We start from the raw sequence: 57,565 nt of genomic DNA, 5'->3' as shown, positions 1-57,565 counted from the left end.
CAGCAGAGGAAGCCCTAAACCTAACCAGACCCAAAGGGGGAGCCCGTCCTCCAGGGGGCAGCAGAGGGAACCCTAACCCTAACCAGACCCAAAGGGGGAGCCCGTCCTCCAGGGGGCAGCAGAGGGAACCCTAACCCTAACCAGACTCAAAGGGGGAGCCCGTCCCCCAGGGGGCAGCAGAGGAAGCCCTAACCAGACCCAAAAGGGGAGCCCGTCCTCCAGGGGGCAGCAGAGGAAGCCATAACCCTAACCAGACTGAAAGGGGGAGCCCATCCTCCAGGGGGCAGCAGAAGGAACCCTAACCCTAACCAGACTCAAAGGGGGAGCCCGTCCCCCAGGGGGCAGCAGAGGAAGCCCTAATCCTAACCAGACTGAAAGGGGGAGCCCATCCTCCAGGGGGCAGCAGAGGGAGCCCTAACCCTAACCAGACCCAAAGGGGGAGCCCATCCTCCAGGGCCCGGCAGATCAAGTCAAATGAGCAAGAGGGCGAAGTCCCAATTCACACTGTTCCAATTCCATATGCATGGATCCAGGTCAGAGACCCAAGCCTTGGTCCCAGAGGTGAGAGGCAACAGTGCTAAGCACTGCAGTGCTGTTATGTATCCATTATGTATACCAGTAATATATATATAGTTAACACGTGAACAAAGTAATGATTTTTGTTATAAAACCAACAAAACTGCAATATTTTACCGAATGAAAGTCCCAATACCTTCTGTGAGCACTGAGTCTCCAGACTGAGTCATTTTACCATCAGACTTTGAAGATGCTAATATTCATTTAGATTCGTCTGATTGTTGCAAATAAGCACGTTTTCCTCTTTGTCATTAAGTCTTATAAGCATGCTGGACGTAAAACATCAAGTTCGGAACTCAATTCCACCACGGAGTTGGATACCCAGCAAGCCAATGACGAATGCAATTACCCCAATGGGATCTTCATGACGTATCAGCTATGATCGAATCTGATTGCGTTTCTGCATGATGAAAAGTATTCCGTTATATAAAAGGGGGAACTGCTGAGAGACAGCAAAGGAGACCTGACTGGTTGGCAGCCGTCGGTGAAGGATTCGGCGTTTCGGAGGTACTTCAGAGGAGGGTATCAGACCAAGCTTTCAGAACCTCGGCCAGCACCTGTGGAAGAAGCATCAGCGGTAAAGCACAGTGAGTGCCGGGGTACTGGCATCTTGTCATTTAACGGATTTTACTGGCTGGAAGTTTTTGTGGCGAGTATTTTTGAGAGTGGGAACAAATGAATTATTTTCACGTCCCAGTGATGTAATCTGCAAACTCTTATCGGTCATCGTGTTGCTTTTTTATCTCTTTTGTCCTTCTATAAAGTTTATATCCTTATAGCTTTGGGCAATCGAATTCAATCCAATAAATGGACACTCTTTTAGTGTTTCCGAGCATTGTAAATAATTATAAGGACGCTTACTACCATATTACACATCTAGTAAAGTTACACATTGTGTTATTACATATAGAAATATATTCATGATTGGAATGAATTCAGGTCTGGTGGAATTCTGCAATGAATGTAACTGAAAATTTAAAACGATATAATGGTGGATTGTTTTGTCTGAAGTGTCAGTGTATGGTTTAGAATTTTTACTTTCTGTCAGGTTTGTTCCAATTGGTGTATCTCGCTCTTGTGTAGATTCAAAGAGATGTTACACAGGAGCGGCTCTCAGTTCCTGCTCTTGATAGCTCTGTGTTGCGTTCTGTACTCTGGGACACTCAGTCTACCGTATACATCAATGAGGTAAGCGCTGTGAAACCCCGAAATCAAGAACGACATATATGTGTATATATTACAGGCATGCTAAACAGACAGTTAAACAATTGTTTGTGTGATTGGGAAGTACGTATGCTACTTTATACTTTATACATAAGTACGTATGCTACTTTACTTTATAACACAATTCTCTATTTGTTTTTCTCAGTGACTTGCTCAGAAGTCTGCGTATAGATAAAGCTTTAAAACCATTATCACCGATATATAGTTTAAGTCACTGCCGTAATGATCACCCTAAGTTAACATGTAACGCCTTTAATGCACCGATAAGATCATAATCTATAAGATTAATAATTTGAAAACCTCTGTTTGCGTTTCCAATTTACAAGCAGATGCTATTCACGTGGATATATTTTGTAGTTCATATTATATTATAGACTGTATGGATAAACATCTAGCAGGCAGCTTTTTCGCTAAGAAAAATTAAAATAAGACAGTTACTGCCAATCCGCAGGTTGGCTAATCTTGACGGGGATAACGAGAACTGGACCAAGACCCCGTCCATACACGACTCCCTCCCAGAAAACTACAAACTCGAGTACGATTTATCAAATCAAATGCAAAGGTACGAATTCTGTTCTTTGACATGTCAAAAACATATTCAATAAAGATCTTATATTGGAATTTTCGCTAAAGATTGTATGCATGGAAAAATGAGATTCTCAACTGTGTTTTGTACATCCATTTTTATGAAAGGGCATTTGTGAGCGCATATTAGGTAATGCAGTAAGGCACATGTTGAATTTATTCTGCGTCGTTTTCCTTCCGTCTCGCTCCGTGTCGCACGGCAGACCCACGAGGCACGCAGACGGTCTCTTCACCAGCGGGTACAGTAAGCTGCTGGGGCAACTGTCCGCCAGGCGCTACCTGGAGTCCTTGATCGGAAAACGAGTCAGGTACTGGTTCGCTTTGCTTCATTTGCCATTCATCTTCAAATAATTCACGGTCATTCCTTTTATAAATGTTTTTTAACCGTAGGTTACAATTCCTAAATACTTAATAAGGTGTCATATGCATGGTGCCTATGTGTAATTTGATAAAATAATGCAGTAAATGTTAGGATGATCGCCTCCTTAAAAGATTTCTAAAAAAATATTGCTTCATCTATACACACAAATACCGAGCAGGACAATTGTTATTCGTGTCACCGTCTTTTTGCATCATACAATATCGCTGGAAAAAGCTTCCCAAAGTGCAGGAAATTTAAACTGGCAGACAAGAGAGGGAAAGGAGGAAAGAGACTCACATGTACAATGCAATAAAGCGAAATATGCTGTCTGGTGTGTGAGCTCTCAGATGGTGTTTGTGTTAAAGCCCGGTCGCTTTGGCATGAAAGAGAATCATTGCGCAGCAGGGCCGACAATGTAATACGTAGCATATAATATGTAATACATTTTAGCTTTTTGTCTGTTTGTAGGAAAGGGAGGCAAATTAATTTAATTGCTCAGGGGCCCAGGAACGGTGCGGGGGGGGGGGGGGTTGGTGGTGGTGGTGGTGGTAGTGGTGGGGGGATACCGCCAGTATTTAATTTGGATTCATTCATCCACCTCCTCCCAAGTTGTGTTCTCTCTATATCAAACTCTCTCGCACGCCGTTGTATTTGTTGATTTTCTTTGTCAATTCAATGGAAGCGATGAGCTCGCGGAGGACCAGCTGCCTGTGAAGCGACACTCCGATGCCATTTTCACTGACAACTACAGTCGGTTCCGCAAGCAGATGGCCGTGAAGAAATACCTGAACTCCGTCCTGACGGGGAAAAGGAGGTACGTGCGGGTCCCGTAAAGCCGAATGTTCAGCTAATTTTTCTAAGAGAACAAAAACAGGTCACACTTTAAGTAATATTATTTTTATAAAACTGAACGGTCAATTTAATTTAATAAAATAACATTAAGCAAAGTGAGACCTGTTTTTGGTTCTCTTGTCTTGATCCCTCGTTGCGTTCAGCTCTGAAACTTTATTATGTTTAAAGGAGTGAAGTCCGTTTTTTTTTCTGAGCCAATTTTGCTGAAAACGGGAAACTGCTTGGAAAGAAAAAGTAGTTGGTGACCGAATGCCTGGATGACCTGAGCAACATTTTTGTTTCAAAGATATTTATAATCATTGAGACGTGGGTGTTCAGGGTTTGGAGAAAGCCTGGTTTTACTTGTTCTCACCACAACTGTGTCATAAGAGGCCTCAAAATGAGATAGCACCACGTTATTGAAAAGCAGGTGTATTTAACCTCAGGGTTATTGTATGCGTAATTGTGTTTTTCATGCAGAATGACATTTTTATATTGTTTTTTTGTTGCTCTGTGCTTCTGACAGCCAAGAGGACCCTCCAGCTACACAGGATGAGTCCACCAGAAGTGAGCTCTCCACTCCAGAGAGCTTGGATGACATCAGCGTAGATGAGCTGCTCAGTCATCTCCCATTGGTAGGGACCCAGGAAACTGCCGTCGGCAGTGACCAGTCAGGGTTCAGGGGGTTCGCAGATGGGCCGCCCTAATTGGTTCAGAACGCAGGGGGCCGGGAAACCCTGAGCCTGTGATAGACAGGTGGAAAGCTGATGAAGGGCTATGGGTGTTTGTGTGGTGCGGATGGTCGCGGAGCTTGTTGCGTGTACGTGAGCCCGCTGCGGAGTCACCCCCTGTGGACTCGCAGGAGAACATTGTTAGGTTTCCTGAGCTGGGGATTTAGGTCTTTAGTCTAATCCACCACATCTGTTACACAGGACAGGGGTGAAAGTTATTCCTAAGGCTGATCAAACAGGCACCTGTGTTGGTGAGGAGGTTGGAAAAGCTTGTTTGATACACGTAGACAGACATTTTTGTAGTATAAATGTTTGACTACCAAATGACTATCCAGACAAATGAGAACAAAATACATCAATCTTACCACCTTAATATATAACCTAAACATTCCTATCTCGCGTTTTTTTGTTCACAGACACTCTGAGGAATATTGGCCCTTGGGAGAGACAGCCGTGGTCATTCATCATCAGTGATTTTAATAGCATTACGAGGACATCAGTAATCAAAATCCAAATGGAAATATATCACAGTAAAAAAAAAAAGAAATTATATATAGAGTAAATGTTTACATTGTACAGACAATACTTTAGCTAGAGTTGTTGACTTGATGCTGTACATAATGTGCATTGGCCTTGGAAAAAAAATGAATTGCTTGGAATAGTCTTCTGTAAATGGTAGATCAATAAATGCATTTAAACAAGCGCTGTACTGGGCATAATCCAATTGTACTGTATCACAGTCACAGTAGGTACTACAGCATTCCAGTATGTATTCATATTAAACTATAATAATCCATAAATGTAATAATCCAGCACTTTGTGATGCAAGATTGGCCTAAGATATAAAAGATGTCCATTTATTTTTAAAGTCGCCTACATTTTGTGTGAGAAACACTATTTTATTTCTGCTGATAGATTATAGTAAATATGGGGGATTAAAACAGAAAACCCACAAACACAGACCAGTCCAATACTGGATCAATCAGCGCCTGCAATTTGTATTTGCAGTCAGGACTGGGGCAGAGCTTGGAAAGTGAGAGCTGGAATGGAATAATCCTGTCCCATTAAGGTTTGTCTCAAGGGGGAAGGAAGACCAGGCGGGCCATTGACCCGAAACAGCAGATTAAGAGAAACAAATAGCCCTGCACTGGAAATTCTGTCCTTCAGAACAACTAGTAAAGGCAAGACGTAGCATGTTATGTGTGAATCTTTCCTAAATATCACCGAAATCACTGTTTGATTCACAGGCTTAATGTCAAAAACGACAAATCCAGCATGTTGCCTTTCTGCCTAAGAACTCAAGTGAAACGTTGCACAATTGTCCATAACCTAAACATTTAATTCTATTATTAATAAAAGGTCATATTAAAGATGAGAAAATTCCTTTTTCATTTCTACTCTGAGAAATGTTTTTCAGAGCACTGCGACTAAATCTTTTACTCCACAATTGAATGTAACTTCCAATATGTGCAGCAAATAAATGATTATTTATTAGTGCAAAGAGACCCTTTGTGTGTTACATTTATTTGCAAAGACAGCGATTACCTGGCCTTCCCTTATCCTCCATTTTTGGTCGTCACAATGCCCACATCTGTGAAGTGATAAGCAAAGAAATTTCAGTGTTACTTTCATTTAACTCATTTATCAGACACTTTTTTCCAAAGTGACTTACACTAGAGGAAAGGTTTACTTTTTTAAATGCCTGCTTTCTGAGATTTGGAATTACAACCGTTGCATTTTGAGCACCGTGCGCGACTTTCTGCTAAGCTGCAGAAGCAGGGACGTAATTGTGTGACCTGGTAGAAGATTACCAGGCATCCTAGAAGCTGCAGCCCACCAGTAAATGGGAGCTGAAGAGTGAAATGACATCATAGCAAAATAGACAATTCTGCATTGACGGCTTTTGCCATAGTTATAGCTCCGGCATCCCCGATACTGCCAACGCGATAAGGCCTCAGGGTGATGATGACTGACACAGTAGGTGCTCCTTCGCCATGTGGGTGGCCTCCTCAGGGGATTCCCGCTCAGAGGAAGTCCTGTCCCCCAACCAGCCATTATGGGAGGACAGGAAGACCAGCAAGACAATCTGTGATGCTTTTCACAATCCGCTTTTATGCTTCCAAAATACAGAAAACTCAGAAAGTGATTCTTATTTATGGTTATGCTGATGTCACCAACAGCACAGCTTTACCAGGTCAACCAAAGGTTCCAGAAGGTTCCAAAAACAAGATAAATCCAGATGTCACAATCTCAGGATAAGGTTTTTCATTTTCCAGGGGCTCATGTTTATACACATTTATTCATAGCACAATAGAAAGGTACAGTCTATTTTCTGACATTATACAACAAACACTACATTCTCCAATCACAGCACAGCAAAAACAGGCAAGTTATGAGTCAACGTGTTGACAAGACCTTCAGTCCAAGTGGCATATTAGTCACAAATGTCAACAGCAACATCGTTTAGAGCCAGTTCAAATGACCCATGTGACACCCACTAGGGGTCTCTCCAAAATTAGTCACTGTCTTCTCCCATCAACGCTAATTTCTTTGTTCACCGTCTATTTGTTTTCGGGAGATATTTTGGCACCATCTTCTGAGGGTCAGCTTCGTATAAATGATTGGCTTTTCCCACGTTTTATATTCTCCATCTATGATACAGAGTCTACAGTCCTGTAAACCAAACCAGTCTGTGTTTACACATCAACTTCTCAGGAGCTGCCTTCCTTCTCGATATGAAGAATCCTCATTGTCTGTCGCGAGCCAAGAGACAGGAAGGGCTTGTGACCACAGGGGACAGGGGCGCAGAGAAAAGATCCTTTAGTGACACTTACATCTTTATTCGTCACATCTGATTCTCTTCTCTCAGACGCCAGGGGAAAAGCAAAATGGAGGCGGAGGAAACCTAAAAAAAACCCAAACAAATACAAGGAGAGACGGTCGGTTTGGGCTGGATGCAGGAAGCCACCTCTCTGACACCCGAAAGGGTCAAGAAAGGAGGACTTACATTATCTGAACAGCAAGATAAAAGAGCTGCATTCACACACTGCTAGAAGCATCTCACTGTCAATTCTAACAGCATTTTAAACTCTGTTTCTGTAAGATATCAACACACAAAATGGCACTTTTATGCAAACTAGAGTTACACTTCCTAGCAAAGCAGGAAGGGACAGACTTAGGGGTGAGAAATGCACCAGGAAAGATGACTGCAGCCTCAGTGCCACATTATTTTTCCTGCAATTCTGATGCAAGCAATTCTGGTCTACACCGACAATGACCCCCCCTCCACCCCCCCAGCCATTATCTGTGGCCATTATCAGCCCAGACAGTTTTGGATGCTGTCAATTACCCAGGGTGCAAAAATGCTGGGCACATTTGGGGGCTGTTCCCTTACTGTTTGCGTGGACCTGCTGGATATTTTATACGTCCTAACCCGTTTGCTTCAAGCTCTGAGTCAGTGATATTTATTAACTTGTAATTTTTAATACATTTGACCGATTAATAGCTAAGTAAATATATGCTAAAGAAACAGACTGCCCCCCCCCTCAAAAAAAGGGCAGAGAAAGGTTACTCAGAAAAGTCTGACTTATTAAGTCCTATTATTGGTTATCTTAATTGCCTGCCATTCCCCCCCATATAAAAACAGAGGGCACCATGTCTCCGTGGCTTTTTAGAGAGACTTCCCCCCCCCCCACACACACACCCTGGGCTCTGTCTGTGTCATAATTGCGTGCCACCACTCAAAGCGCGCACAGGGAAATGGAGGGGGGGGGGAGTGGGGTTCAGGACACGTGCCTGGATGGCATGGATTTCCTGTTTGGGCGTTAAACGCTCAGTCCCATTCTCATTCCAAAGTGGCTCATGGCTTTGGATAAAAGGGTAGCCTTGTACTCACAGCTCAGAAACAGAAACAATATCCTCGGTATATTAGAAGTATTCTGTGTGTGGGTCACACATTCATTCAGTCCGAAGAATCAGCACATCAACCCAAGATCCACGACTCCGGGCAAACAGAAAACTGGTGTATAGCCAAAAAGCACCTGCGCTTAAGAGGTTCTGCATCAACTAACTGCCCTTCTTTAAGGTTCCCCCCGTGCCTTTGGTATGCAGGAGGGATGTAGGATTCACGGATTCGCATCGGTGCACCAGCATGAAAGTTCACGATGCAATCATGTTAAAAACATGCAATTCAGGCTGAACTCGGGATGCATGTTTATAACATTTTTGCATCAATAAAATCCGATGTATGATTATATAATGCAGTAGCAGAGACACAAATATGTAAAGTAAAAATGTACTTTCTAGTTAATTTATGATTTGCTGTCTGCTTAAAAGAATTGCTGGAAATATGCTAGAATCCCCGGACTCTCCAAATGACTCTCCTTACTCCCCACATAAGTTGCCCCTCCGTCTCAGTGCCGTTAATTAATACTTTTTCTTTTGCAAATGAATCAGTCACTCAATTGAAGTCATCCCCCAGCCAGAAGTAACATCTTCAACTCGGCTTCTGTACAGTTTAGCCTATCTATCAGTGTGTTCTAAGGAATTAGGAAATATGTGCCTTGATGTACCTCAGTTATAAATACAGGAGAACCCCGGATCCGCTGATTCGGTAGGCCGAAGTTTCAGTTATCGATGCTCTACTGCAGCCCTAAAATAAGTAGCCTACATTAGACACTTCTGTGTCTGTAACAATTTGTGTTCGTTTATTACTGAGCTGTAAAAGTTAGTGCTAAAAGACAAATTATTAATGTGTCATATTACTCGTGAAATAAGCCCAATATATGCATTACAAATGTCACTAAAGAACTAAATAATGATAATTTGAAGTGTATTTAACATGTTATACAATACGTGTGGTTTAAGTATCCGACTTTATAAAAAAAAATAAAGCCGCGTGTGTGGTCTTGAGCAGGCCTAGGCTATATTACATTGTGGGGACGTAATTGAAAACAAAAGGTGTTAATGGCCAGGGGGAGGGGCGCACCTCGTTTGGAGAGTCCGAGTATTGAGAAGAACCAAATTAATAAAATTAAACTACCTGTACCATACTGAATCGCATAGCACCATATTCTTTTGCATGGCATCCTATCGAATCGCACTGCATGGTAAAAGGGGTGAATAATATCGTATCGCATTAACATTTGTTTTATATTATCTTTTATGTATCGGATTGTTGGCTATGAGTATCGTATCGGCCTCAGTGATGGAGATGCACATCCCTTGTAGGCACTCTCCACAACAGCACATAGATAATACCAGCCTGAAATGAGGAACCATGCTTAGTGTTTTTCAGGGACTGGGTGGGTGGTACTAGTCTATCGGCACACATCTTGCCCCGAGGACGCGCACGCCGGCTCTGTCATTTTCGTTGCGCGCTGACAGCCTGCTGAGGACGCGACCTTTGGCTTTCCGACATACGGCTGGAAGGGGAATGCGAGGGGGGAGAAGCAACCAGTCATTTGTCATCAGCTTTGCTCCAGTGGTGCCCTGTGCCATTTTCCGGCAGCTTTGCGTGCGCGTACACGATAATGTGCGTCTGCATCCAACTTTTAGTATGCGCACATTACGACGCACATTAAATGACCACTTTTTGTTCTTATTTTGCACATTCGCTTAAATATACGTATGTAAAATTAAAAACTTAAATTGATTACATATAAAATGCACTACGACGTGTTTAAAAATTCTACCCAAGAAGACATTCTTCGAAAATGTCAGTTACAATCCTTCTTCCAAATCATTATTCCAAATGAAGCTACTCCTAGAGTTGTAGGATTTATAATCGAATCCTGGTCATACGACGAAATGCAGATTCCCAGAATAATTTAGGGGGGAAAACGTAAGATATAATGTCTGAGACCTTGATTGTCGCAAAGGTAGCTGCGGATTACGTGCTGCAGAAAACGACCGCAGTTAAACAGTGTTATGCGCAAACTGCATGGAGCTCATCGGTTTTCCACTAAAGGTTAATTAGAGAAAATTGCCTGTAACAGAGAAATTAATTTCCCTTTGTCAAAACAGCATGACTCACAGTAGCATATAGGACTTTTTTGTATTAGGTCCTTCAGATCCCGCTGTTGGTTTATTCCAGATGAGTCTAACACCTGCATGTTTGACAACAATTCTTAATGACTTTTTCCATTATGAGGCTTAATTTGGACTCGTGTCCCATTGATGATGTAATCTAATAAATCACGTAAAACGCAATAACCCCGTGTTTCGCAGGAGCATATAATTTTATTTTGGAGCTCATCTGGCTTGGAAAGGCCAATACTAAGATTAATTATTCGGCAAGCAGTAAGCACTTAACATTTTCTGCCACTTAGACATTTTTTGACTGATATGGGGTCATGCGCGTGCCTAGTAAGGAGGATCCGCGTTAAGGAAATGGCTGTTTTCAGTGACTATACCGGTCACAGGTGTTAATACACATTATTATGATGATTATTATTATTATTGAATTATTTCAGAACGTTCTGTCATTTGTGTGGCGATGCATTTTGCTGACAGATAAACTCTTATATGCAGCCTCATTTGTTTTGTGAAATGTGTCACGCTAAAGATATCATGAGACATTGGAAGACGATGGGAAGTGTGCTTTTATGTAAAAGTGCGGTAAGAAATGAGCTCTGCCAGTACAGCACCCGCAGGTGTTTGGTGCCTCTGTCCAGAAGGTGGCAGCATAGCCCTCCGAGCAACTTTGGCCTAGCATTGACGTTCATGGAAGTGCTGACCTGGTGTAGGGTGAGGGTTCTTAGTCTAAAAACTAAGAAAAAGTAATGCCTAAGTAATGCTTAAGATCAATGGATACCTGCTATTTGCAGGCGAAATTAAAAAGTGGGATAGCATCTATCTATACCTGACATTACAGTGGTCTTGTTGAATTCATGGATAAACGCAGTCAATGTGTCGTATCACTGCCAAATAAGCATCTAACCGTAGACTATGGTTAAATACTGTTAGCTTGGTTCTGATTTATAAACGGAATGGTAAGTAACCATATCACGGTGATCTAGGCTTGTAAGGCAGCGACACTAATGCGTTTGAGCGCAGCTAACAATCTGTGAATACAAATCCCCCGCAAGCCGTTAATGCTCTGATTTACGTCACATTCTCAGGTGCTGCCGCGTGGGGGCACTGACTGAAATGACGTTTATATGAGATTTCACTGTCATTATTCCTACCGTGTCCATCAAAATATCAGAGGCAAAAAAACAGGACAACAAACTGGCTGTGAGAGAGGCATACACTTTTTGCATTAATTTGGCGTATGACCAGCATCTGCTTCCAGAGCCACGAGGAGAGACAGAGTCGCTTCAGCAGAAGCTCAAAACGCTTCATAGTCATGTAATGCAGGCTTCAGAAACTTCCAGCAAGTGCTTAGCGGGCAATTTGAGTGAATTAAATACAGAGACAGAACAGCGGTTATTAGTAATAAATAGTTACTTGCCTTGTTGACATATTTTAGACTTACCCTGGTTAAAGACCATGTTACGGAAGAGGATTAGGGCCACCATGAAATATTATTTGAATTCTGACTTTAATGTCAGATTTTTGACTTTTTTTTCTCAGAATTCTGACTTTAATCGCAGAATTCTGACTTTTTTTCTAAATTTACAATTCTGAGATTAAAGTCGGAATTCTGAGAAAGTCAGAATTCAAATAATATTTTCACGGTGGCCCTAATCCTCTTCCGTACCATGTTGCTGCTGTTTATTGCTTTGATTTTTTTTTTTTTAAATTATGTCCTGTAACTTGCATGGTAGCCAAGAGCCTAAGTAATCTTAATGACTGAATCACTAATAAATCAATAGACTCCGAAACACGAATAGCATACCAAGCAGTGCGCTTGCGCCCTTTGCTCCATGCTGACCTTGCGCATCGTCTCCACCGCGGTTTGCTGTGACGCTCCAATCGCTCAGAAAGCGGCACAAATCTATGGTTTCCCCAGTGACACTGAGAGGATAAAAAAAATGGTTGGCTCAGGTCAGCAGGAGAAATCTCATTATAACTAAAGATCATAACAACAAAAAACGTGAGCTAATCATATTAAAACACCGCCTTTACACTTCTTCCACAAAGACCACGCTAAATTCAAATTCAAATTTTTATTTGTCACATATACAGTCATACACAGTCATACACAGATTTGCAGTGAAATGCTTAGATGACTGCCCGTGACCTTAAAATAAAAGACTATTAATAGGAAATATGAAAAAGAAAATAGAAATAGAATTTACCTAAGAGAGAATAAAATATCTGTACAATACAAAATATACAATATAAGAAAAATAAGAAAAACCTAGCTGTTCAATATAGAAAATATAGAATTTATGGACTTTTTGTGTGGGAATGAAGTGAATATAAATAGAAATGTCCAGGGGGTGTGCAAATGTGCCTGGAAGTGTCATATTTAAAGTGACTTATGTGCATCAGGGAAACAGAATAAAATAGAATAAATAACTAATGTCCACGAATGTGCAGGTGTGCAGTGACCACTGGTGTCAATGAATGTCCCGAATGTCCAGAGTCAGTGCAAGAAACATATGTGTGGATGTGCAAAACGGATCAGCACTGTGTGGTGTACTGATTTAGAGACCATATCGCCTGCGGGAAGAAGCTTCTCCTCGGTCTTTCTGTATTGGTCTTCAGGGAGCAGAATCGCTTTCCTGACCTCAACAGAGAGAACAGTCCATTGCTGGGGTGGCTGAGGTCCTTCACGATATTCCTGGCCCTGGTCCAGCACCGCTTACTGTAGATTGAGTGCAGGTCAGGGAGCTCGGTGCGGATGATGCGCTCAGATGATCGCACCACCCTCTGTAGAGCTCGTCTGTCCTGCTGTTTCCGAACCAGGTCGTGATGTTTGCCATCAGGATGCTCTCTATGGTGCAGGAGTAGAAATTCCTGAGCACCCTGGATGGCAGACTGAAGTCTCTCAAGCGTCTGAGGTGGAAGAGATGCTGCCAGGCCTTTTTCACCACGGTGTTGATGTGACAGGTCCTGCGTGATGTGGACACTGAGGTATCTGAAGCTGTCCACTCTCTCCACTGGGCTCTTGTTGATGACGCAGGTCTGGTAGTTCCTCTGCTGCTTTGTACTAAAGTCCACTATCAATTCCTTTGTCTTGCTGACGTTTAGAAGGAGATTGTTCCTCTGGCACCAGTTTTCCAGATTTCCAGTCTCCTCCAGTTAGGCCGTCTAATCGTTGTCAGTGATCAGGCCCACCACGACGGTGTCGTCAGCAAACTTGATGATGGTGGTGGAGTTGGTAGAGGCTACGCAGTCGTGCGTGTACAATGAGTGCAGCAGGGGGCTCAGAACACAACCCTGGGGGGCTCCAGTGCTGAGAGTGAGGGGGGCTGAGACATGTCCGCCCATCTTTACTGCCTGTGGTCTGCCAGTTAGGAAGTTGGAGATCCACTGACACAGAGATGAGCTGATCGAGTCCCAGGTGCTCCAGCTTGGTGGTGAGTGTGGAGGGAATTATGGTATTAAATGCTGAACTGTAGTCGATGGAAAGCACTACTGGGAAGCTTAATGTTTGGTTTATTAACAAATAAGGAAAGACTTTCAAAACCCAGAGAGCTGAGTTGCAGGATGAGAGTGAACCTCGGATAAAATAATATTAAGAGAGTGGAATTTACAGTTATTATGCTGTTCGTGGTTACTGTGACGTGTCGCTGACTTTAATCGGTATTCCAGCCTAATCTGTTATCCGTCAACGCTTCCTGAATGTACTACTTTGGTGGAGGATAATCCACTAACATGCTTTAATGCACATGTTCATTTGATGTTTAACTGCTGATAATAAGCAATCTCATTTTAGCCTTTAAAGTTGCATCACAAATGTCTATTATTCTGCAACTCTACTCCGTTGCTAGTATTTGATGCACTGATCTGTCTCCACCACCCGCCATTACACTAAAAAGTGGTCCACACGACTTTGGTTACCTCCACTTACTTAACTGAAACGAAACACTTGAATGAATAATGTGAAATTACTGCGAAAAAAATGGAAATTCGTCTGTTATGTTAATGCGCTGCTAATGTCGATCCTTTCCAGGTGCGTGGCTGGGAGTCATTTAAGGCTGCAACAGGTACGTTGCTCGGATGAGTGATGGACCTTATCTGTGTGTGTCTGAGGCTTATTACAACACAATTATGACAAAGTACACCAGCAAACAGGAAAACCCGACTTGTTAGTCTATTATGTCTGAGGCACATTTTATTGTCTGAATTATTCTGCTTAACTTTTAAAAGAATATTCATACAATGCACAAATAGGCAACGAAACATTTCAGCTCTGAATGTGTTCAAAATAAATGTTAATATTCATTTAATGCTTCTTAATATTGCTCGCTGTTACTACAGCAGAACGAGTCTATACACCGTGAAACTAAGACAAAAGCAGCCTGAAACCGTAAAAAGGAACGCAAGCTAAGGGTAATGCCAGCTGTAAAGTCTCTCCTCCATCTACTCCAGAATTGTTGAGACAGATGTTGCACTTGTCTCCAGCTGTTTTTGGCAAACAAATCCACCATAACATATTTACGTGCGCTGGCAGAATGACAGACTATTTCATTGTGAGCACGTGCTTAGGTGTTAATAGCCCTAGACTTGTGGAATCACTGATACAGTCAACAATTGAAATGGTTTCATAGAACATATGTTGTCATATACTTATTTCAAGTCATATTCAGGTTTCTCGAAGGCATCCATCAAGTTATATGACCAGGGGCATCAGAAGCATTTTAAATGTGGGGGGGACACGCGGGCATAAAACTAATATTTTATGTTAAATGTGGGGGTGGGGGTGTCCAAATGAATAATTATGAAATGTGAGGGGGACACATCCCCCTCAGATTTAATGGCGGTGACGCCCATGATATGACTCTCAGAACTCTCACGCTTCAGCCTTTCGTGAGTATACCTGCCTGGAGTTTCCGGGTCTCCTACAGTCATTTGAACTTCTTTCCCTCTTGAACTCCTTCTTGCTGCTTTAGCTCCAGAATCTTTGGTGTTCAGGATATTTCTGGGGAAGATTTTCTTATTATGTGTCCCTCAGAATTGTTTCTGATTTGTCAGTTTTAGAATGGGGATCCTTCATAACCATTTATATTACCTTGGTTTCTGCAGCATCATTTTTTTCTCTGTATTTTTTATTCTGTTACCTGTTGTTGCAAAGAATCGACTTACAAAGTATGAACCGTTGTTAAATGATACAGGTGTTTCCCAAAATCATAGTATGACCGAACCTTCGCAAACACTGTCGCTAAATAGCGTAGTTTGAACTGTAGCTTTTGTGATGTGTTTAGAAGCTTAGTTCCCGGTGACTTTCTGGGATGGATGGCCTTGCAATCAGTATCAGGGTGCCTTTGGCCATGCCGGTGACCCACGGAGTGCTGGCAATGGTGTGGAAGCCTTGGTTGGCACTGGCAGTCTCCTCTGGTGTGGCTGGAGAGGTCATCTGGTCACCTGGGTGACAGCTGTCACAGCTGTGCTGATGGACGCCTTGCCGAGACCAAGGCCACCTTCCAACTCCTCATAAAAGCTGCGCGAGACGTAAAAATGCAGTGATGCAGTGCAGCCAAAAGCTCCAGTCGGTGTTTAGGCAACGTTACGCCTAGTGGCCCCCACCAGATGTGGGTGAACAAAATCAATTAACTTTTTTATTTTGGCCAAAGTGAGGTGGTACCTTTGGATAATTGCTTCATCCTAAAGGACCTCAAGGGGGTTGAAAGTCGTGCGTGTAAATGCATTCATGTATACCACCGTACTGTGGCGCGTGCGCCATCGATTCAGTTTGATTATACATATTCAATTTCTCCCTGATAACGAGCTAAGAATTACGGTGTCATGCATGTCTGGGTGCTTGCCGTGGACATCACATGTACCCCGAATAAAGAGAAATGGAAAAATAAATGTTCTTCAGTTTCGGCATCTGCCTTCTGAACCCCAGTCACTTGCTTAATGCGTTCTCCTGCGTGGATGCGGTGTACTATCTTGCTTTTCTGTTTCTCGACTGAACAAGCAGAGTTTCTCCAAAATAAATACAAATATTTACCCAATTTGCTGTACTCCGAAAATCACAGAGTGGTATTCTGTTTCTGAAGCCAAGAATTGTGGGGAAAAAAGAAAATTGTGTCCCGCAGCTTACTGCATTTTTAATGTCGTTTGTTCAGTGGTTTCAGTTTCGGAGACTGGTTTGTCATTTACGAAGGTGAAATCTGCTTCCCGAATACAAGAATGTCCAATTGTGTTTTTTACAATAGCACCTGTGTAAAGATTTGTTCGTCGTGTTTAGCATGAATTGTTTGCAGATTTGCTTACACTTCTAGAATCGTGAAGATTTACAAGTGCACACCAATTCCATAGTTTTCGACATCATATACACATAAAATACATCTAATCGGAACTTTGAAATTGTTCATTTTAAATTAAGCCTTCCGAGGGTTAATACACGATTCACAAATGCATGACACCGCCGCCATAACAAACTTAATTATTCACGAAATTGTGATAGTGCGACTTCATTTTCAGTGTTCTGAATTAATAGTTCCTCCCAGAAATTTTTAAACCTGAAAGCAAACGGACATCCTCGTCTCAGACAACGCGCACCTTACATGAAGAAACCATAACGGTCCATTTGGTAGCATTAGCTCTTAGCGCTGCCAAAAGCTCACCTCCTCAGGAGCAAAACAGCAAAAGCCGCCTCGTATGCAGTTAGCGGCAAAGACAGACAGTTTACGCTGTAATGTTAATTATCAATGTCCATGAAGCTGAAATCTTTCCCTGCGATTAGAATGATCGGTGTTACAGCGCCACTTAGTGGACTGGTTGTGTAATACTGCGTGTACATATTAAATACTTAACCCAGCAGAAAGAATTCCCTGTTAATCTAGCCCCACCCCCATTCAGCTGTTACCCATTCCCTGACACTTTCCCAGCAATTTGTGTATTCCCCACCCGGGCCCTTTGCAAGTTCAACAAAGTCAGAAGACCAATGGCCGTATCGGGGTAACTTGTTAGATTTAAGGTAGTCTGGGAGAAATGCAAGTGAACAAATATTAAGTCCATTTAAACTGTAGTACCTGAAATCCAATGTCAGTAACCCTGCTTCATAGTACAGGCCCCAGGGACATCAAACTCCAGTCCTGTGGGCCGGAGCCCTGTGTAGCTTAGTTCTTTCCCTGTTCTACCACAAATGATTCAGCTCAAGAGCTATGTGGTAATTAGCACAAGGAGTTGAATCAGGTGTGTTAAATGAGGGGAAACCCAAAAATGTGTAGGGCTCCAGCCCCCCAGGACTGGTATAGTCCAGGGGCAACCCTGATATAGACCATTTCATACATTAGGAAATCTCAATCTACATGACCCCACAAGGTGAAGCACAAAGGATGCAGGAACACTACTTGCTTGTCAGTACAAGGACCACTGCACTACACCGCAAACAGACAGAACCAAAATCATAGACTGGGGCTCCAAAAATCCTTAAAATATAAGGTTTATTTTAGAATACAATTAAATATTTACATTAATACACTGAAAAAGACAAACGAGCAATATGCCACCGCATTTGTTTCCATTAGGAAACATAAAATTGGTTTTGCAAAAATAGTATACCGTCATCCATTTCTTTTTCATCTAGAAAGAATTGAGAGGTAAAAGACATTAATATTTATAAAACACTTTCACATTGTTTGCAGGTAAAAAAACCCCAAAAAAATACAAAAACAAACATCACTTATCAATAAATATTTTTTTTAAAAAATCTACTTTTAAAACTTGCATCCCCGACCGCTCAAAGACGTCTGATGTTCCGCTTGCTGCGGGAGCCCCCAACGACAGGAGAGGATGGAGAGAGTCCAACCGGGCCTGGCGTCCGGAGCGGGCACAGGGAGGAGCCATGGTAGTCACACAGGCACTGGGTGCAGAAGTCAAAGCCGCAGCTGGCTCTCGTACACGTGGCCCTTAAGGTGGCGGGGTTGCACTTGGCTGGAGAGCCGCATCGCCTGCACTTCTTGAGACACTCGTGCTGCTTTAGGGTACTGACCACCTGTGAGACGTGAAAAACAGCCATCAACAAGGAAAAGGGCGCTTTACTCACAACAAAACCCCAGCGGTATCGATTACACAGCAGTACTGGGGATAAGGTTACTTACCTCTTGATACTCTATGGAACGCGTCTGTCTGGAGCAGTTCTTGTTCTGCTTGGGCGTGGACGCTAAGCCTTGAATGCAAGACAGCGCCACCCTAGAGGCGGCAAGGTCCCGGGTTGAGAATGGCGAGGACTTTCTGGACTCCTGAAACACCACCACAATGTTAGAATACAGCCACACTTTGCGCTCGAAAACAAGGAGCCGTGTTCAGCAGCTTACCCAAAATGGCCGTTCAGCTGCATGGCACCTCTTGCGAGCTTTGATATCCTGCAAAACTATCTTTTGCCAACTTCTATTTACTCGTTTACAGCTGTGAAGGAGGAAGAAGCATAATATTGAAAACGTAGCAGCTGAACATGTCAGAGAACAGAAAAGCAGGAATTTAACCTCAAGGCACACGAAACTGACTGGACTTAGTTCAATAACTAAAGAAAAGCATAAAAACGTACTTTATCAAATCAGTGTCTCCCAGCAAACGAAGAATCTTCGTCAGGATGTGTTTCATATCCTTCTCCCAAAGAATCTGGAGAATGTCCAAATAGTCCAGGCCCATTTTCCCACCAATGACCATCTGAAGGCCAGAGCCCTTGGCCAGAAATCTGATGGCTGTCAGGTCATACCTCTTTGTCTTTTTGTAACTCTCAGCCAAATGTCTGCAGACTGTATGCTGGAACTGGAGCTGTGGGAGATTCGGATGAGACTGGCTGGTCTCACAGGGGTCCTCCCCAGCCTGGACTGAAATGCTCCCTTTCCCATCCTGCAACTGTCCACAGGGGTCTGCAGCTACTGAGTCTTGTTCTTCATGTTCTATGTGACTGTTGTGAAGAGACAAATAACCACTGTCCTCTTGGACATTGATAGACTCGTTGTCAAATAGTCCACCATCATGATGTCCAGAGGATAGACTGTCCTGGTTCTCTTTGTTACTGGAGGGTTTGACATCATCATTGAGGTTGAAATTGATGGCCTTCACACATGGCGAACACTGAGGCTTTAGGGAACCACTCTCCACATTTTTCCAAGGAGAGGTCTTCTCCTTTGACAGACCGCCATTATCAGCACCACATTTCATGTTGCTGGTACAGAAACCACCTCCTTAGTCAGGATACTTCATAAAACACACATAAACCTGGGGGGGGGGACAGAAAGTTAGCCGGAGAAAGGGCAGAGGCGCATGGGCCTTCGCAAGTCTTACAAGAATGACCGGATTTTCGGCTCCTGCACCACGCCAAATCCTCCGTGGCTCAATGTATATTGCTAACCAATTTAAGAAAACTATTTTAGTAAAATTTAATATTAATACAATAAATATTTAATAAGTATTAAGTTTAGAAGGCGGGCAGACTGGTGATGAATTATGCCACTTTACGTCGAAGACAAAAAAAAATACCAAAAACTATTAATTTGTTAATCATTAACTATCACCATTAACAATAACATATTCACATTTACAGACGATAAAAATGGATCTCATCGATGCTTTCCATTTCGACCCCCCTCCAAAAAATGTTTACCGGACCTCGATCAAGTCAGACATTTTCCCCGGACCGATAGTTTTCATAGATGCAAAAATAGAATCCTCTTGCTTGCTGACTAAACAGACCCTGCCAGCTATGAAACTCATTTCAAGCTTGTGGAAAAGTTAAATTTGTCTGGCTTTGCCCATGATACTGATGGGTTGTCACACTTCGCGCGCGTATTTAGCTGGCCTGCTAACCAACTAGCGGCTCAAATGCCTCCCCCACCACACCACACCCAGGATGGCGCTACTTCTGCAAGCCAAAACTCACCTTTTGCTTTTCTAATACACCACTAACTACATACAACACTACCCCATAGTCGCTAATTATTTAAAGAGTTCACCCGCTAACGTGATAACCAAATCAAACTAGAGATATATTTCAAACAACTAAGGCACTATTTCCGAATATAGCCACCATGCGTTTAAATTACGAGTAAATATAAAAATCATACACGGAAGTAACTCTTACCTTGCTCGGCTTTTATTTCAGAAAGAAGTTTTTCCTTCTGTGATAACTAACTAGTATCTACACCGTAATCGACCATTTAAAAGACTAACCGGAAAAAACCGCCACTTCACTTTAGAGACACAAGCGCTTTGAATTTCGCGTACAAAACACGCCAGCCAATCAGGCTATAACAAAAGTTAAAAAAATGTAACCAACCAGAGTACACCTCGACGTCAGCGTGAGCCAATCGCCTTCAATTCAAACTTTAGGTCCTCTACGAAGGCTTTAGTTTGCAAATCGTGCACATTCTGAACGATTATATTATTTCAATAAAAATCCGGACGAAGCTAGTATACGATCGTACAAAATGCATGTAAAATAATACACGTGTTACGTTTATATGTGTTAAGTGGACTGTTGCGCCAGAGCATAAGGAATCCTGGGAAAAAGCGTTTGCATGTGAACGGAATTTACCTCTGGGGGTGGGAGGGAAGTGTAAAGTGTTAAATGGCTGATGGCGCCACTGCATTTCGTATAGATAGATAGAGATACTTTATTTATCCAGAAGGAAAATTAGGTGTCCAGTAGCTTATACTCAGTATACATACACATAGGCACACAGACCTATAACATTTACGCACACATACATTCTGCAAAAAATACAATGGAAAGTAACAAGTGTGTGCCTTTGCAGTAAGGAAAAATAACAATTGTGTGCAATTACAGTATAGAGGGTATAGCGTGCTGTACAGGCCTAAACACTTAAGTCCATCACACTCCTCCCCTTACATGTGACGCTGAAAATGCAGCACAAGGAATCCGAGTAAGCACGCAAACCCTCAGCCTTAAATTAAAAAGTTTTCCAAATAACGCTACCAAGGCAAACATTTTCATTTGTTTTTAATATGCAGCCAAAACATTATTCATCTGCTCCATCTTCACCCAAAATGTCCATGAGAACCTCTTGGTCAGAAAACTGCTTCAATGATCTGCTCATGTCCTCCAAGAGATCTTCGCCTAGCATGAAGCCTCTCACGTCATGCTGGGTTTTCCCAATCCGATGGTCAGTAATGCGATCCTGAACAAAGTTGTAAGTCCTGATCTTCTCTGACCTACCTTTAGTACCAATCTAAGGCAAATAAAACGAGTAAAATTACTGAACATCCTGCTAAACTTTGTAAGACAATCGTTTCTTACTACTGTCAGATCATCATACATTAATGTTCTCAGAAAAAAATTATGAATTTAATCATTTAAATGCAAAGCAGAAGTGTTGCACCTGAATTTTACGTGCTTGATGTCGTTTGCTGGACTCCTCTTCCAGGCGCAGGCCGTACAATTTCGCACGTAGCATTTTCATGGCCTTTTCTTTGTTTTTCAGCTGCGACCTCTCCTGCTGACATTCAGCCACAACACCTGGCAAAAAGTCTCAAGTCATCTGATCAGCTGATGTGGTTGTCGCAGTGATCCAGTGTCATCTAGTGATGCATGATCGTTAACACCCATCAACTGGCTTTATATCTGCAGTCCCTTTTAGAGACATTTAACATGAAGATGGACTTTATTGTGTAGTGCTGTCAGCGAAAGTGCACAGACGAACACGTATATAGTGCTTAATAGACAAAGTGTAATGTAATCAACATACAGTCAACTGCATTGTTTACAGGGATTTACCTGTGGGAATATGGACGATTCGCACGGCGCTGTCAGTGGTGTTGACATGCTGCCCACCCGCTCCACTTGCACGCTTGGTTTCAATTTTCAAATCCTTTGCATTAATAGTTAATGTGATCTGGGGGGGGGGGGGGGGGAGAGTTTATCACAACCCAGCCTGTCATGCTGTCATGGCAAGTTCTGTCGCACCCTTAAGTGAAAGTAAATAACCTGAAGACAAGCAGATGTGAAATCACACTGCTCTGAGAAAAACACTGTCTAAGCAAAACAATAGCCTGTTCATCTTGTATAGCCATTTAATTGTTGCGGGGTCACAGTGTAAAACTAGATTGTAGAGCTTGATGTTGATTGACGCAGGCCAGCCTGCTGTGCATCATCTCCGGTACCGTTACTGCGTAACCAGGGCGGTACCTCTGTGGGCTGCGGCAGCACGGCCACGGTCATGGTGCTGGTGTGGATGCGGCCCTGCTTCTCGGTTTTGGGGACCCTCTGTACCCGATGCACCCCGGCCTCGAACTTCATCGTCTTATAACTCTGTGGTCCGCTGACAGCCGCAGAGCCGTAGCGAAGCCCGCCTGAAAGACACACATTTTAATCTCCATTTACATGGACACCCATGTTGCTGACTGGACCACAAATCCATTCCTGAAGCTGATGTCCCAGTACTGACCGGTGTCACTTGGGTTGTACTCCAGTGTTTCAAAGTCCCAGCCCTGATAATTGGCGAATCTCCGGTACATGTCGAACATCTCGGCGGTGAAAAGCATCGCCTCCTGCCCGCCTACCCCAGCTGTGACTTCCAGCACTAGATCACTGTCGTCGGCCTTCTCAGCAGGGATCAAGAGCGACAGGATCTGCATTTCCACAAGGTGAAGGCACATTCTCTGTTGCTGTTTTCCTAGCCTCTAGTTTCTTACTTTGAAATCCAATTAAGCGAATGATCTGCTGTGTCACTGAAGCAAACCAGACAATGTTCTACATACATGACATTGGAAGACACAACAGACGAACAAATGGAGGATACTTAAAATAATCTAGTTGATCACCGTTTTTCTCAAATCTTGCACAGAATCTTGGCATGCTATCTTCTCATTTTCCGCTAGTTTTCTTATGTCTAGATCATCATCTGGAAAATAAAAAAGAAATACCGGTTTTTGTGCTATAATAAAATATAATTCTGTATATTAATATATAGAATAATATATTTACATAACACGAAGGTATTGAATGTTTAAATACCGGAACATACGGCAATATATGTAGTAGAAAGGTTGAACTGTGACAAATTATCAGTTGAATCTCTGCAATTGACCAAGAGCAGTTAAACAGGCTATCTTTCGCTTTGGAGAAACATGACAGCAATTAGCACAAACCGTCCCATAATCTCCAATTCAATTGAACTGCAAATGCTATTGAGAAATCGATCTTCGAATGAATATATAAAAAACTCTTAGCAGATAACCTTTCAGTAAAGCTTGGATTTCTTCATACTCTTTCTGTTTCTGTGCCAGTTTCTTCACACAGTCGATCAATGGTGTTAGATGCGTTATTCTGTTTCTTTTCCATTTCAGATCTTCACTATTCAAGTCGACACTTCGCAAACAGTCCACATATTCACTCTCCAGTTTTCTTAAATAGTCCTGTAACGACTTCCTTTTAAAAATTTCGTTGGCAGATAGCACACTTGCTGCGGGATTTACTTTTGTGGTGTGCAGAAATCGTCTGCATCTTAAATCTCCATAGTAAATGCGGGTATATCGTGTTTCGCCAAAAACAGTAAAGGTACGTATGGCTGAAAGACTTCGCAAGATCTGTGTATTGAAAGGTCGCATTTTTGCCTTGCTCTAGAAAGTCCTTACACATAAGGACAAGTTTGGCTACGGCGTTTTAGAACATCACGGGATTACAAAGGAAACCCCTTGTAACAAAACACAATCCGACCTAAAAACTGCAGCGGTAGATATCACACGAAATTAGACATACAGGAAAAACGTTTTCGAGTGATAACCGAATAATTCAGTGTCTTATTCTGTCACTACATGAAATTATATGCACGTGAATTACACCATTATTCCACGCAAGGGCGCTGACATCTTGCTTAGTCGCGCAAGCGCAATTGTACTATAAATTACCGTATACCTAAAACTAAAAGTGCACACGATATTCAGGCACTATTAAATGCCTATTAGTTAATGAATAGATATCGAAGCATACTTCTGGATGAAATATCTGGTATATCGGAGTACCCAAAATTATAGGAGACGCCTAATCCCACTTCTGACAAACTTTTTAGGGTAGCACGTAACTAAATGGGCTAAGCCTGTGTGCCTGTGTTCGAGCCCGGCCTCAGCACGTCTGTGGGTCCTTGAGCAAGGCCCTTAACCCCCAGATCACTGGGCGCCGCTACGGGTGACTGCCCTTCGCGGACAACTTACTCAACAAAGAGCAAGTTGGGGGAGGTGTAAAGAGAATTTCCCCAGAGGTATCAATTATTATTAATAATAAATACTTTCTGTGCATCCGATTTAATTATTACTAGTCTCTCCCGCACCAATGAAAGGGTGTAGATTTAATTTTCTCTAAGACATGGGAGCGCCCTCTATCATCAATGATTGCAACAAAGGTGAAATTTACATTAATTCTCCTAGTTCAGATCCTAACCTATTTTCGCACAGTTTCAAAACTTCTTTTCGTTTTTTTTATTTACCTGTTTCATGTCTATTATACTGTCATTTCATAATCGCATTGTTTTATTTTTGTGCGTGACATCCTTTGACATTTTGACAGAACCTGCTCTTATGAAATAGTAAATATTAACCACGCTGAGTTCGACCAGCAGGTGGCGCCCGTTTAGCGATCGCGACAAAAATCTCCCCCACTCTGCTTATTTATTACCGTAATGCACGTAGCGTTTAGTTCCATTGAACACTGAAATATTACTGATAAATGAAAGTTTTGTCGTTCTTTACATAAATATTCAGAATGTGAAAGTCATGTATTCCATCAGGCATCAACTGATGTGCCTCAATGCTCAGTTTTTTGCCCGCCCGCCCCATTTCTCTTTTCTCCTTCTCTGTAGGTCCATGCACTGCACAGGTGGATTCCAACTTTTCTTGACCTTTCCTTCAACAGAAATCACATTCTCGCTTGCTAGGAACTTAGGGGTAATGAGAGATGGCCAAGTTATTCTTTGGTGACCTTGTTGCAGTCATGTTCCGATCTTGCAGATTAACTCTGCATAACATCAGTAGAATACACAGATGAACTTATTGTCCAGAATCTTCTCAGCGGTTCTGTCCTCCTTGATCAGTCTATGAAATGGTTTCTCTTGGCACTAGTGCATCATGCTCTGCTGTATTTTACACTTACACTTAATTTTCTGATATTAGGTGTTCTGTATACCTCTTGTTCCAATAATTATCGTGCATTTGTTGCTGGTCACTCACTGGAAACGCAGCCTAGCACAGTAGTTCTCAATCCTGTTCCTAGTCCCCCCCCACGCCAGACTGTTTTCATTCCAACCCACACTGCTTTCAACCTGCCACATTCATTATTCGCCTTTTAAGAACCATCTGACCCTGACTAAGGTTGGGTTGGAATGAAAGCATTCTGGCAGGAGGGCCTCCAGGGGCAGGACTGAGAGCCACTGGCAGCACTTGTACGTAAGCTGTATGCTTGTGATGTATCTACTGCTTCACTTGTATGTTGCTTTGGACAAAAGGGTCTGCTGGATAAAAACAAACGTAGGCCCAGAGAAATCAGAGAAAGGGGAAGGGACCATACTAAGCCTTAGAGCATTTGTACATTTGCCTTGAGAAGAACACGCTATGTTCATAGAAGGAGAAGAACACACTTATGCTGTTTATGGCTTTACACAACCTTAATATTTTTAAACTTCATCTGAGGTTTTCAAATTCTACTTCAGATAGCGTGGTCAAGTTGAGGAGAGCATGTATAGTCACATGTATAACAAACAAGCTAATGCTATGCTGGTGTATCATCCAGTCACTGTGGGGTTATGGTTATGCTCTGATGGATGACTGCAACCCAAAACATCATAAAAGGTAAGCAAACTTTTACAAGAAGTGAGATCATTTTTTATTTCCTTTTGACATGAAACTAGTGACAACAGAAAAAAACTGAATTAGACCCATAAAACACTGCTTTGATGCCTAATTCAAGCTGAATATCTTCCGATATGGGAGATATGGCAAGTAAATTGCATGTCAACATGTAGCTGTAATTTTTGTGATTTTAACTTTTCTATAATTGAGTTTCTAATACCAAAAAGAGCCCTGATAGTGTGTACAAACTATTGTTCATTTTCCCTTATATTACGTGCCAATGATGTTAAAGATCTTACAATCAAGATTTGGGCTGTGAATCAAAAAAGAATCGCCGGACATACAGGCTGGATTCAGGAAAGGCTGGGGAACAAGAGACATCACTGGCTAATGCACAATGGATAATTGGAAAAAACAGTAAATACTAGGAGCATAGTTTTTGATTGTCTTGACCATGTCAAACTATGATATACTTACTTAGGAAAATACATTGCATATCAAAATTCTTGCAAAATGTGAATTTTGTCATGGAACGCTAATTTAATTGGTCAAGCCATTGTTTGCTCTGCAGGCGCCAATGGGTCATTAATTAAGGCAACTGAAAGGGAGGCTTAGCCTGTACCTGCATACATTACATTTAGAAGTTTTGGTTTCTACTGATGATTGTTTGCAGAGACTACAGCTCCTTTTTTCTAACGCTCTAATCAGTGCCTAATGATTGTTCAAAGCTTCAGCCTAGTCATAGTGTGCAAGACAGGAGTCGAGAGTGTAATGCAGAGGATGCACTGTCTGGCTGCTGGGGAAGAAGCCCAGGTTCTCATTGGGGCAGGGCTGTTGTAACCTCTGTGTATCCTGTCAGATCCAGTGCTACTCCAGCCCCTGCCTTTGAAATCCCTGCCCAGATTGTGATTGGTTGTCAGGTTGTCAACCAAAGTACCAGGATGTGACACAAACAAACGAAGACCCCAAGAGGAAAGGAAGCACTCTTCTGTTTGTCTCACTCTATGCTTGTGACTGTTTGTTTTTTGTTTGTGAAAAATTGGTTTTCCATGTAAGATCCCTTTTTCTTGACAATTGACTCTCGTTTTTATCTGGTTTCTTTAGTTCGGTCTCCTATTGTAGATGTACACTATTGTCTGCTGTTTTTGTCTTCTTATCGTAAATCATCAGATAGGAAGAAAGAGAGGTGTGTACTAGTGTTGGGGCTCAGTGACTGTGGGGTTCATGTATCATTTTGGCCTGGTTTAATCCTGAAACAAGCCCTTCAGAATGACCAGGCACGCTGCCCAGCTTATGTAAAACAGATTAGTCTTTGGTGCACTTGGGCATTACGTAGCCATGGGTGTTAGGGGGATTTGCTTTGAATGACTCTGGCACATAACCATGGCGATTCACTTTTTTTTTTGGGGGGGGGGGGGATCTCAAGGCTCAAAATACTGCAAATGAAGGGGATTCATCACAGCACATCCATATTCCAGTGTGCCTGGGCTTTTCTAACTTTTTCAGCTGTTTAGCTTAAGCCAGATGGTATCATGTACATTTGAAACTCATACGAAGATTTATCAGGTACCTGAAAAAGCATATAACTGGTAATATTCTATTATGAGTCTCTGGGGTGAGGGGTACGTAGTGTATGCATTTGAAAACATTTTGCAAGAAAGGATGACAGCCTAACTTCTTACAATCACTGTTGCGTAAAAAAGACAAAGTCAAGTCAAGTGGACGTAGTTGTCATAGCATCCATATACAGGCACACAGTGACACAAAATAACGTTTCCCCAGGACCATGATGCAATGCAGACAGTGAGTGACAGGGAGGCTTTTCACATGACTTACACTGCAAAACACAGTGCAGAGCGAAACAGTGCAAAACACAGGACACACTGGAATGTGTATGTATAAATACAGCAGCATAAAAGGGTGGCATACAGTGTAGCACTGAATGAGTAATAAAGTAAGTGACCAGTGCCAGTCAGGTGGGGATGGGGGTGCCAGTCAGGTGGGGGCGGGCGACTATTCCAAGGAAAATTCAAATCTCTGTAGGATGGGGCATGAATGAGGGGCATTACTCTCTGAGAGGTGTTTTTGTGCTTATACCGAGTATCTACCAAGTATTCCGGAAAAATCTCCACTGGGATTGTAGGGCAGCCAAGCTTTCCCTGCAGTAGCACATTCCCCCTGGAAAGCCATGGGTTTAAACGTTTGCATTGGTAGTTGCAGAATGTTAGTTTACATACATTATTACATTGGTTAGCATTAAAGTAAATGATTGTGCCCTTGAAGCAGAGTATTCCCTGGAACTGGCAGCGGTCTGTCAAACGGGTCACATTCACACACACAGAAGGGCAGCCTGGTCCCTCTCAGCAATTCCTGGAAAGTGGGAGGTAACCTGAGTATCCAAAACACACTCAGAAAAACACAAAGAGGCGAATTGCATGTTGTGGGGCGATTCCCTCTCCGGCGTCACAAAACGCCTCAAGATCCATCTGTTCCAGGAAGACCTTAAAGTTGTACTTTCTGCTGACTGAGTAGTAGGTCCTATTAGCGTCATGCTTTGTAAGTTGTTGGTGGACTCGTCCTTTACTGGAAGCTCAGCCAAGCTGCTCATCTCCGGTTGACGTCTTGACAGCATGTATGTCTGTAATGTGCTTTTTTGCCTCACGTGTATGTTGCTTTTTGTATAAAAACTTCTGCCAAATAAAATTCATGTAAATGCATTGAACCCCACACCTCTACAAGGTGACAGCCTGAACCACCATCTAGAAGGATCGGTTTGTCATTAATACACTTATCTCAATTTTCTTTCCATTTGTTCCAGGGAACAATATTTTCCCTGATAGCTATGACTATGACACAATGTTGTGACTACTGGAATGCTGGAGAACAAGAAACAGACCGGCTGAGTGTCCTTGACTGAATGAGCGTCGAAGGAGGTTCACTTTGATATCATGCTGTGCAAGAGTGGGAAATTTTAGGGAAATACACAAGAGATACCTGATTACATAATAACAACAGATACTTCATTGATCTTCATGGGGAAGGTCTACTCATGACTCCATCCATATCAGTGCCCAGGGAGCTGGAGGTTAAGCGTCATGCTCAAAGACCGGCAACCTTCTGCTCACAGGCTCAGAGGCTTAGCCCACTGGGCCACACACTCAGTGGGCTAAACCTCATTGGAACTTTGTTGGAACACTCAGAGCTTGGCAGGCGTGTACAGCCAGAGCTCGCTGGTGGTTTGATCACGTGTGTGCTCACATGTTTCTACAACATGCTGAAGAAACTATGACACTCATCCATCTTCTAATCACCTGTCTAGGTCAGTGTCGTAGGGACTTTGACATGACACAATAATAACCGTGACTGAAACATAATGTGCATAAATGTCTTCTGGGCTGGGAAGGGGGCAGGGATCTATCTGTCTTCAATGTGCAGGAAGAATCCTGGATGATAATGGGAAAACAGACCAGCTCCACATATGGCGGCGGCAGGAATCATCCCTCAAGCCTGGAGGCATGATGTGACCCAGTGTTTCCCAACCCGGCCCTCGGGGACGACCAGACAGTCCACGTTTTTGCTCCCTCCCAGCTCCCGGGAGCAAAAATGTAGACTGTCTGGCAGAGAGCCGAGAGGGAGCAAAAAAAGTGGACGGTCTTGGGGTTCCCGGGGACCGGATGTGCAAAAATGTAAGTAACATTAAGCCCACTTCTGCACAGGTAAAAATGTGATTATAAAGCATCCATTTAGATACATCTGATGATGTGTACGCGTTTCTCTAACATTAAACATTAACAATAATATAAACCGCTTGTTAACGGGATAACGTTACTAAAAACTAACAATACGAGTTATTTACCCTCGGCAGTGTAGTTCCGCATGAAATTACGCGTGAAGTTTAACTTACCTTTTGCATCTGCCAATGCCCATTTAGCATAGAGGTGCCAGTTCCTGCTGTGCCGTGTGAAAGGGACACAGGGAAGTTGTCAGGAGCTACCAAAGATGCCGGTAGCGCACATTTTCGGTGTGAAAGCGCCTTTTATCCTGAGTCTGAAGCTATTTACTGTATAGTTTTTAAATGAATGCCCTCGGAAACTGGTACTTTTTCATTGGCGTACTATACAAGCAATGCATTTTCTCCCAAACTGACGACAATTTATCTTGTCAATGTCAATACGTCTGTTACAAAGCGCAATGCCATGTGATAGCCTACACCAACTATTCCGCTTAGCCTATATATAGCCTATATATCCCGAGTTTTAATACATTTTATGGTATGGTTTTTAACACAAAAAAGCAAAACAAATGAAAAAGTACCAACCTCGGAGGGCATTATTATAAAAACTGGCGGATAATTAGTTAACTTCAGCCTCGACATTATTTTAATTAGTTTATATGTCTCATTTACAACAGATACTCAGTTGTCACTTTAAGGAACAGAGATCCGATTGTGTGACGAGACTGCAAAGCACAATCCGTCTGAAAAAAGTCCAAAGTAGCAGTTGCTTAATAAACACACAGGCTCTGTGTGACGCTTTCACAGCCCAAAAGGTGCCGCAAATATAGCCGAGCCTGACCCCGGGAAATCCGCCCGCCGCTATTACAGACCGGTGTGGGTTTTCGGGAGCGCGGGCTGCCACTGGGCCGGATTGGTAATAAAAAAAATCTTACAAAAAAGGTGAAGCCAGAATTGCAAATCCGATTTGATCAAGTAGGCCTACGCGAAGGTGTAAGTGGACCATGTCATTCAATTATTTATACATATATATACATTCAGAAATGACTAAACATATTTGAAGAAAAAAAAAACCGTTATTAATCGGCAAATCAGAAATGCAAGTTACCACAAAGTAAAACCAGAATGCATTCGATAATAATTTGCAATGCTGTTGTATGCGTTTTGCTTGCAGCTGTTTTTACTGGGTACATTAAACTGGGTACGGAAAAATTAATCTACCGTTTAGGTCAAATGTTTAGAAAAATGTATGGTATTCCATTATAACTCTTAAACGACGCGCTATTTATGCTAATCAGAGTTTAGCTTTAACAGAATGTAAGTGGGTTAACATAATGCGGATTTATGTCTCAATCCTTTTTAAACAAGTAACATTTACGTGGACTACGTCCTTTTTTCGTACAAGACCTAACAATCGACCACATTTTAACTTTCCACGAAGCTGCAATATCGGTTATTTTGAAATGCAGTCGTCAATATTTTAAAGCTATAGCATGTTATAGCAAATTTGGGTCACACACATTATGTGAAATCATAGAGGCTTTTCAGGGCCGACGATGACATGCTTGTGTCGCATTGAATTTTCAGTGATTTAGTGGAGATCACCATAGGCAAGCTCACCTGAGTGACGTCATCTGCTGCCAGTTAGTCACACTGTCCCGTACCTCCCCAATAACTCCCCAATAACTCCCCAATCTGCCTGCTCAGTCGGGGCATCTCCGACATAATTTGCTTGAACTACCCGGTTTGAGGAGCATCATGGTTTTTGCTGAAATGAGTGGATGGATGATGTGCTTTTTGTGGCAAAAATTACTGCAGAGAGGAGAGAATTTCTCCTCTCTGCAGGAGGAGAGAGGAGAGTTGATGTATTGGAGAAATAGTTATTTGCGTGCCCTGGTTTTAAACAGACACCAGTAAGCGACAGTTGTTGATCAAGTTCCAGTCCTGTGGGCCGGAGCCCTGTGTAGCTTAGTTCTTTCCCTGTTCCACCACAAATGATTCAGCTCAAGAGCTATGTGGTAATTAGCACAAGGAGTTGAATCAGGTGTGTTAAATGAGGGGAAACCCAAAAATGTGTAGGGCTCCGGCCCCCCAGGACTGGAGTTTGACACCCCTGGCCTAAGTCATTGTCCGTCTACTGTAAATTTAATAATCCGTTAATTCATGCATGTTAGAAAAAGGGTTGTGCAACTTTTTAAATTTTTGTAGACTGCCTAATCAGGGTAAAAGGATATTGCTAATTAGTGACGCTGCTCATGAAATTAGGCAAACTGTATCGCATGTTCGCAGAGGTGATGTCATTTGGTTTATTATGGCTATAGATTTTGCAGTAGTACAGTGCAGTTGTTGAACGTAAACATCTCAGCCTGTTAAATAAACACAAGGAAATGCTCTCAGTAGGCAGACTGCGCTACATGGTTTGCTGAGAGGTGCACTTAAAAGCATGATAAACACTGAAATGCAGACCATGCCGTTCTCTTACGTTTGGGTCGTATTCAGACAGTTGTACCATTCATCACGTTCGTAAAATATTCGGGGAGTTTACTTTTGCACCAAGCTGGAACAGGCACAATATTAGGACTCTGAGGCCACAGATAGTAGCCTTTAAAAGGCGCTTGGGAAAAGGTTGGTCTGCTTTGAGTCACGCTGTGGATTGATTGTCTGCTGAATTTCAGGGAGCAGGAGGCAGGACGGCCTCACCCACAGAAAGGGAGCTGATGTGGATCTGTGTGATTCTACTATTCACCGCTCTGTGTTTGGGATCCGGCGGTTGCCCGTTGGAGTCGTGAGGCTGGCATATCATATTTCTGTTGGCTCCTTGAGCAAGACCCGTAAATGGGAGAGCTGTTTCCAGGCTGCCGTATAAATGGCTGGTCCTGTGCTCCGATCCATGTAATTGCTCTGACCTCTATAAGCGTGTCTCATGGGAGAGAAAATGAAATATGTGAAAATGACAGAATTCATATGTAAATACAGAACATAGCAATTCTGCAATTTTCTGTTATTCAGTACTTTGGCCTCATAAACAGTTACTATTCTGAAACAAACTCGGAATATATCCTCTGAGAATGAAAGTAAAAGTCCCTGGGCATCTAGTGGTTAGAATTTGGCATGCTCACCACTAGGGGGTTGGGTTTGGCCCCCACTCAGGGAATATCATCAACGTGCTCCAGAGAGCATGCTCCCACCTGGACAAAGCTGCTCCCACCTGGACAAAGCTGCTACCACAATCAAGATAATATTCTCTGTGGGGGTGTGCATGACTCAGCAGGTCAGGAATGCCATGCCTGTGTTCAGATGGTGGTAGGTTCAAGTCCCTGAGTTAATAATAATGATAGGGAAATTGTCTTTATGCCTCCCTCAACTTGTTCTTTGTAGAGTAAGCTGTCTGTGAAGGGCAGCCACCCATAGCAGTGCCCAGGGGTTAAGAGCCTTGCCCAAGGACCCACAGATGTGCTGAGGTTGGGTTTGAACTGGTGACTTTCTGATTACAGGCACACAGCCTTAGCCCACTGAGCCACAGCCTGCCCTACTGATGAGGCCTTTATCCCTCAGCTGCTCCAGAGATTGTCTGACCTGCTTTGGGTGAATGCATATGCAAAAGTAAATAAAAAAAAAAAAACAACAACAAAAGATTACATCATTTCCAGCTACACGAACATCCTTTAACAAGCTGTAACTTGAAAGTTAAGTATTTAGCATCTACCATGTTGCAGATCCAGGCCTTGTTTTCAGTTCTCCCAGGTAGTTAGTTTAATAATTACTGATTCTGATTGGTCAAAGGCTTCACACCTGGCTCAAAGGCAAAGGAAGGCTGGAAAACCAGCAGCACTCGACCCTTGAGGACCCAGATTTGAATAGCCCTGATGTAGCTAAACAAAGGGGTGTTTTATACACGGTTAACAAAGATTTTAACAAAGATTCTGCTCCTGTGTTTGTTCATGCCATGCTGCAGAGAGTAAGCAAGGGAAACAATGTGGTTTCACTTGAACTAAGGTGAACCAATGGCCAGGCTCAGCAAGTGGTTCTTCTCTAAATACACTAAATACCATCTAACCCCCCACCCCCTGTTTAGGAGAATACTCACCCCCCCCCCCCCCCGCACTGGTAACTTTCACTTATTATTATTTATCTATTCATTCATTTCCACTCCGTATATATATATGTATATATATTCAACCCCTATATAGTGTTATATTACTATACACCCCCCCCCCCCACCTGTGACTGTCATTGAATGTCACACCATGGTCCTGGGGGAATGTAATCTCATGCTTTTGTGTTCTTCTATATGGATGGTATGGCCATAAGGCCCACTGACTGCAAAGCCTTCCTCCATAATATGTGCGTGATAGGATGCCGTTTAACACGGGCGCTGAGACGGGCATGGGCTCAGCAACTCTCTGGATGGTGCAGGTTTCTGTTATTACGGAGGCCCGGAGGGTCAAAATACAGATCAGAAATCGCACTGCTGGAAAGCAGAAGGAAGAGTTTAGAGCCAGAGCCAGTCAGCTGATTATCTCAGCAGATGTGTTGTACATCTTGTACTCAGCTACCGTAAACATGGAGTTATGGTTAGATGATAGGCTGATGTACACAGAAGAGATATCTTCTACCATTAATCATCGGTATAATTCCCACGGCTTGTCTTGGTGAGACTTGAGTAACATAAACCCTGATGTCTGTGGTAACAGAGGCATGCGGATCATTTATCTGTGCAGTGACTGGTAACGAACAGAAAGACACCTGCAGGATTTTATCTCTTATTTACTAATAAATTACATTCTCGCCTACCAATCTGAAGCAGACTGTCTAATGCAGCCGTCTCCGTTATTTCAGTAGCTGTGTCTTTAGCTCTGGTGCTGCTAACTTTGAATATTGCTAAAGTTTAAATGACACCCGGCAATATTTTTAATCCGTGTTAACCAACACGTTGTACATCTCTACATATTTTTTGCTCCATTGTCATAAAGACAATATGTAATACTGAATAAAAATGAGAGAAATATATTCCTCAGTGAATCGTGAGCGAAAATTGTGATCTGGAATCGGAGTGAAATAAATTTGTGATTCATATTTCACGCAGATTCATGTAGCCGTAATGTAGCCCTATTCCTGTGTCAGACATAATGAGGCAATAAAACAATTTAATGTTAGACAAATAATAGGTGTAAATTCACGCTGGTCTGTGCCTAAATGGATCAGGCATTTTGAAACTTAAAATGACTTTTCATATACAAAAGGCTTGCGAAAGGCTGCGTGCCGAAACAGGAAACCTGCCTTGTGAGACCATTTGGTTTATTCTTCCCCTTCCCTTCACAATATACCCTGATCAGCCGTAACATTAAAACCATCTGCCTGATATTGTTGCTTCCAAAACCGCCCCTCCCTCGGACTCACACCCACGCTAGGCTGCTGGTCCTGATGGCACGCCCGATACCCGGGGGGGGGGGGGGGGGGGTGCTCAAAGCCTGCGCTGGGAAACTCGATCACACCTTCAACCTGTCGCTGGCCCAGGCTGTCGTCTCCACATGCCTCCACAGGTCCACTGCATTCACCCCTATCATCACCAAGTTTTTTGAGAGACTGCTTCTGGTGCACTTCAAATCAAGTCTGGCTCCCACACTAGATCCCCCCCAGCCTGCCTATCGGCCCAATAGGTCAACAGAGGATACCACATCAGCTCTGCCCTGACACCCCTGTGGCCTGTACTACGAAGCGGGGTTACTGGCTTATCGGGGTAACTTGTCGAATTTAAGGTACCACAGTTTAAATGGACTTCATATTCATTCACTTACATTTTGCCCAGACTACCTTAAATCCGACAAGTTACCACAATAAGCCAGTAACCCCACTTCGTAGTACAGGCCCCTGGACAACAACAACTACTACATTAGGATGATATTTGTTGATTTTAGCTGCACATTTTACAGCCCTGACCTTTACCCCATCGAACACAATGCTTTTCTGCATGAATGGGCAGAATTCCCACAGACACACTCCAAACTCCTGTGGACAGCCTTCCCAGAAGAGTGGCAGCCGTTTCAGCTGCAAAGGAGGGAGCAGCTCTGTACTGATGCCTGTGGATTTAGAATGGGACGTCATAAAAGTTACTGTGGGTGTAATGGGCAGGTATCCCAATACTTTTGTCCATGTAGTGTATAATGACACCATTCGCGTGCCATTATAACGAATGTTATTCAATACACCTGTCAGTGCTTTTAATGTGGATGATTGGTGTATTTTCAAAGTCTGCTGCCCACCTTAAAGAAATCAGCAGTAATAAACTGAACACAATGTTTGTTCAAGCAGTCTGATGTGATCTGTGCATTCGGGAAATTAGCATGAGAGCTGCGGGTGCCGGTCTTTTATCAATTTATCATGGTCGAGGTAACCGTTCAATCTGTTAACAGACTCATTTCATCACAGGCGTTCGTTTATTTTTTTGGATTGATCCCAAAAGTTCCAAGTATTTAGAGCTAATAAGTAAAATAAAGGTGCAGTAGTGATACCTCTGGAATGCGTGTTTGAGATTAGCACCCTATCCGGGGCTGTTCCCCTGCTCTGCGATTTCAGGCATAATACTTTCTGTTCTGATTGCGAGAAGCGTAAAAGTCATACTGTAAATAAATTTGAATGTTTTCTGTTGATAAGGAGGCGGTGGTTTTCATGAATGTCATCTCATCAGAATTAAATGTTGTTCAGCGAAATGTTTTCCAAAAATATTTTTGTTTTCCAATGCCTGTGTTTGCTCAACCAAATGTTTTTTTTTTTGGCTTTCTTTTTGGTTGGAAGTTAAAGTATATATATAAAATTTTCCATGCAATAATATTTTAGATCTGAAACCTGATATATGTTGCATCCATTTCCTGGGATATTTTTTGTTTCCGTTCTTTTTTTAAATCTTTGGAAGATGATTTGGCGATATTCCCTTATTAGCAGGTGCGCTTAGCATTTCTTCCGGATAAAATAATGAAATAGTTGAAACAGACTGCGGTTCAGCAATGCTGCTACAGTTCATTTACTGATGAAGAACTTGGCAAATAGAACTTCAGCTGCAGATTGTAAAGGTCCAAATGTAGGCCTATGATTTTGTAGCACTTGGAGAAGAGGTCAATTAAAGTGAATTGATGCTTCTGTGGCGAGAAGATACTTCATCTCAAGCACTGACAACCAGAGAAAGTTACATTAACTTGTGAGGTGTTTAGAGACACACACCAGAGATCTTTAATAACATGTTAGCAGAACTGTAATAAGCTGTGTTACGTGTAATAAGCTGTTAGCGTTATTACATGGTTGCGTTGTTTTTCAGTTGGTTCTGCCATCTGATGGACGTTGTAATGGGCAGGACTCTGGGCTCGCTTCCTTACGTCAGTGCGAAATGTGTAATGCCATTGTGAGCCCCTCCTGATCCCTTAACCCCCCCGGTCTCTCGTTGTACTTCCTGTAGCTGCCTTCTCACATATCGTCTGCCGTCCTTGGTAGTCTTCTTGGCATCCGTGTAGCATTTCTGCCTGAAAGCGTGTAAAACAATCGGGCAGATTGTGTCCATGCGAGATGTAGTTTGTACAGCATGAGCAGATATGTGATCCAGTTGTCTCAATGTACGTGAACACACGTACATTCATCTTTCTTGCTATAGTCGAGATCTTGCTTGACTAATTGCTAAGTCAGTGCCCTCTCAGAAGACGGTGCCCTAGGCAGCTGCCTAATGGGTGAGCTGCTGGGATTCCCCTTGTCTTGGGGTCTCCTTGCAGGACCTCCTTAGTTTGTGCATCTGTAGCACTCTCAAGCTCCTCCATGTGATACAGCAGAGATATTAAGTTAAGTACAGTTGATATTTTGTGTGTTCAGCCTTTTTCTGTTTCCTTTCTTTTATCAGGAGGTTCCATGCCCAGAGATTTGGCCTCATGTTGCTCACAATGAGCTACTTCCAACGCCCGTTATGCATTGCGATAGAGAGACTTTCTGCGATCTTCTGCACTTAACAGATGTTTTGCCCAGTGGTGACTCGAATGCGCCTAAATGCTTTTGCTTCACCGCGTTTATTGCAGTACACTTTCTGCAAGGAAGTGAATCCCTTTGTTGTGTATTGTCTGCAGTCGTTTTTCATTGGAGGCTTTGAGTTCCTTCCTGTGTCTTACCTGCTCTGCTCAGGATTCCGCTGGTTAAACCGTCTCGCCGGTGGTCTGCCTCGCTTCCTGACTGAGGATCGCTCATCTGTGGTGTAGACTCTTCCCTCTAAAGCTCTACCTGTGTTCTCTCCATTGCACCTTCAGCTTTGTGAGCTGTACGCGTGTCCTGTAAGGAGCCCCAACAGCATTACACAACTGCATTTCTATAGCTCATACATGCATCTATAAAAGCTTTTGACACACCAATGAACCGGTAATAACAAACAGTAGGTAGCCATACGTGCCCTCGTCCCGACATGCAATGCCTTCCCTATTTGGCATCGTATCGGCATGGGTGACATGGAGGAGCCGGGACCTAAGAAGAATTCAGCATCGGTAATATGGAATTTGTTCGGATTTTCCAAAACTGACACGGCAAAATTTGCAAAGGTAAGGTTCGCAAGTCGGACGGCAACACAATGAACCTTTTTAACCACCTCAAAAGAAAACACCCAAAAGAGTATGCTTTTATGTTTTATTTCAGGTTTTGTTACCTTATCGGGCTATATTTTTAAAGTGAGGGAATTAGTTTGGTTGTACAATTGAGTAACTTGCAAACTAGTTTTAAAAACCAACATGAAAAAGGATTGTGATAAGATCATGGATCATTATCCTGCCTTAAACATTTTTGATATGATATTTTTGCCATACCCCCCCCCCACTATTGTTATTTGATACCTTAATTAAGGCATTCATTGGACAGCATGGAGTCCCGCTGTGTCCCTAACTGAGGCCCTTGCCTTGTGCACTTCAGCTCACTGCAGGCTTATTTTAGGAGCAGACGGGGGCAGGATGGTATTACTGCGGGGGGAACGTGGGCCTCACATCCTGAGCCGTCTAGTGGCCAGATGTCAGCCCAACGGCAGCTCGATCCTCCGAAGGCAGCGGTTTGGCGCTGGCCAAGACATCGGCACGCTCGGCTCAGGCAAAACAAAAACACAGATCGGAAAAAAAAAACATCATTTTAAAAAATGCAATACAAACTTAAACAGAAAACAGGGAAGTTTTGATGTAGCATGTAGCATGTAGCATGGTAATAGCAGGTTTATCTTTATTTATGGCAGTAATACCCATACCAGCCAATATGCTATTGTTTGTTGTACAGTGAGAAGTGTCATTTGTTTTGTCCTAAAAGTGGCAGGCGTGGTGGGACTCATGCACGAACATGCCTGTTCCCTCGCACACAAGGGGGCCCACAGCCTGGACTGCTGGCTTCATTGTGGCCTCTGGTTGCTCCATTTTACCCCCACCCCCGCCATACCTCTTTCCATTCCCAGCTCCCCTTTGACTGACTGGAAGACACTGCCTCCCTTCACTGTGCGAAAATATGTCTCGCCACTAAGGTACCACGTCTCCCCGTCTGAACCGCAGGTCAGGGTTGTCATGGTGTTTCCTGGCAACACACCCATGCTGGGATGGAGTCAGAGGAGACCATATGCGGGTAAACAAGATTATCTGGAAGGAAGCTAGTAGCACTTGTGCTTTTTGGTACACACTTCTTTTCCTGTTAAACTGGAATCTTAATCTTAAAGAGATTAAATTAGATGATACGGAAACTGTGATGAAGTGGAATTGATATTGCTTATCTGCTTAGCAGGCACATTTTGTCCAAAGTGAAGCACAAATCAGCCAAAGTCCCTGAAAAAGTGGGCTTAGGGGACACCCCGAAGAGCCCGACTGCAACGAGACTCTGCCAGTCAAGGGATTTGATCCCACAACCATTCAGAGACGCATCCCTAACACACTGAGCCACTCTTCACCCCAGGGCTGAACTGGCCATCTGGCAAACCAGGCATTTTCGCAGTGGGGCAACGAGTACGTGGGCCATCAAAATGTAAGGAGCCCCCTCACCCCCCTGGACGGGAAGAAAAATCTAGGGCTGTTTTTAATCCCAGTCCAACCTTGCTTTTTAACAAAAGAAATTGCAAAAATATCATTCCAGACTCCTATTCGGGTGTGAGAGTCAATCTGATCTGAAATCAGGTAAACCGAAAAAGCATTCCAGACTCCAATTCGGGTGTGAGAGTCGATCTGAAATCAGGTAAACCGAAAAAGCATTCCAGACTCCTATTCGGGTGTGAGAGTCAATCTGATCTGAAATCAGGTAAACCGAAAAAGCATTCCAGACTCCAATTCGGGTGTGAGAGTCGATCTGAAATCAGGTAAACCGAAAAAGCATTCCAGACTCCTATTCGGGTGTGAGAGTCAATCTGATCTGAAATCAGGTAAACCGAAAAAGCATTCCAGACTCCTATTCGGGTGTGAGAGTCGATCTGAAATCAGGTAAACCGAAAAAGCATTCCAGACTCCTATTCGGGTGTGAGAGTCGATCTGAAATCAGGTAAACCGAAAAAGCATTCCAGACTCCTATTCGGGTGTGAGAGTCGATCTGAAATCAGGTAAACCGAAAAAGCATTCCAGACTCCTATTCGGGTGTGAGAGTCGATCTGAAATCAGGTAAACCGAAAAAGCATTCCTATTTGGATGTGAGAGTCAATCTGATCTGAAATCAGGTAAACCGAAAAAGCATTCCAGACTCCTATTCGGGTGTCAGAGTCAATCTGATCTGAAAACAGGTAAACAGAAAAAGCATTCCAGACTCCTATTCGGGTGTGAGAGTCGATCTGAAATCAGGTAAACCGAAAAAGCATTCCAGACTCCTATTCGGGTGTGAGAGTCGATCTGAAATCAGGTAAACTGAAAAAGCATTCCAGACTCCTATTCGGGTGTGAGAGTCAATCTGATCTGAAATCAGGTAAACCGAAAAAGCATTCCAGACTCCTATTCGGGTGTGAGAGTCGATCTGAAATCAGGTAAACCGAAAAAGCATTCCAGACTCCTATTTGGGTGTGAGAGTCAATCTGATCTGAAATCAGGTAAACCGAAAAAGCATTCCAGACTCCTATTCGGGTGTGAGAGTCAATCTGATCTGAAAACAGGTAAACAGAAAAAGCATTCCAGGATAGAAAACTTAAGGTATTTTTTGTCTGTTTAAACTGTTTAAAAGGCAATGTAACGCCCCCCAGCCCCCCCAGTGATTGCATGAAAATCCAAAGATTCAGTTGTGGCCCGATGTCAGAGGTCTAGGGGACATTTCCAAAACAGATGTGCCATGCGTGTATAAGAAAAAAAGGAAGTTACGACCGACGTGTAAATATACGCACGTTTATTTATTATAGGAAGAAAGGAATGAAAACAACATTGTCGATAAAACTGCGGAGAGACATTTCCACACTAGGGGTAAACATGGAGGAGGATATGTCGAGGTTGACTGCTTGGGGGGGGGTCCCTGGTTCCTGCTAGGGAGTCTTTATACAATCCCTGCCTTCCCAGTCAGGTGGCGGCTGTTTGTGACTCTGAGCTGTTTATTCAAGTTTAAATTTATCACAGCCAGGGCAGATGACGTTTCTCTGGAAAAATACTGGGAGGACCTCTTGGCTTTGCCAGCCGCTCGTTCAAAATGAGTTTTACGCCCCAGTGTCTCGCTGACGCGGATTCAGGAACGATTGCGTGCGAAAGATGTGGCTCCATGTGTTTTATATACAGCAGGCGACACAGCTGTTTACAATGTCTGCTGGCTGTCATTCTGTGCTGTGAAAAAGGGATTTACTCATTTATAGATTTAAAGGGCTGTGGGTGGGATTCACAGAAGGGGCCCCTTTGCAAAGAGAATTCCTGCTGTCTTAGTGGAATGAAAATGACTTTAGATCCAAATGAGTTATAACAAAATACCTCTGCATATGTGAGCTTCGTAAGCAAACATTAAAAAAAAAAACTTCAGACTCTCTAAAAGCACTCAAATTATTTACCTTTTCAGTTAGGATTTTAAGATTAGGCGTATACATCTTCTTCATAAAGACTACACCTCTGTTTTTAGAAATTACCGACTATTTCATGATGAATTACAGGAGTACTACCCTACTTGGCACTAACTACCATAATCCAAGTCAAGCTTCGTACTGGGACTGCCAACTCGAGGGCCCTGTACGATTTGCACCTCGTTATTTCTTCTGCACATCCAGTACTCACGATCGTCACATCGCGGGCAGCCGTCCCTTTTTTACTGCTGAAACAAAACTGCCCCGAGACACGGTCGCCCTTTGAGAGCCACTGCGAAGCGACGTGAAGTGCGAAAGAACTTTATTTTCTCAGACAGCAAAAAATCAATACAATAGTCTCAACGCAACAATGACTATTGTCAGTTGATTTGTTCTGACAGGCATTGCGGAATGCCGTATCCTACATGTTAATGAAAGGATTCCATTGTTCTTCCCTTGATGCACCACTGTTATTTTATATTCATTTTGTTGAAATGTTAATTTTCCGGTAAGTTGTATTTTCCGATGAATTCATCAAAAGATAAAGTTTCCCTAAAGGATGGGGCGGATCGCTGTGTGTGTGTGTATGTGTGTGGGGGGCTGTTTCTGTCACTGAATTTATAGTTTGGGGTAGCGGAATAAGCATCTCGGAGGGCTGATCTCCTTCCAGGACTTGGCGGTAGGAATATATTATATTAAGGAAAAAAATATTAATACACAAATCGCTCATCACGTAGCTAGTGATTTGGAGTGGTGGGTAGCTGTTATATTCTGTACAAACCATGTATAATTATATGCATATATACAGGAAGGATGAAAATAGATTCGCAGAAACTCATGGAACATAAAAGCAACATTAATTGTTTTCAATTTGTACGTATTTCAAATAAGAGAACATGGTCTATGTCATAACTATACTAAACTAAAATATGCACTAACAATTTTATTTTTTACTTTTTCATTCGGTAAATACATTGAAGAGTATGTGATTCCTTGTGAGTTTAGCGGATCCCAGGCACCATAATGTATAACCATGACCAGCAATTAATCGGTTCGATTATGAGCCATACGTGATAAAGACCGTTTAGTGTGTCTTGAGCATAAGAGTAAAAAAGAAAAGAAACGTATGACAAAAGCTCTTCATCTTAGCCTGTTTGCCTTGTTTCTTAAGTCCAAAGATGTCTGATGATTGGTACTGACTTTAAAATGTTAAGTGTAAAATTTCTTTAAAGAAACACTGCCTGTACATTTTAACAATTGATCTCATCAGATGCGATATTTGCTTCTCACGATCTGGTCACTGTATTGTAACTGGAAGCAATATTAACTTTCTTACAAAAACTGAAATTACATGAAGCTCTATCCACGCCAGTTGTTGATGCAAATACACCGAAATACTAAGCAGCCGTACAGGCTGCCCAATCTGAAGGACGTCAGTGGTTAAACATTTGAAAGTAACTGAAAAGCTGGCTTCTTGGACAGCACCCCCCGGTCGTTTTGGATATTTCTTTATATTTGCTCATTCAGGGGTGAACCGATGGTTCGCATAGTTTTTGGGGGCGCTACGATCACCTCCCCCGGTTCATGCTTTGTCCTGGTCTCAGCCAAGTGAGCGTTGGTGATTGTGGCACACTACAAAGGAGACGTCGGTAGCGGAGCACACAAGTAAGCGGCATGTTTCCGTATTATTTAAAATAAAATTTGAGTTTAGATGTTTTTTCAGTGATATGGATTTGGCGTGCGGAAACCTATGCCTACGCTATATAAGCATAACATTATTGTAATTAACTTATGGCTTCGAATCTTATTTATTGCTTCACGTGAGGGTGCGTGCATTTTCGTGACATATAGACGAACGTTTAATACTAATCAGAAACTGTAGTGCTCGAAAAGTTCCACCTAAACAATATCTAAGACTGTATTTCGCACTTATACTAACTTCATACAACTTCAGAGTTACAATCTGCCCGCACGTGCTCACCCCCCATCATGATCTGCTCTGCGGCCAAAAAGAAACGTCTTGGCACCTTTTGGCTGGTAGATTTATATATAAAGCGAAGTACTTTATATCAATTACAATTCGTAGACGCCCGTGCCTGGTCTGGTGCGGTAAGCTGAAGTAGGATGCTATATATATAGACTTTTCGGTGAAGTTGTTTACCGGAGAGACAGCGGATAATCGGTATTGTCCTTTAACTTTTCTGAGGACGATAATTAATATAATTCTAAGATGACTGTATGATCGCGCAGTTGGAGGCGTATATATCCGCTCTTTCATTTATATCATTTTAATAATATTCTTCGGTCCGTTAAGAGCCACGTGTTTCCGTTCAGATTTCATCCAGAGTACTTTATTTGATCGGTTGATTCAATATAATCCACTTGGTTATTCGAAACAGCAGAATTTTTTTATATGTTATAGTTGCTCACTTTTGTATTTACGGATTCAAGTGTAGTACTAGAAACTCGATTGCGCTTGTTATTCTTAATCTCAGATATCCTACTTCTTCGGTTGACGGCTTGCTTATGCTGCTGTAGTGCAGCAAGTGTCCACGATGAATCACCCCGTAAAACGAATAATTCCATGCTCAGAGCGGCCATGTTTGTTTCCAAGTTCAGAAATCTTCAAGTGAATGACATGTGTGGTTAAGATTTACCAACAGGAGCAGCCCATACTCATAAAACATCGATGTGATTTTCAAAGGTATAGGTGCAGAAATGCCGATTTGTCGTTGCTCTGTGATTCACTTTTCTTGCACTGGAAGGGGTCCCACGACGTCACTGTACAGTAACTCCATTTATCCCTGGTAGAGCCTGCAATGCAAATTCGTAACCATATTTTTTTCACTATTTAGTAAGTTAGGATGCGTTTGAATTTACTTATAAAAAATGTACACTCCAACATTAAAGCCCAATTTGGCACAAATCTTTTGATGGAAGAGCTAATTAATGGAACACAAGCAGTTCATGCAACCATTTAAAGTATAATTTTGGTAGGCAGGTATTTAACCCTCCTTGCAATAAGTACGAACACAAGTAAAAAAAAAAGAAATAAATACAGTGAGTAAATGTAAAACTAGAGTAGTTAATAAATTAAGTGAATGTAGAAACAATTGATATAAAACTTAAGTATAATTGCAGCGGTGTGAACATGCGGGATCGGCGGTGGCATTCTGATGTGATGGAACCTGCAATGGTGCAGGAGGATGGTGGTGGATTGACAGCACAGCTGGTGTCCAGAGAAGGAATCAAGCTGGTTGTGCATTGCATTATGGGATAGTAGCAAATGTGCCGATTCCAACGATTCAGAACCTCAGACAAGTGCCACATACCACACTGTCAGAAAGAGTTGTTTGTATGTATCTTGGGGAATAAACATAACCAGGGCTGTCCTTTTTCCTGACAGTGCAAAAAGCAGAGAGGAAAGGGTTATGATTAAGAGATACAAAAAAAAAAGACTAACACAGACCGCAAAGTTATATTTGGTATTCTGCTGTCATATAAACTGGAAGGCATTATTTTGGATACCATGCCTGTTACACTGGGTGCCATCACATGGATAACATTCATCAAATTTTCATTATTGCTTTAACACGGGATACAAAGCAAAGGACAGGATTATGAGGGCAAAAGTAGCTGAAAATACGCATATTTCACTCTTAAATGAGGTGCAACGGAAGTCAGTAGCAGGCCATTAGCGCAGCGGACAGAGCGTCAGCCTCGTGTCTAATGTCCCCTGTCACCTCTAGCAATAACTTAGCACACAGTTTTCCAGTAAGGAGACTGAGTTGGGATTTTTCACACATTGCTAGCTTCTTTTGGGGTGGGGGGGGGGTAATTAATAGCCTAGAGTGAGATTTCAGGCATTGAACATTTTTTTTGCATGTCAGAAAATAGTTTTTTAGCCTCTGTTTCAGCACCATGTGACCCAGCTGTCCCTTGCAGCTGCAGATACCTGAGCGATAACAGACATCCTGACACGCAGCTTGTGCGAGTTTTAAGAAGAGCGCATATACATGAGCCAGTGTGATGTTAACTCTGCTCGTTTCCATTCTGCCTTGTTTCCTTGTTTTTTCTCTTTATTTTGCGAATAAACGGAAAGGTATTTCCAAGCGTATTGTTGTGTGAACGTAAGCGTCTGCTTGTCTGTGGTGCTGAAAGCACGCTGCTGCTCATTGCTGGGGACCTTTCCATGCCTCACGTAGACCCAGAGATCGGTGCCACATTAGGGCCTAAAATCCACATTTTGTCACGCCATACAGAAGGCAAACGTTGCAGTTTCCATTTATCAGTTCAGTTTACATTCCTGCTTCAGTATCAGCTTGTGTTCCCAGGTGCTGCTTTTGCTCCTATTCAGTTTTGATATGGTGTTTCATAGTATTTTGGGACTTTCCAGCTTTTCCTTCTTCCAAAAACACCAATTTTTTGGTTGATCTGAAGAGTGCTTTATCAATTCCCACTGCCCGCTGCAGCAATAACAAGGTGATTTTTCTTTGAGGCTTAAGTAGAGCATGTGGGATCTTTCATCATTATAGTCTTGGTCTGTCAGAGGCTGGGATGTGTTTACATGCTGGCTTTTTGTCCGGTATGAATGCAAAACCCAAAAATTGGTGCTCATTTATAAATGTATTAGTAATACATACTTTAGTGATCCTTGTGGGGAAATTGTCTTTACACCTCCCTCAACTTAGTCTTTGTAGAGTGAGCTGTCCACAAAGGGCAGCCACCAGTAGCAATACCCAGGGAACTGGCAGTTAAGGGCCTTGCACAGATGGGCTGAGGTTGGGTTTGAACCAGCAACCTTGTGGTTACAGGCACACAGGCTTAACCCACTGAGCCACAGGCAGGTTATTTATGAAGCACTGATGTCCTGTATTGGAGTGGCGTTCCATCCAGGGGGTGCCTACCTCAAGTTACATATTTCCTGGAATAGGGTCCAGGCCTGCAGTGATTCTGCACCAGCTAAGGGGTTATTGATAATGGTTGGATGAACAATACATGAATGCACAAACTGATCAAATCAGACATGGTATGTGACCTACTGCTCTCTACTGGTCAGCATGGAGGCAACATGTTGTTCATGAGACTTTTCATGAGGTGATCTATTTCTGGATCTGCTGGTCACCTCGTGCACCAGCTCACATACACAGGGGCAGCTTAGTAACCCAAAACCAGGAAAAGGTCCTGTGTTGGGGAGCAATTTTGGTTGGTGGGACCAAATGTAGCTGGACTTTGGACATGGTACTCCCACTTCCTTCCCCAACTTAACTCCTAAGCAGAACTACTGAGTGCTGCAGTGATACAAAACAAACCTATGAATTTAAATCCCAAGAGGTTCTTGTGTCATCTGTGGTGTATAAATGTGACAGCTATGCTTTGTCCTCGGGGCTTCAGGTCATAAACACCTGTGTCCTGTTTGCTTTGTAGCTTTTTGGGGTTGTGTAAACAATGAGTAAAGTTTCATCCGTTTAAATGCATTCGTAATATGATCCTGGAAGTTTAACCAGAACAGTATTCAAATCCGCCCAAAGCTGTGTAAATTATGGCTGGGCATTGGGACAGATGGCCCAATTCGATTTGATTCAATTCAATCTGATTCGATTCAGATTCATAAGCTAACGCTTCCATTTAATCTGATTCATTTCAATTCCAATTAATAAGCTGACGCTTTGATTCAATCTGATTCTGTTTAACAATAAATACCATATAACCATAAAAATATCCATAAAAACATGATTATTGCACACAACTTAGAAGTAAATTATCATCGTCTGGACCAGTTGGAAAACAAAGCCATTGAGGATAAATTCACTTTTAGAGTTGTTGCCTGAAAAAGAAGTCCTGACTGACCAATAATAACCTTTGGCATTCAGGGTTCTAAGAATGTTTAGCTATGATTGGTGCCTTGTAATACGTGTTTGTGTATTCCCTCTGATGTGGAGATAGTACCCAGCGTATTGTAAAAGCAGAGAGTAGGAACCACCAATGCACACTGCATGTCGCAAGTCTAACCCTAAGCCTAACCCTAACCCTAAGCCTAACCCTCTTAAGGTGAAAACTTATCAATACTGCCTGCTGTGTACAGAAACACGGGAACATATTTTTTTCCATCTGAACGTATTTTGGCCCAAGACAGAGCTTCTCTCCCCTCGGACTTTGGTTGCAGCGCAGTGATGCATCTGGAGTTGATCTTTAATGGGAAGCAGATGCCATACAAATGGGTTGTGGTTGTTCTGTTTGGCTGTCTGTTCCAGGCAGAACGTTACTGCTGTTTTATTTTATTTTAAAATGTCTGTTGCATGGGAATAACAACACTCTGCCCTGAGCACTGTGTGTTTAACTTAATGGGAATTTCATAATGCAGCCAACCGTATCTCATATTAAATAGTCACTCACCCAAAAAATACATACTAGATTGATTAAGAAAGTAAGATAAAAGGTAACAATGATGCCTTATTTTTATTGGTCAAATTGTGGCCTCAGGTCAAACATGCCCTATATGGTTATGGGCTCAGTGGTACTGAATAAGTGATTTAATAGTCAAAACACATGGAATGAGGAACAGTCCAGGGCTTTCCTGATTGCAAAGATTAATGTCTGTGTTGACCAATAGCGGTTAACTTGCACAACCATGGAACGATTCATTGGGGTAAATAAACTAATCGTAATTCTCAAAAAGTTCAGGGTATTTTCCAAGCCAAATATGAGCCCTCACAATCGTAACTTCAGAAAGTGAGGTAAGGTATATGTGGAACGCTGTACAATAGATAACATACATCCTCATTTGAGAAAAGACGGGGGCTGCCCCCCCGCTTCACGTTCAGTGCCCCATGTGGAAGGAATAGATTACCAAAGCTGCAGTGGTCTGTGCCATCCGTATCAGCGGCGGAAGTCTCTGGCTGGTGTAATTCAGCTGATAATTAGCTACCTAAGCATATTTGCACGCCAGATTCAAATGTGAGAGATTTTGCTCGTATCAGAATGACATATCTCCAGAAACAGTGCGGTCCAGTTGTTTTCTTATCGGTGTTACATTTTGAGCAAGAGTGTCTAGACGTATGGTTTCGTAGCTGGATGTGATGCAAAGCTGGCTTGGGTGAGGTGTATATCACGGAGGATTGAGTTTATAATGTGATTCATTTCCACTTGGACCGTGTGTTGTGGTATGATGTGTGTCAGCACCAACAGTGTATGCAGTCAGTCTGACCGCTCACATTATTGTGGCAACATTTGTATCTGGTTGTAGTGGTCTTCAGTCGTGCTGGCCCTCCGTACGCTCATGCACGACCTAGCATTGAGGACCTCAAATCCCCAGTGTTTTTTCTGCAACTCCAATAATCATGATCCTTTATGTTGCACACCTAGGAAGGGGTAATACTTTTGACCTCGATATTTTTAAAATTTTGGTTACGGCCCTGCATACACCTTTCACAAAAGTTCCCCTTTTTTCATTTTTCATGGCCTACGGTCTGATTGTTATGTGTTCAGTTAAACAGAAGATGGGAGCACCTCAGCGGAGCGTGGATATCCCAGAATGCTTTGCAGACAGAGTGGATATCCCAGAATGCTTTGCAGACAGGGGCATGATCAGAAGAGCAGCTGCCACCTGCCGTGACAGTGGGTGAAATAGAAAAGCAGAACTCAGAACCCTCTTCCTGGCTGGTTAGGAGATGTAATGGGTCCTACCACCCTGAGCTTGGGGGGGGGGGGGGGCGATAGTTATAATATTTTATATTATAACATTATAACATTATAATATGTTCCTTGTCTTGGTTTCTGCTTGAAATGACACTGACCGTCATTTAATATAACATAATGTGAAACCGATTTTACCAAAATCGGCTCAATGTAGTAATGATGCCACAAATTATAGTGTCTCAGTGGTTGGTTATAATTCAGTCTTCTGGTGTTCCCTGAATATTATGGGATGAAATAGTCAATTAGTTTCTTATTAAATTGACAAAAGAGGATGGGAGTTTATATATCTGTTCCATTATTTTAAACTGCCCTAGAAAAAAGGGCAAATTCTGCTGAGAATTTTTGCAGGAACTACTGTTACAAAAGGGCAGGAAGCATGTCCAGCCTGAATGCGTGGCGTGCCTGAGCCCAGCCCCCCCCACTTCACACGTCAGTCTTATGAGCGATGCACTCTACCCTCTCCTCCATATCGGCCTGCTTAAGTGACTCTGTCCCTTTCAGAAACATCAGCCTGACGCTCAGAATATGACAATGACAGCCAACGGTCCTCGAGACAAGTGAGTTCATTTCACTTTTTATATTACTGAAGAAAGCTTTATTTTTGGTTGATTCCTAAAAACTCTTTAAAGGCGCTTTTCAGCCCTGTGCTGCCTCTTCCCCAGGTACAATGCTGTTTGGATTATCTTTTTCATCCTTGGCTTGGGAACTCTTCTACCCTGGAACTTCTTCATAACAGCCACCATGGTAATCTTAGGCTGCTCACACACATCCCCGCCTGGGGGGGGGGGGGGGTGTAAAAACTGCAGATGCGTCCCAGTTATGCTCACGTGCACCAGCATCCAATCAATAGACATCATGACTGATGAGGGGCCTTGAGAGCCTGGCATGGGGTGGGAATGAGCAGTAATAGATTGGGGATGAACCCCTCAGTCTGGACCCTTGAGGCTAAATGCATCGTCTTTGTCCCTTCAGTACTTCACTTCTCGGCTGAGTTGTTCCAACAATGTCAACATGACAGTCAATGGGACTAAGACTGGGGACCACAATATCCTACAGTCTACGTTCAGCAACGTGATGACACTCTGTGCCATGGTTCCTCTGCTCATCTTCACCTGCCTCAACTCCTTCATTCACCAGATGTGAGTCTCTGAAATGTGCCATAACATGTTTGCTAATCCCCTCTGAGCAATGCTTAAGTGCTATTTAGTGGATAAAATTGTCTTAAAGGCATGAGGTTTTTATGTGAAAGAAGAGATGTATTAAGTCATTTTGCATTCTAAATACAACTGGGAGCCATGACTAAGCTAAATATCAAACAATGCTCTCTTTAGCTTCTGAGTTATTCATGGAGCAGTTTCCAGGAAGAGTATATTCATAATCATGCTTATGCACATTTTATTTGATGGCCTTTGTCCTCCACACCTAGAAGTGTTGACCGGTGGTTTTCTGGTTCCAGCATTCCACAGAAGGTGAGGATTCTGGGAGGGTTGACTGGCATTCTCGTCATGTTCCTGGTGACGGCCATACTGGTGAAGGTGGAGATATCCCCTCTGCCCTTCTACGTGATCACCATGATTAAAATTGTCTGCATCAACTGTGAGTGTCCCTCTCCCCCCCCCCCCCAGCCCAGTGTGCTGCACGTCTCCCAATGCTTCCTTAAATTAGCCCCATATTCTGAGAAAGTCTCAGCTTCCCATGGTTTCTTCAGCTTTCCAGCTACATTGGAGGTCATTTTGGCTTCAAAGAACAAGCAGCTTTGATGTATATATTGAGTTTTTTCTTGTTAAGAAGTTTTGATGGGGAGGGGATTCTTCTTGCAGTGTCCCCATGACCTGGTCGGCTTTCAGGCCATTTCCGGAATGTGAGAATGTTTCTGCATCGCTGACCCGTGTCACCCCAACCCCACGATCTAGTGTTCGGGGCCATGCTGCAGGGAAGCCTGTTTGGCCTGGCAGGCATGCTGCCTGCATCCTACACCACGCCCATCATGAGCGGACAGGGTCTGGCTGGGACCTTCGCAGCATTCTCCATGATCTGCACCCTCCTTAGTATGTATGCAGTGACATCATGTTGTTTAGATGTTGGTTTGGATGAAGAAGTACCAGTCAAAGAGAACAATGAAATGAGGACACCCGCATTCAGCATAGCTATAAACACTCTTTCGTGTGTCTTCCAGCTGGCTCAGAGCTTCGGGACAGTGCTTTTGGGTACTTCATCACGGCATGTGTGGTCATTGTTCTGGCCATCGCATCGTACTCTGCACTGGGAAAAATGGTAAGAATGCGTCTCGCTGCGAGGCGGCCGGTTATGCTTTGAATGAAGTGCGAAATGGTGCCAGGAGAGGATTCTGGGTGTTGATACTGGGAACCAAATACGGTGCAGGTGTCGGGCAGTGAGTATTCTGGTCAGCTAGCGAACTATGAGAGATACTCCACAGAGTGTTCGATTTGGCACGGAGGGAAAAAAGTCCATCCTGGTCCTTTGTGTTTCGAAATACAAATGCCGGTTCTTTCTGTAGCTTCAACTTTTGTATTGAACAGTCTTTCACTGCAGAAGCTTAATTTATCCCCATTCCTTCTTGAAGGAATTTTTCCAGTATCATATGGAGAGTAACAGTAAGCAGTCTGACAGCGACCAAGAGAACAAGATGGATCTTCTGAAGAAAGGTAAACTCCTACCTGAGGCAACAAAAGTCCTTTCCTGTGTATTGACAGGACTTCCAGACCATTCCTAAAATTTTTAAGTTGTTCCGTATATTTGTTCTTTTCTATTACCCAGATCGATTTATTAAATGGTCATTGAGCCTTTGACAAGTTGGAACGTAAAATGTTTGTACTGATTTGAGTGAGGGGGAGTAAGGGGGCACCCAGTGCGCGATCAGGAGCCGCTTACATGAGGGCATTGCGTTGGCCGTGTGTTTAATCACAGAGGACTCTGCTAAGATGGCACCAGTCTCGAGACTCACAGACGAGGAGGCCGACCAAAAGTCTTCCGTTTACACCATCTTCAGAAAGGTATAGTGGCAGCACCAACATGCGCTCTCCTTGAAGTCACCACGGCCCGTTATTCATATGTAAGCTCTGTTTGGAAACCTAGAAGATCCATAATGACTTGCATAGTGCAGAAATGTGACTGGTCACCAACTCCTTGGCCTGCAGATCTGGGTGATGGCTCTCTCTGTGTGCTTTGTCTTCACCGTCACCATCGGTATCTTCCCTGCCGTCACCGTGGATGCCAAGTCCAGCATAGCCCACGGGAACCTTTGGGGTGAGTCCTGGTCCGTCACCACGCCTTATTTTTATGTATAACAAAATTCAGGAAGGGTGAGAAGATTGGAATATAAAAATACTGAATTCAACCTTAACAGATTGTCTTACATATTTCCACAGATATTTACTTCATCCCGGTGTCATGCTTCCTCATATTTAATCTGATGGACTGGGCAGGGAGAAGTTTTACCGGTGTGTGCATGTGGGTAAGTCCCGTCCTGCCCCATCATGGTGGCTTTTGGCTCCTACCTCATGTTATAATATACCTCATGTTATAATATAAATATTTCCCACAATGCACCACATCCACTCCTGACTTTCAAAGGACTTCCTGCACCACCAAGAAGCATAATTTAGCATTTCTATTACTCTAATACTAATAGACCATATTCATCCTATTTCATAACCACGTGTTAACCTCACGTACTGTAACACCGTAATGGTGATCTTCCTGTCCCTGGAGAAAATATGCTAATTTGACCCAACAGCGTAATATTCAAGTAACAAATGCATTCAGAGTAAGTGTGAGCCTGGTTATAATAACAAGGCAGTAACAGGAACTCATGCGGTTTCCTGTCTGCACCACATTGACAGGTAGTACTGTTTCTTGTCTATTACACAAGTTCCAAAATATAAAATCTGTTTTACAAAAACAAAGTTTGGCCCAAATCCGAATCCAGCACGTGTGTGTGATTCATCAGAGGCTTTTGCTTCTAGCCTGCCTCTCTCTCCAGCTCCCCGTCCTCCTAATGGCTCCCATATGCGTAGTAACCAGTAACACGACTCGGATGGAACTTTCCCTGTGCCACCCCTTGTTGTCATGGCAACAATTGTACATCAGACCAAACAACGTGCCTGGTGTATCTGCTACTGTGATCGTCTCGCACACATGACTCATGTAGAAAAATACGGCTGTGACACGGTCCGCATTGAAAAGGCTTATTTCATGCATGCAGCAAATTAATTTTATAGCTAACTCCAGCATCTTATAAATTAATTATTGAATTTGGCATGATTTCAGTTGCGCTCTTTTTACGTACCCAGAACCACGGTGCTGCTTCCAGCTTCGGGAATCATGTGACTGCCACATCATCTTCCCCATTATATTTGTGGGGCGAGCGTTGGCTTTGGACCACGAGCTTGGGGGGTGGGGGGGGTCTCACACAGCTCTCAGTTGACAGCCTCGCTTGCGTTCCTCATCTCCCGTTCCACAGCCTGGGAAAAACAGCGTCCTGCTGCCCATCTTGGTGATCGCGAGGCTGGTGTTTGTGCCTCTCTTCATGTTATGCAACGTCCAACCAAGAGTGTATCTGCCCATCTGGTTTGAGCACGACGCCTGGTACATCGTCTTCATGATATTCTTCGCTTTGACCAACGGCTACTTGGCCAGCCTCTGCATGTGCTTTGGGCCCAAGTAAGTAAGGTCACGCCCACCACCCCTCCTCTAAGCTGCGGCATCTTCATAAACATCACTTTTTTGGACTCCTGTAGAACGCATTTTATTGGCTGGGGGGGGGGGGGGATCATCCTAAATTGTAAATACAAAAGTCACCTTCCAAAAGCATAAATGGTCATTTCATTGGATAAGCCACTATGTCTGTGGCATCCCATGGATAGTTTCACAGTGTCATGTCCTGGTTTCTCCTCAGGAAAGTGCTGCCGCATGAGGCAGAGACAGCTGGAGTGACAATGGCGTTCTTCTTGTCCCTGGGCTTGGCTCTTGGAGCGGCATTCTCCTTTGCCTTCAGAAACATGATCTAGACTGAAGAATTCACCCCAAAACCTCTCGATCCTTGCAGAATCGGATTAATGTCAACAGGGTCATCCTCTGACTGAGGAGAGATGTTACTAAATTTGGACTTTAGTTTCAGACAGTCAAGAAATATGGGACTTGGATATGAACGCTGAGGCATCTTGCAGTGCCTCAGATTTCACAGATGTCTTTTTTTGTGTCAGCAAAAAACAATATTAACACAATTAATTAACACAATTGAAGGTATATGGCATGGCACTCAAGATATGTGGTTTTCTCCCTGACAAAAGGGAGACGCTAATCAACCTTTTCACACTCTTAGAAAATTGTAAACTCAGAGGGACTGCTTTAACTGCCTGGTGTTTAATGTTGCTGGGAAAGTGTGACGGTAATGCAGTGCACATCAGAAAAGACATCTTATAGATGAGGACTTGTGCTCAGGAAACTGGCATTTATTCTGTAAGTGGGCTGACTGGATGAGTTTTTTTTTTTTTTTACCTTACAGGCAATTATCTTTATGTAAGTCAGCAAGCAGATGTTCACTATATATTACTAATATATCTCCATTTTGTTTTTGATCAACTAATCTACACAGCCTTATATATCATTATTAGTCATATAAAGCACAAAATGAAGAGTTCCAGTACTGCCAAATGTCTGTTTGTAATGTTATATACTGTTGTTGCAATAAACGTTTTTTTATGCATTTGGTCACTTGTTAGACAGTCACATTACAAAATTAAAATATTTTTTAAACTTTTCAACATGAGGAGTGAGTCACTGTGCGACAGTTTACCTTAAAGCATTATTTTTTACTGGGTGTTCAGTCCCTTTTACATTTTGGCTAAGATATACATTTCATTTTTTTCTATAGATTTCAATTTCTGTAATTATTTGTGAATTGTTTTGCACGCATGCGACCACATGAGAAGCCATTACCTGCAGGCACCTACAGTGATGTGACCTCCTAGGGACCTGAAGTTAGTGACATCGTGTACGTGGGCTTTGCTTAAAGTCAGCGATGAGATCTTTGACTTTTTTGATCTTGATGAGAAGGTTATTGGTGGAGCAAGATGACGCATGACGGTGCTGTAGCTCTTCCCAACATTTTTCATAATCCTCCCCACCACTGTGGTATCGTCTGTGAACTTACTGATTATGTTTGTTTGGTGGATTGGCACACAGTTGTGGCTGAGGAGGACAGAGGAGTAGGTTCCTCTATGTATCCTGGTGTAACCATATTCAGTACACTGCGTACACTATATAACATCAAATTAAAGTGAAATAAAAGCAAACGATATAAAGAGAAAACAGGATGTGACTGGATGTGACCCATACATGCAAATATACACGTAAATATATTGATGACACTGAAGTAAATGAATACAAATAAAAGTTTGGAGGTATCATTTATTTTTTTCTGACTGGGTACAAAAACTGCTGAAGAAAAGTGTGGACAAAGCATTCAAGGGTAAGTATATATATAAAAAAATCTTCTTATTCATCATGCATTGTTATATTTTGTTTACCATCATCTTATTTTCGTTGTATAATGTTACAGCTAAGCAACAATGTTGCTCTGTGCTGTAATGTTGAATGTTGGTGTCCTTGTTATTACAGAAAATCTGGTATGATCGCACACAAGCAAAAGTTTCATATATATACATATATAAGTGTTATATATATGTGCGTGTATACATATATATATTATATATGTATACATACACACACACACACACACACACACATATATATATATATATATATATATACACACACACACACACACATAGACGCTCCAATTAGACATACGAACGAAGAGGACTGTAAGTCCAAATTGTGTTCATTGGGCTCCCGTTTCTTGTCCGCAACATCAATTTTTTTTCTGCTCACCAATTCCATCTAGTACGGCTTCTGGCCGCTTCTCCCGCCGCGCAGCAGCGTAGCGTGCGGACTCCCAGCATCCTAGTTTTTTGTATTTGTGTCTGCCTTTTAAAATGATGTTGAGTAACGACTTACGAACATTCCAAAGTTACGAACGGCCATTCGTAAGTAGAGGAGCGTCTGTACATATATTTTAAAACAAAAAAAATGTGTGTCATTAGCTTACCTCTAAAGATAAAGAACATGAGTGTGGCCTATTCACATAAACAGAATGGGGATCAGGAGATGCACAATCATTAGCATGCTAACGAAACTGAGCCAATATTCACCAGCTAATGAAGGCAGTAACATTATGTATGGAAATGAACACACAGAAACATTAGTAATTTTAGTGCTATTCTTCCCATTGACAACGTGATCTCCACAAACTTTGGAGATAAATCTCTCCTCTCTAGATTGCAGTGTTTTTATTTTTGGGGGGAGGGATGCTAACGGACCTCTGCTAACGGATCGATAAAGTTGCGGGCTACACTGGAGCCGATCAAAGTGGATGAGGTTTGCACACTGGAGTCAGAACGGACAACGGGCGAGAATGCGAGCTGCTGGGGGTTATGTGGAGAATAAGGAGCCGACCTTGGTGATGCAGGGGCCATGACGGACAACACGGACGCGGAACCCAGGCTGCCCGCCGCACAGGCACAGCCGGTTTGTCACTGGCCGCTGCTGCTCTGCTTGGGTGAGCGGAGCACTGCCCAGCCGCATGGCTGTGAGTCCCCCAGTCAGCTCGACTCGTAGAGCGAGGTTAATCTCCCTCCGGGATGCTGTGAGGACGGCTGGTTCACTCCACCTACTGGTAACAGTGAGATTTTGAAACTCTATGGCGAAATTGGAGGCTGGATCAGATCGCTGGTGCAGTTTGAGCGGCTTGGTGCACACGTCGCCATGTTCCTGGCGAGGGTTGGTCGAATACCTTCTTAAGTTGGTTGATGATGATAGGGGCAGTGGGGCAGAGAAGCTGGCAGCACTGATGGCAAAGGGCAGTGGGCTACTCTCCCCGT

General features: G+C 42.9%; 4 protein-coding genes across 13 annotated transcripts; 2 read left to right on the top strand and 2 right to left on the bottom strand.

Moving 5' to 3' along the window:
- The first annotated feature begins 1,032 nt into the window (after nt 1-1,032).
- On the top strand, nt 1,033-5,813 carry vip (vasoactive intestinal peptide). Of its 2 annotated transcripts, none has more exons than XM_023828103.2 (7): nt 1,033-1,164; nt 1,660-1,764; nt 2,252-2,362; nt 2,589-2,693; nt 3,429-3,560; nt 4,104-4,212; nt 4,725-5,813. In XM_023828103.2, the coding sequence occupies exons 2-7, from the start codon at nt 1,670-1,672 to the stop codon at nt 4,731-4,733; spliced, it is 561 nt and encodes a 186-aa protein (XP_023683871.1). In that variant the 5' UTR covers nt 1,033-1,164; nt 1,660-1,669; the 3' UTR covers nt 4,734-5,813. The 2 variants fall into 2 exon arrangements, with proteins under 2 accessions (XP_023683871.1, XP_023683872.1); XM_023828104.2 differs by having other exon boundaries at nt 1,070-1,153.
- An 11,986-nt stretch (nt 5,814-17,799) lies between these two features.
- On the bottom strand, nt 17,800-20,605 carry fbxo5 (F-box protein 5). Of its 2 annotated transcripts, none has more exons than XM_023828101.2 (5): nt 20,462-20,605; nt 18,920-19,599; nt 18,690-18,780; nt 18,474-18,614; nt 17,800-18,367 (listed from the first exon to the last, which is right to left on the bottom strand). In XM_023828101.2, exons 2-5 carry the CDS (start codon nt 19,540-19,542, stop codon nt 18,113-18,115), a joined length of 1,110 nt encoding a protein of 369 aa, XP_023683869.2. In that variant the 5' UTR covers nt 19,543-19,599; nt 20,462-20,605; the 3' UTR covers nt 17,800-18,112. The 2 variants fall into 2 exon arrangements, with proteins under 2 accessions (XP_023683869.2, XP_023683870.2); XM_023828102.2 differs by having other exon boundaries at nt 19,091-19,599.
- A 718-nt stretch (nt 20,606-21,323) lies between these two features.
- Nucleotides 21,324-24,271, bottom strand: mtrf1l (mitochondrial translational release factor 1-like). 4 transcript variants are annotated; one of them, XM_023828096.2, is made up of 7 exons: nt 23,577-24,249; nt 23,161-23,240; nt 22,785-22,968; nt 22,526-22,689; nt 22,115-22,232; nt 21,720-21,856; nt 21,324-21,569 (listed from the first exon to the last, which is right to left on the bottom strand). In XM_023828096.2, the coding sequence occupies exons 1-7, from the start codon at nt 23,944-23,946 to the stop codon at nt 21,360-21,362; spliced, it is 1,263 nt and encodes a 420-aa protein (XP_023683864.2). In that variant the 5' UTR covers nt 23,947-24,249; the 3' UTR covers nt 21,324-21,359. The 4 variants fall into 4 exon arrangements, with proteins under 4 accessions (XP_023683864.2, XP_023683867.2, XP_072565495.1 ...); XM_023828099.2 differs by lacking the exon at nt 23,577-24,249 and having other exon boundaries at nt 23,139-23,239; XM_023828097.2 differs by lacking the exon at nt 21,324-21,569 and having other exon boundaries at nt 21,785-21,918; nt 23,577-24,271.
- A 6,501-nt stretch (nt 24,272-30,772) lies between these two features.
- On the top strand, nt 30,773-55,387 carry slc29a1a (solute carrier family 29 member 1a). 5 transcript variants are annotated; one of them, XM_023828165.2, is made up of 13 exons: nt 30,773-30,904; nt 50,103-50,158; nt 50,264-50,345; nt 50,574-50,740; nt 51,058-51,197; nt 51,515-51,649; nt 51,778-51,875; nt 52,186-52,267; nt 52,530-52,615; nt 52,760-52,868; nt 52,991-53,076; nt 54,085-54,284; nt 54,520-55,387. In XM_023828165.2, the coding sequence occupies exons 2-13, from the start codon at nt 50,127-50,129 to the stop codon at nt 54,629-54,631; spliced, it is 1,329 nt and encodes a 442-aa protein (XP_023683933.2). In that variant the 5' UTR covers nt 30,773-30,904; nt 50,103-50,126; the 3' UTR covers nt 54,632-55,387. The 5 variants fall into 5 exon arrangements, with proteins under 5 accessions (XP_023683933.2, XP_023683932.2, XP_023683930.2 ...); XM_023828164.2 differs by lacking the exon at nt 30,773-30,904 and adding an exon at nt 42,121-42,411; XM_023828162.2 differs by lacking the exon at nt 30,773-30,904 and adding an exon at nt 42,452-42,582.
- The last annotated feature ends 2,178 nt before the right edge of the window (nt 55,388-57,565 follow it).

The sequence above is a fragment of the Paramormyrops kingsleyae genome, chromosome 3 (assembly GCF_048594095.1).
Source record: "Paramormyrops kingsleyae isolate MSU_618 chromosome 3, PKINGS_0.4, whole genome shotgun sequence".
In the NCBI taxonomy this organism is placed as follows: Eukaryota; Metazoa; Chordata; class Actinopteri; order Osteoglossiformes; family Mormyridae; genus Paramormyrops; species Paramormyrops kingsleyae.
This window is presented reverse-complemented; position numbering and strand designations above follow the sequence as displayed.

What these genes read in the sequence shown, in the direction of transcription:
- vip (XM_023828103.2), top strand. Translation starts at nt 1,670, where the DNA reads ATGTTACACAGGAGCGGCTCTCAGTTCCTGCTCTTGATAGCTCTGTGT. An exon ending in CTACCGTATACATCAATGAG is followed by an intron (nt 1,765 to 2,251) that starts GTAAGCGCTGTG and finishes GCCAATCCGCAG; the next exon opens with GTTGGCTAATCTTGACGGGG. An exon ending in GTCCTGACGGGGAAAAGGAG is followed by an intron (nt 3,561 to 4,103) that starts GTACGTGCGGGT and finishes TGCTTCTGACAG; the next exon opens with CCAAGAGGACCCTCCAGCTA.
- fbxo5 (XM_023828101.2), bottom strand. Translation starts at nt 19,542, where the DNA reads ATGAAATGTGGTGCTGATAATGGCGGTCTGTCAAAGGAGAAGACCTCT. An exon ending in GGAGACACTGATTTGATAAA is followed by an intron (nt 18,781 to 18,919) that starts GTACGTTTTTAT and finishes CCTCCTTCACAG; the next exon opens with CTGTAAACGAGTAAATAGAA. An exon ending in CAGCTGAACGGCCATTTTGG is followed by an intron (nt 18,615 to 18,689) that starts GTAAGCTGCTGA and finishes GTGGTGTTTCAG; the next exon opens with GAGTCCAGAAAGTCCTCGCC.
- mtrf1l (XM_023828096.2), bottom strand. Translation starts at nt 23,946, where the DNA reads ATGCGACCTTTCAATACACAGATCTTGCGAAGTCTTTCAGCCATACGT. An exon ending in TGCAAGATTTGAGAAAAACG is followed by an intron (nt 22,969 to 23,160) that starts GTGATCAACTAG and finishes GTGGAAATGCAG; the next exon opens with ATCCTGTCGCTCTTGATCCC. An exon ending in GTACAACCCAAGTGACACCG is followed by an intron (nt 22,690 to 22,784) that starts GTCAGTACTGGG and finishes TGTGTCTTTCAG; the next exon opens with GCGGGCTTCGCTACGGCTCT.
- slc29a1a (XM_023828165.2), top strand. Translation starts at nt 50,127, where the DNA reads ATGACAATGACAGCCAACGGTCCTCGAGACAA. An exon ending in GATGGATCTTCTGAAGAAAG is followed by an intron (nt 52,268 to 52,529) that starts GTAAACTCCTAC and finishes GTTTAATCACAG; the next exon opens with AGGACTCTGCTAAGATGGCA. An exon ending in TTTACACCATCTTCAGAAAG is followed by an intron (nt 52,616 to 52,759) that starts GTATAGTGGCAG and finishes CTTGGCCTGCAG; the next exon opens with ATCTGGGTGATGGCTCTCTC.